The sequence below is a fragment of the Schistocerca americana genome, chromosome 7 (assembly GCF_021461395.2).
Source record: "Schistocerca americana isolate TAMUIC-IGC-003095 chromosome 7, iqSchAmer2.1, whole genome shotgun sequence".
In the NCBI taxonomy this organism is placed as follows: Eukaryota; Metazoa; Arthropoda; class Insecta; order Orthoptera; family Acrididae; genus Schistocerca; species Schistocerca americana.
The window spans coordinates 34009689-34081777 of NC_060125.1; the positions used below are offsets into that span (position 1 = coordinate 34009689).

Consider the following 72089-nt stretch of genomic DNA (forward strand, 5'->3'; position numbering starts at 1 on the left):
CTACGAATGGAGTATTCAAACATTACAGAATTCTTTTTCCTATTCATCTTCATTAATTTACATGTATCTATATTTAGAGTTAGCTGCCATTCTTTACACCAATCACAAATCCTGTCCAAGTCATCTTGTATCCTCCTACAGTCACTCAACGACAACACCTTCCCGTACACCACAGCATTGCTATGCACCGTATCCAAAAGATCATTTATGTAGATAGAAAACAACCAGCGGACCTACCACACTTCCCTGGGGCACTCCAGATGATACCCTCACCTCCGATGAACACTCACCATCGAGGACAACGTACTGGGTTTTATTACTTAAGAAGTCTTCGAGCCACTCACATATTTGGGAACCAATCCAATACGCTCGTCCTTTAGTTAGGAGTCTGCAGTGGGGCAGCGAGTCAAACGCTTTCCGGAAGTCAAGGAATATGGCATCCGTCTGATACCCTTCATCCATGGTTCGCACTTAGAACCACATGTAACAAAATCACTGGTAAAGTTAAATGGATAACTCTGGGTATAAAAATTTCTAGTGTTAGGAAGAGGCAATGAAATGAGATATAATAAAAACAGGTATTTTACTGAATATGTATGACATTATAAAGCTACGTTCGAAAAAGTTGTGAAAGCAGCCAAACAAATGGCAAACAATAAGTTCATTTCACAACATTAAAGTGAAACAAAGGTAGTGTAGCCTGTTGTCAAATCAGAGTTACGTGTTAGAATTAATAGAAATGGAATATCTAGGATTAAAGTAAATGATAGCCTTATTGTAAGCCCAGCTCAAATATCGGAGTGTTTAAATGAATTCTTCATAAGTATGGCAAAGTCAGATGTTGATACAGTAGAGTATCAGAGCAAAGTAAACCCCTTTGGACTCCAGCAAAGAGCTGAGTATCTCACAGATTTTAAAAAAGTCTCAATAAAGCATGTGGAAAATATTATACTGTCATTAAAAATATTCAGTTGGGTGGGATGGGATACCGACTAAAGTGATAAAAGCAGTGTATCACATAATAGCATCTCCACTAACTAAAATAATTAAGCAATATTTTGAACAGGGATGCTTTCCTGATGTGTTGAAGTATGCTGAAGTCACACCTCTGTTCGAGAAAGGGTCGAGGGAAGAAATGGGAAACTATTGTCCTATTTCTATTCTTCCAATCTTATTGAAAGTGTTTGAGAAAGTAGTTGCAAATCAGATGCAAAATTTTATTGTAAAAAATGATATTATTATAAATAATCAATTTGGATTCCAACCAGGAAAAAACACCCTGGATGCAATAAATAACTTTACTGAAAAGATATGCAAAGCACTGGACCAGAGGAGTAAAGTTGCTGGTATTTTCTGTGATCTTACTAAAACTTTCGACTCTGTAAAACATCCCTTGCACATCTATAAATTAGATAAATATGGAATTACGGGCAATATTCTCAAATGGCTTACATTTTACCTGCAGAACAGAAAACAAAGGGTAACTGTCACTTCAAATGTGGTGAGTTATTTTCCGAAGTGGAACACTGTATCACAAGGTGTGCCTCAAGGCTCCATTTTGGGGCCAATCTTGTTCCTATTCTATGTAAATGACTTCTCCACAAATATCAATTCCCCATCACTTCTGTTTGCAGACAATACTTCTGTTTTAATCGAAGATGGCGATGCAGAAAAAATTCCAAGCCTCACTGTGAGCACACTGGATACTGTAGAAAACTGGTTCCAGTTAAATGGGTTGAAACTGAACATTGCAAAAACCCATATGGTACATTTCCAAACCAAACACTTAAAATGCACAGAGCTTAAAATAACACACAATAATCAACTTACGAAGAAGTTGACACTGTCAAATTCCAAGGACTAAATGTGGACAAGAACTTGAACTGGAACACACATATTGACTCCTTATCAAATAAACTAAGCAGTTTTGCATTTGCAGTGCAGATACTTGCAAATTCTACTGACACGTCTACACGAAAAATAGCATACAGTAGTTATTTTGAATCTGTCATTAGGTATGGTATAATTTATTTTTAATATTTCTCATATACTGAAACTTCAGAAAAAGAATATCAGATACATGTGTACCACACAGAAAACAGAATCTTGTCACCCATTATTTCGACAACTGCAAATCCTAACTCTACCCTCCATATACATTTATGAAATTATTATCTTTCTACACAGCAGGCAAAAATTATTTGAGGAAAATCATTTTAACCGCACATACAAGACAACAAATAAAAATAATTTTATGCTCCCTAAACACAAATTGAAATAATATGAACATGCTCCACAGTATATGAGGATGACAATATATAATAAGTTAATGGGCAAAAATATATTTAATGTTAAGCCAGAGATCCTAAAAATAATGCTACATCAGATTCTGGGAGAGAAATGCTACTGTGACTCGATAGAAGGATTTTTAGAGGATGACATGATAATTTGAGTTTGGGCAATTTAGTGTTACATTTTTAGATACTATTTTTATTACTGTTGTCATTATTATCTCTGCCTTTTGTGCATATAAAACAAAATTGTATTATTATTATGATTCTGTATGTAAAGATCAGCTTTCTATGTTTACAGTAAATTTTACCCAACTTTTGATGTGTCTCCTGTACCTGGATCAAATGGTTATGTATGTTATGAAACTAATAAACCACAATTCTATCAACTGCTTTACCCATCACTGAAGCTATGTCACCATTCCATTTCGTATCGCTACAAAGTGTTACACTCAGGTATTTTTACGAGTTGGCCAATTCCGACAGTGACTTACTGATATTATAGTCATAGCATACTACATTTTTCGTTTAGTGAAGTGCACAATTTTACATATCTGAATATTTAGAGCAAGTTCCCAGTCTCTGCACCACACTGAAATCTTATCGAGATCTGATTGAATATTTATGTAGCTTTTATCGGATAGTACTTCATTACAGATAACTGCATCATCTTCAAAAAGCCTGATTTTTACTATTAATATTATCTGCAAGGTCATTAATGTAGAGCATCAAGAGCAAGGGTCCCAACACACTTCCCTGGGCAGACCCGAAGTTACTTCTACATCTGATGAAGCCTCTCCGTCTAAAATAACATGTTGTGTGCTACCTACCAAAAAGTCCTCAATCCATTCACAAATTTCACTCGATACCCCATACGATCATCCTTTTGGCAATAAGTGTAGGTGTGGTACGAGTCAAATGCATTGTGGAAACTGAGAAATACTGCACCTACCTGGTTGCCTCGATCCAAAGTTTTCAGTATGTCACGTGAGAAAAGTGCGAGTTGCGTTTCTCACGATCAGTGTGTCGAAATCTGTGCTAGCTGGCATCGAGGATGTCATTCCGTTCAAGATACCTCACTTTCGAGGGATCTACGATAGATTACAGTTAAAAGAGGGGCTAACTCAGCTGCAAAATCAGTATAGAATCTGACAGCGATTTCATCGGACCCTGGAGCTTTGTTTAATTTTGGCAATTGCAGTTGTTTCTCAACATCACTGACACCAATAATATTTCATTCACATTTTCAGCGGTATGAGGATTAAACTGTGGCAATCCTCCTCTGTTTTCCTTTGTAAAGGAACATTTGAAAATGGAGTTAAGCACAGGATAGGTTAGCAACTGAGCTACCTGAAGCCACTCTTTGGACTGATGACTCTATCAGCAACAACAGAACATTAACAATAACTGCTTACCTTCCTCTGACGATATACTCTTTGTCACGCCAGAGCACCGGGTCGTGTGCCAATCTCTTCCATCGCACACACACATTTTGCAAGATGTCTATAAGCTCATTAAACCTGAAGAATGAAAATACATGTAGTATTATTTCATCTGGGAGATCATCAATATTCTTCCCCTGACCATATCCTGCAACCATTCTCAGAGCTGTCCTACTACTGTCGAAGGTGAGCTCCGGCACAGCGGCGTGTATCGGACCGGCAGTCTCTCTCCGACTCGCCGCAGCAGCCTCCGGTAATGCGGTCGGTCTGCAGCCTCGCCGTGCCACGTGGCCGGCGCGAACCTCTGCTCCGTCTCTGCAGCCGCAGTGGTGTGTCGCCACCTGTCAGCGGCGACTGCTTCCGGCTGCTGAAACAAAAATTTTCTACTCTGCCTGATCACAAATTTCTCATTAGCAGCAATTATTTCTGACTGACGAGTAATCACTCCAGTTGATAAAAAGTTCTACATTTTACTCGAGGACTGGTTTTGGGTTTATACTGAACTCATTTTGTAATGGAACCAGAAAATTGTGCTACGTTGAAGGGAAGTCATACGATTTTGAGTTTGCTTCAATGTAGCGCAATTTTCAAACTTGATTTTACTTCACCACAATACAGTTTTCAGATTCTACTAGAAAATTGTTTCAATGTAAGAGCCAAAAAAAAAAATGACTGCAGCGCCCTAGACCGCTCGGCTAATCCCGTGTGGCTAAGAGCCAAAGTTGGTCGTGAAGTAAACGTAAGTACTTTTTAGCAACTGGAGCAGTTACTTGTGAATTCAGTCCACATTTTCAGAGCAGCAGCACTATCCAGTTGTGCAGAAACTAGTAGTTATTCTGTTAACTGTATGGTCAAACACAGGACATTATTATACACTATGTTAGAGATACATTAATGTGACCACCTGTCTGACACCTGAGTAACCATCTTTTATGACACAAATCACTGTGAGATGTGCAGAAAGAGAGTCAGTAAGGTTTCTGACGGTACCAATGGGGGTGTGGAACTGTGCCGATTCACGTGCTGTGGTCAGCTACGCTGGGTTTCTCAGCAGGAATAACCCGACTGACGTGGTCCCACAGATTCTCGATCGGGTTTAAATTCGGGTAGTACGGCAGTCAACCGAGTACGGCAAATTCGTCCTGGGGCTCTTCGAACCACAGTGAGATGTCGCATTGTCCTGCCGGTAGATGTCATTGTGCCCAGAATATTGTTGTTGTGGTCTTCAGTCCTGAGACTGGTTTGATGCAGCTCTCCATGCTACTCTATCCTGTGCAAGCCTCTTCATCTCCCAGTACCTACTGCAACCTACATCCTTCTGAATCTGCTTAGTGTATTCATCTCTTGGTCTCCCTCTACGATTTTTACCCTCCAAGCTGCCCTCCAATACTAAATTGGTGATCCATCGATGCCTCAGAACATGTCCTACTAACCGATCCCTTCTTCTAGTCAAGTTGTGCCACAAATTTCTCTTCTCCCCAATCCTATTCAATACCTCCTCATTAGCTATGTGATCTACGCATGTAATCTTCAGCATTCTTCTGTAGCACCACATTTCGAAAGCTTCTATTCTCTTCTTGTCTAAACTATTTATCGTCCATGTTTCACTTCCATACATGACTACACTCCCTACAAATACCTTCAGAAACAACTTCCTGACACTTAAATCTATACTCAATGTTAATAAATTTCTCTTCTTCAGAAACGCTTTCCTTGCCATTGCCAGTCTACATTTTATATCCTCTCTACTTCGACCATCATCAGTTATCTTGCTCCCCAAATAGCAAAACTGCTTTACTACCTTAAGTGTCTCATTTCCTAATCTAATTCCCTCAGCATCACCCGACTTAATTCGACTACATTCCATTATCCTCGTTTTGCTTTTGTTGATGTTCATCTTATACCCTCCTTTCAAGACACTGTCCATTCCGTTCAGCTGCTCTTCCAGGTCATTTGCTGTCTGACAGAATTACAACGTCATCGCAAAACCTCAAAGTTTTTATTTCTTCTCCATGGATTTTAATTCCTACTCCAAATTTTTCTTTTGTTTCCTTCACTACTTGCTCAATATGCAGATTGAATAACATCGGGGAGAGGCTATAACCCTGTCTCCCTCCCTTCCCAACCGCTGCTTCCCTCTCATGCCCCTCGACTGTTATAATTGCCATCTGGTTTCTGTACAAATTGTAAATACCCCTTCGCTCCCTGTATTTTACCCCTGCCACCTTTAGAATTTGAAACAGAGTATTCCAATCAACATTGTCAAAAGCTTTCTCTAAGTCTACAAATGCTAGAAATGTAGGTTTGCCTTTCCTTAATCTAGCTTCTAAGACAAGTCATAGGGTCAGCATTGCCTCACATGTTCCAACATTTCTACGGGATCCAAACTGATCTTCCCTGAGGTCGGCTTCTGCCAGTTTTTCCATTCGTCTGTAAAGAGTTCGTGTTAGTATTTTGCAGCTGTGGCTTATTAAACTGATAGTTCGGTAATTTTCACATCTGTCAACACCTGCTTTCTTTGTGATTGGAATTATTATATCCTTCTTGAAGTCTGAGGGTATTTTGCCTGTCTCACACATCTTGCTCACCAGATGGTTGAGTTTTGTCAGGACTGGCTCTCCCAAGGCCATCAGTAGTTCTAATGGAATGTTGCCTACTTTGGGGGCCTTGTTTCGACTCAGGTCCTTCAGTGCTCTGTCAAACTCTTCACGCAGTATCGTATCTACCAGAGTAAATGAGCTGTATATACGGTTAAACACGGGCCCAAGGATAGGTGCACAATTCTGTCGATTCACTGTGGCTTCCACGACAATACCGCCCTGGGAATGACGCAAAAACATTCCACAAGACCGTAATGCTTTCTCCTCGTTTGCTTTCACACTTATAAAACTGTACACGAAGGCCACCTGACGTCACCCGGTGAACATCCAGTTGCGGTATTGGTGTGCAAATTCCAGCCTTCATCCAATGAACAGCAGTCAGCATAGATGCACGAACCAGGCACCTGCTGTGGAGCCCCATACACACCAACTTTTGCTGAACGATCGCCAAGGAGACACCGGTGGTAGCCCGTGGGTTCATCCGGGTGGTCATTTGCTCGACACTTGCACGTTTATTCACCTGTACACATCTCCGCAGCTATTTTTCACCCCTGTCACCTACGGCAACCTGTGGTGCAACACAGTTGCCTTGGCGCCACTTCTGGTTAGTGCCATTTTGCCGCACATGGTATACTTTAATCGCGGTAGCATACAAACAGTTTACACACTTATCTGTTTCAAAAATGCTTCCACCCTCGGCTCAAAAGCCTATGATCGTGCACTTCTGGATGCCAGATAGATCACTCCATTTCCGCATTACGACAATGAATACACAATTTTTCGTATCACCCCAACATTTTATGTGTGTGTACATAGTTCCGCGTAGTCAGCGCGTACACAGCTTTCCCACTAGAGCGCTCCCTGCTAAGCACAACAGCGCAGGCACAGCGCTCGTCCGTCTCCGCACTACGAGATTGCGCTGCCTTAGAGACGGACCAAATTCTGCTTCCGCCGATCCGCGTATTAATATGTAACGCAGCCAGTGAGATTGCTGCTAACGTAGAACCTTTTCTCCTCGCGGATCACACTCGCACAGTGATTACCTGAATGCGTGAGGTATTATAACGAGTGTACAGACCTCCAATTAGTCAGTCTGCATTTATCTGCACCTGTCTGTACCAGTCTACATTAGTCTATACCAGTCTATAGTCAAGTTTCAGTCTGCGCCTGTACATAGCCATGAATATAAATGTATAGACACTTTGTCAAGTATCAGAGATATGTGAGAATAAGATTAACGTACTCAGACCAAAGGAACTTCAGATTGTCAATTGTAAATAGCATCCAGAATCAAGTTACATAATGTTTATGTTTGTTCTTATTTTAATAAATGTGTGTGAAAATTAATCAAGTTCTGTTTAAAGTTGGTCACCGTCAATCTGCTACTCTAAGCGTGCAAGTGGCATTTCTATCGTCTGACCTAACGGCAGAAGATAAACACACCACGATAAGACCACGAGACATATTGCTGACACTCGCCTACTTCGTTAGAGCGACAAGCCAAATAATCTGATGGTGTGTGTACTGAAGGTCTTACAGTACGCACACCACAACGTGCCGTCCTCGAGTGCTTATTGCGTGTCAATGTCGAATGTGGGTAGTGGTCAGATTAACGTCAGTAGACTGTGTATAAAGAAAGCAATACTAATGGAAAACAGAGAAAACATAGATTGCAAATATATTTTCATAGAGAATGCACTCAAACTACAATAACAAAATTTCAAAGTTTGTCTACTTGACTCATATCATATACACTGATGAAAGCTACACTGCAGCTGAAGTCTAGATCTGCAAGAATGTACAGACTGAATTGTGGCTGACTGCTGACTTACTTCCTGTGCAAACAATGTTTATCAATGCATGCTTTTGCAGAATAAGTACTTTTTCACATTAGACATTAGGTGCCTTGTCCCAGAAGATCATATCATAAAACCATATTGAAAGTACAAGACCAATGCAAAACAGATGTAAAGTGAAGCATAGTGCTATAGCTAGAGAGACGCATTTGGCTCTTGAGACAGCAATGTGTGACGCCTTCAATGACTCCTGTCACAGAATACTTTCAAATGATCTTTTACACAACCCAAAGAAATTCCGGTGTTATGCAAATGAGACAGGGACTGAAATTGAGGGTAGCAAAGCAAAAGTTGAAAAGACTAACTCCATTTCCAAACGTTCCTTTACAAAGGAAAACCAAGGAGAATTGCTCCAATTTAATCCTCAAGCCATTGAGAAGAGTCAGTGAAATAAGTATTAGTGACAGTGGTGTTGACACACAGCTGAAATTGTTAAAACTGAACACAGCTCCAGGGCCCAATGGAGTCCCTGTAGATTCTATACTGAATTTGCAGCTGAGTTAGCCCCTCTTCTAACTGCAATCTATTGTAGATCCCTTGACCAAAAAACCATGCCCAGTTCTTGGAAAAAGGCATAGGTCACACCCATGTAACAAGAAGGGTAGTAGAAGTGATCCACAAAACTACTGTCCAATATCCGTGACATCGATTTTTGTAGAAACGTACAACATATTCTGAGCTCAAACATTATGACCTCCTCAATGCCAAAAAGCATGAAAACATCAATCATGTGAAACCAAACTCACACTTTTCTCACATGATGTAGTAAAAGCTTTGTATCAAGCAATCAGGTAGATGCATTATTCTTGATTTCTCAAAAACATTTGATCAGTACCACACCCAGGCTTATTGTCAAAAGTACGGTCAAATAGGATATCGAGTGAAATTTTTATCTGGACAGAGGGCATTTTGGTAGGGAGAATGCAGCATGTTATCTTGGATGGAGAGTCATTGTCAGATGTAGAAGTAACTTCAACTTTGGGTGTGACCCAGGGAAGTGTGTTGGGACACTTGCTGTTCACAGTGTATATTAGTGACCTTGCAGATAATATTAACAGTAAAATCAGTCTTTTCACAGTTGATGCAGTTATCTATAACAAAGCACTATCTGAGAAAAGTTGCATAAATACTGAGTCAGATCTTGATAAGATTTCAATGTAGTGCACAGATTGGGAACTTGTTCTAAATGTTCAGAAATGTAAAATTGTGCACTTCACTAAACAAAAAGGTATAGTATCCTATGACTATAACATCAATGAGTCACTGTTGGAATCAGACAACTCATACAAATACCTGGGAATGATCACATAGGTTCAGCTGTGGGTATAGCAGAGGGTAAACTTTGGTTTATTGCTAGTATACTGGGGAAGCGCCATTAGTCTCTGAAGAAGATACCTTACAAATTGCTTGTGCGACCACTTCTAGAATATTGCACAAGTGCGCGGGACTCATATCAAATAGGACTAACAGGGGATATTGATCATATACAGAGAAGGGCAGCATGAACAATCACAGGTGTGTTTAATCCGGGGGAGAGTGTCACAGAGATACTGAAGTAACTGAACCGGAAGACTCTTTAAGATAGATGTAAACTATCCCGAGAAAGTCTATTAACAATGTTTCAAGAGCTAGCTTTAGATAATTATTATAGGAATATACTACAACACCCTATGTATTGCTCACAGAGGTGGCCTGAGGGCATGATAAGAACAATTACTGCACACACACACAGAGGCACTCTTCCCGTGCTCCGTACGTGAATGGAACAGGAAGATACCCTAAGAACTGGTAGAATGGGACGTACCCCTGCTATGCACCTCATGGTGATTTGCGGATTATAGATGTAGATATGTAAGTCATTCTCAGAATAATCCAGGTAGCAGCGGGCTTTTCAGTTAGCAAATCCACCTCTGTTGTTATCCATCTCGATTCCTTGGAATTTCACACCTCACACTTCCACCTTCAACCAGTGTACAGCCACTGATCTATACTCACAGTCCCTGTAAGTCAGTTTTATAATGGAACAGTGTAATATCAGTTTTTGTACTGTTGGCTGTGAAACAGTTATTCTCTTTGCTGTGTCTGGTACTTTATCAATATGCTTGTGTCATCACGAGACACTAAAGTTTTTGAAGAGTCCTACAGTATCCCGCATAAATCATTTGCGTGGATCGAGAATAGAAAGGGTTCGAGCACTGATCCTTGTGGCACACTATATTTAATGTTTCCCTGAATGATTCATTAGTAGTTATGGTAGTTATAAGAGTCGAGGGGTATGAAAGGGAAGCAGTGGTTGGGAAGGGAGTGAGACAGGGTTGTAGCCTATCTCCGATGTTATTCAATCTGTATGTTGAGCAAGCAATAAAGGAAACAAAAGAGAAGTTCGGATTAGGTATTAAAATCCATGGAGAAGAAATAAAAACTTGGAGGTTTGCCGAATACATTGTAATTCTGTCAGAGACAGCAAAGGACTTGGAAGAGCAGTTGAACGGAATGGACAGTGTCTTGAAAGGAGGGTATAAGATGAACATCAACAAAAGCAAAACGAGGATAATGGAATGTAGTCAAATGAAGTCGGGTGATGCTGAGGGAATTAGATTAGGAAATGAGACACTTAAAGTAGTAAAGCAGTTTTGCTATTTGGGGAGCAAAATAACTGATGATGGTCGAAGTAGAGAGGATTTAAAATGTAGACTGGCAATGGCAAGAAATGCGTTTCTGAAGAAGTGAAATTTGTTAACATCGAGTATAGATTTAAGTGTCAGGAAGTCGTTTCTGAAAGTATTTGTATGGAGTGTAGTCATGTATGGAAGTGAAACATGGACGATAAATAGTTTGCACAGGAAGAGAATAGAAGCTTTCAAAATGTGGTGCTACAGAAGAATGCTGAAGATCAGATGGGTAGATCACATAACTAATGAGGAGGAATTGAATAGAATTGGGGAGAAGAGGAGTTTGTGGCACAACTTGACAAGAAGATGGGACCAGTTGGTAGGACATGTTCTGAGGCATCAAGGGATCACAAATTTAGCATTGGAGGGCAGAGTGGAGGGTAAAAATCGTAGAGAGAGACCAAGAGATGAATACACTAAGCAGATTCAGAAGGATGTAGGCTGCAGTAGGTACTGGGAGATGAACAAGCTTGCACAGGATAGAGTAGCATGGAGAGCTGCATCAAACCAGTCTCAGGGCTGAAGACCACAACAACAACAACAACAACAACAGCAACAACAACATGATAAAGTGAAGAATTTTTCAATACTTCTTGTAATACATTTTAAAGTCTTTATTAGAGCTAGTCCTTTGCATTAAATAAAGCTATATCTTCATACTGGAGGATATTTTGATCCCAAATGTAGGCCCGCTTTTCTCTGGGCTTCAAACGTATGTTTCCCCAACTCAGTGTACACGATTATTGGATTCATAAAGATGTAGGCATATTTCTAGAAAACAAATTTCTCATATAATGTGTGTTCATAGTAAACTTCTCCCCATTTCTCATCACACGAATTCTCTATTAGTACTGTGAGTTGACATTTACATACATATCTATGAAATTTTACTTTCCCCTTTTTATTCAAACTGGACTAATGCTTTATTGCTGCTATTTGATTAAGGTTACCAGATAAACCACTTCCTGCCCTATTCTCATTTTATATTATCCTATTTTGTTAATATTTTATCTGTATACAGGGTGATTATTATTAACATTTTAAAACCCTCAAAGTGACGTAGATGACACAGAGACAAGTAATTTGATACAACACGTGTGTCCTCGCAAACGTTGAGAAATACTCCAAAATTGGAATGGCAAATGTTGAACATGTGACATCACCAGACGACACACCCTCGCCCATAGGGGGCATTGCTATACATCACTCCGCCAGACTACTCTGTTTTTGTAAATGTAAAATGATTAATTATCATATTGGATTACCACTACTGCAAGTACTACTGTGTCACATTGGTAATGTGAGAATGAATACAGAGTACACTAGCGGAGTAGTGTGTAACAGAGCCATTGGACCAACAAGTGTAGAACCAACAAGCCCAATGACTGCACAAGTGGTTAGTTATGTTACCTGGACACATCACATGGCTGCCATCCACTTTTGGGGTATCTCCCGACATTTGCAACTCTGTGCATCTTATATCAAATGAATTGTCTCAGTGTCATCTACGTCGCTTCAGAAGTTTTCAAATGTTAATAAGAATCACCCTGTATATTATTTCTGTAATGTTTCTGACATGTCTGATACTATTGCACTAAGTGGTTGACGGGGGAATAAGTAAATAATGAGGCTTATATATATTTCACAAAATACAGTTGCCTTAAGAAATAAATTATCAATGCTATCACACTATGTCCGTCTGTTCTTGTTGGGAATATTACTGAGGGTGTCAAAGCAAAGCTGGACATCATTAATTCTGTGTGTCCTCAGTACAAAATATATGTGATGAAACTGATATTGAAGTCCCCACATACTATCATTTCCCTGTTATTAATACTATCTTTAGCAGCCCCTCTAATTGTTTAATGAAGTTTAAAACATTTGCTGTTGGGGGGCCACTACATATACAGCCAGGACTGGTATCTTGTATGTTTCCAAGGTTAAGCACAGCTTTCAAACAGCTGTTCAGTGCAGTACTTAGTGAGTTCACTGGCCTGGGAGTATATTCCACTTTTCGTGTATATGGCCATTCCTCCTTTCCTCATATTACACCTACAGTAAAGTGATACTAACTTGTTAGAAATTTGGGCAATAACAAAAGGGTGGCAGGAATTACCCTACATCTTTCTAAGGCCTTTGATAAAGTAAACCACCAAATTATCCTTGACAAACTGGAGACAATACACATCAGATGAACTGGGAGGAAATTGATTTAATCCCGTCTCCAGGCAGAAGTCAGGTTGTGGAACTCCTCTCATCTCAAAACAGGCACAAAATAAAGTGCATCTCACATGCTAAGAAAGTGGAAGCAGGAGTCCAGGGTAGCGTTCTTGGCCTCCTATCATTCTTGATCCATACAGATGACATTGAAAGCCCCAACAGTTCACTTGGCCCCCTATTATTCTCGATCTATATAAATAACATTAAAAGCCCCAACACTTCGACCAAAATTATACTATTTGATAATAATACAAGCATAATTATAAGTAATGATAGGCAATCCTTATCCACTACAGCTGAAAATGTTCTGAAGTGTGTGCAGCAGTGGTTTCGTGCTAACAAGTTAACACTTCATTTAAATAAAACAATCTGCATACAGTACAGTGAAATAAAAGAGAAGGATGACCTCTGTTTATTATTGAGCGACCAAGAGACAGAGAAAGTAATGTCTACAAAATTTTTGGGCATGTGCATTGATAATTACTTGAGCTGGAAAGACCATGTCATATACACACCTCAAAAATTCCATTCTGGAAGTTTTGCATTGAGAATAATTTGTGCAGTCTGTAGCACGGAGTGTGTAAGATCGGTATATTTTGCTCATTTCCATTCTATTGTATCTTGTGGAATAATGTTCTGGGGTGTAACAAAATCTCATCTGTAAAACATTTTTAAATTACAGAAAAGAGCCATTTGAATTATTACACGCAGCTCTCCACAAACACTGCTGGTCCAAATTGAGAAACCAGTAGTTAAAAATACCTACAGTACCATGTTTTTACATATTCAAAAGTGTACTGTTTACAAGAACACATATGAGTAGTTTACATACAAATTCTGATTTTCATAATTACAATACACATATCAGTAAGAATCTGCTTGTAGAAAGACAATGCTCCTCCAGTTTGCATCAAGGGAATGGAAGATGACAGAAAATTTAAAAGTGAATTCAAAAATTGCCTTTTAAATAAATGTGTTTAACCCTAAATTACTGGCAAATACTTGTATCTTCTTCATTGTCATATGAATCATTCTGTTCTCATTGTAAATTTTATACTTTGTTTTTATACTCTTTTAATTTCAAATGGTGTGATAAATGTGTTTCTCAAAGTGTACTGCATGCATTTCAAACCATTATTTACTTGAAACTCCCTCGCAGATTAAAACTGTGCGCCAGACCGAGACTCGAACTCGGGACCTTTGCCTTTCCGAGGCAAGTGTTCTACCCACAAGCTTGGGTAGCTCATTGGGTAGAGCACTTGCCTCGGAAAGGCAAAGGTCCCGAGTTTGAGTCTCGGTCTGGCGCACAGTTTTAATCTGCGAGGGAGTTTCATATCAGCGCACACTCCGCTGCAAAGTGAAAATGTCATTCTGGAAGCATTATTTACTTATTCAGAAAGCATCTAGAAGACCAATGCATTAGTTCACTGTATCACATTTTTTAATGGATTGTAAAATGTTAATTTTATATTTATTATATTAGTTTGTAAAATTGGGCTGTGCATATACAATATATCGTATTACGGTAATTCCTTTATCATGTAAGTTCTGCAAAGGTTGATAACAAACTAAACTATCAATTTAGAGACCTCTGTTCATGCTCTGCGAGTTCCACATGGTGTTCGTTATGCATAGCACATCTGTAGAAATATCTTTACTGTACTGGTAGGAGCAGCACATCTTTTATATCTAACGTGTGTCTTATATTTTAATGTAAAATTCCAAATTTATTATGGTAGCCACCATTTCTGCTGTCCAAGCTGCAGTTCTTTTCCTAGTGATTGTTACAACTGTGTCTGTCGTTATTTGGTATCTCTGTCTTTCAGAAATATTTGCCCTAAGATAGACCCTGTGAAAATATTCACATCGAAGGGATTGAAATTATTTGTGCAAGTAACATCTAATTGGAAACATTGAAACATAGCTCTTACCATCTTCATATCTGAGCAAGGGCCATACCTGGCATGACAATGAAATGCCATATTGTTTTTCACACCCAAGCCTGAAAATGTTAGAGTCTTGCACAATACACATGGCTGAACACTCAAAGATATGTGAACCACTTGGGTGCTACTCTTCATAATGCCCTACCAAGAGATTGGAGACAGAAACTGCTTTTAGATCAGAGTTAAAATTATTTCTTGCTGAGAAGTGTTTCTACATCGTAAATGAATATGTTAGTGTATAGGATTCCTAGGCCCTCATTCATTGTTGGGTTCTTTTGATTGTGTTAATGATATACCATCTATATTGTGTTTTTCTTTGCAAGGATGTTTCTGCTGTTGGTTTTCTGTTTCAGATGCTGTGTAATACACCTCTGCTGAGGAGAGATATGGTACTAACCTAATTGTGATGATTATAATGGCAGGTTTTCGAGTGTTCATGCATTAAATCTTTTAGCAGTGTTACATAATGTGCTCAATTTTTTGAGCATTGTTTTGAATAGAAGTTTAATGATTTACCTACATCATTGATTGCAGAAAAATGCAAAATACACAATACGTCATTCTTTCATATAATTTGGTCATTTATTTTCAATTTTTCGACGGTGTTTTTATTTTCAACATTTCGTGTTCATTGATTCACTTTTTGTAGCTGTTGCAGTCACAATATACGCGATGTATTTTATGATTACCCTTATTGTACCGGACTGACATTCAAAACATTGGGATTTGTTTCTCATCGGGCCATACTGACTTGTGTTTTCATCTTTCCCCTTGTTGCTAACATGAATGCTGGGATGCTTCCTTTGATCAGGTCCTGGCCGACTTTATGCAGTATCGTATTTTGTTAATGCCTTATGTAGAGTATATTATTTCTGTTATGTTTTCGACAGGTTCTATACTATTGTACTAAATAATCCATGGGTGAATAAATAATTATGAAATAGGTCTACTATCTGAAAAATAATCCCATGTTCTGTCACATCTTAATAAGATTTCGAAGTGGTGCAAGGATTGGCAACACGCTTTAAAAACTCAAAAATTTAAAACTTCCCAAATATTTTTGTTTGTAAGGAAGAAATAATCTCCTGCTACGAGAATCGTTTTCGTTATTACAGTTACAAAGTTATGCATGTTACAGGAACATGTTGTTGGCCATTTTCAGTACATCAGCAGCACCGCAATTTGAGCGAGTACTATATTTGTTATAGTTGCAGAAATAGCGAGGTTCAACAAATAACGTACAAGATAATTTGTTATGCACACCACATCCCGCAACTGTGAGTTGCCTTGGTAGTTAGTAAACACAGCTTGACAGTAACGAATAGTATATACAATATTATCGGAGAAACAGAGCGAGAGTTAGAAAGTGAAACACCGCTTTGCAAACCTTTCTTTTTGAAAAAAGTTCTGTAAAGCATGTCAACTACGCACACAATAATTCAATTAATCGGTATTCAAACATGAGTTGTTAAGCAATTTATATAGAACTATCGTATAGTACATACATCATGTGTGTTCATTTATCGTGTTGGCAATGCTAGTATTCAAATGTTTTCTCACACTCCGTTGTCAGGACAATACCACTGAAAGCATTTGAAATTTCTCAATTTTCACTCTAGCAGAAGGTAGTTTCGGACTTTGCCGATTATTACAAATGAGGCCTTATCACTGAAGTTTGTAACATCCGATATCAGCGGATAACTGCCATTGTGAGCATTATCATGTTACATACCCTTTACATAAAATATATTAGTAATTCTTAAATTTAGTTACAGACCATATATTGACCTTAACCATGCATAACAAGAAGTAATATGTTCGGAAGTATTCTCACCTGAAAAGCTATCAATCATGTACTGCAGAGTGAATCAGCCAGTCTACTCATTTTTATTTCCGCTTACTGGCAGTTATTCCCCCTCCTGCACAGGGCTAGTGATGACATCGCGTTCCTTTAACTGTCGCCCGTCGTTAAGCCATCCACAAGCAAAGTGAAGGCAAAAAATCTTGCATTCGCATATTGTTGCACAGTGCTAGGAGGTAGTGTGTTGAACACAAAAAATCGTGGCCGGTGCGGTGTGAGCATTGGGGTGGATGTGGATTTATTTATTTATTTCGTGTTCCATAGATCCATATGGGAACATATCCCTGGATATAGAACGAGTCAAGGTTTTTACAGATTATTGTTTTGTGCACATATACATTGATCTTATCATTAGATTAAAGAAACTGTGAAGTTTACCATATACCCTTAATATTAGTTAAGATACAAGACATCTGAAAGAATATACAGTCATACATAAATTTGGGTATTGTTCTTAAGTTATACAGGCATCATATACAGTTGTTGTTGTTGTGGTCTTCAGTCCTGAGACTGGTTTGATGCAGCTCTCCATGCTACTCTATCCTGTGCAAGCTTTTTCATCTCCCAGTACCTACTGCAACCTACATCCTTCTGAATCTGCTTAGTGTATTCATCTCTTGGTCTCCCTCTGCGATTTTTACCCTCTACGCTGCCCTCCAATACTAAATTGGTGATCCCTTGATGCCTCAGAACATGTCCTACCAACCGATGCCTTCTTCTGGTCAAGCTGTGCCACAAACTTCTCTTCTCCCCAATCCTATTCAATACTTCCTCATTAGTTACGTGATCTACCCATCTAATCTTCAGCATTCTTCTGTAGCACCACATTTCGAAAGCTTCTATTCTCTTCTTGTCCAAACTATTTATCGTCCATGTTTCACTTCCATACATGGCTACACTCCATACGAATACTTTCAGAAATGACTTCCTGACACTTAAATCAATACTGGATGTCAACAAATTTCTCTTCTTCAGAAACGCTCTCCTTGCCATTGCCAGCCTACATTTTATATCCTCTCTACTTCGACCATCATCAGTTATTTTGCTCCCCAAATAGCAAAACTCCTTTACTACTTTAAGTGCCTCATTTCCTAATCTAATTCCCTCAGCATCACCCGATTTAATTAGACTACATTCCATTATCCTTGTTTTGCTTTTGTTGATGATCATCTTATATCCTCCTTTCAAGACACTGTCCATTCCATTCAACTGCTCTTCCAAGTCCTTTGCTGTCTCTGACAGAATTACAATATCATCGGCAAACCTCAAAGTTTTTATTTCTTCTCCATGAATTTTAATACCTACTCCGAATTTTTCTTTTGTTTCCTTTACTGCTTGCTCAATATACAGATTGAACAACATCGGAGAGAGGCTACAACCCTGTCTTACTCCCTTCCCAACCACTGCTTCCCTTTCATGTCCCTCGACTCTTGTAACTGCCATCTGGTTTCTGTACAAATTGTAAATAGCCTTTCGCTCCCTGTATTTTACCCCTGCCACCTTTAGAATTTGAAAGAGAGTATTCCAGTCAACATTGTCAAAAGCTTTCTCTAAGTCTACAAATGCTAGAAACGTAGGTTTGCCTTTCCTTAATCTTTCTTCTAAGATAAGTCGTAAGGTCAGTATTGCCTCACGTGTTCCAGTGTTTCTACGGAATCCAAACTGATCTTCCCCGAGGTTGGCTTCTACTAGTTTTTCCATTCGTCTGTAAAGAATTCGTGTTAGTATTTTGCAGCTGTGACTTATTAAACTGATAGTTCGGTAATTTTCACATATGTCAACACCTGCTTTCTTTGGGATTGGAATTATTATATTCTTCTTGAAGTCTGAGGGTATTTCGCCTGTCTCATACATCTTGCTCACCAGATGGTAGAGTTTTGTCAGGACTGGCTCTCCCACGGCCGTCAGTAGTTCTAATGGAATATTGTCTACTCCGGGGGCCTTGTTTCGACTCAGGTCTTTCAGTGCTCTGTCAAACTCTTCACGCAGTATCGTATCTCCCATTTCATCTTCATCTACATCCTCTTCCATTTCCATAATATTGTCCTCAAGTACATCGCCCTTGTATAGACCCTCTATATACTCCTTCCACCTTTCTGCTTTCCCTTCTTTGCTTAGAACTGGGTTTCCATCTGAGCTCTTGATATTCATACAAGTCGTTCTCTTATCTCCAAAGGTCTCTTTAATTTTCCTGTAGGCGGTATCTATCTTACCCCTCGTGAGATAGGCCTCTACATCCTTACATTTGTCCTCTAGCCATCCCTGCTTAGCCATTTTGCACTTCCTGTCGATCTCATTTTTGAGACGTTTGTATTCCTTTTTGCCTGTTTCACTTACTGCATTTTTATATTTTCTCCTTTCATCAATTAAATTCAATATTTCTTCTGTTACCCAAGGATTTCTACTAGCCCTCGTCTTTTTACCTACTTGATCCTCTGCTGCCTTCACTACTTCATCCCTCAAATCTACCCATTCTTCTTCTACTGTATTTATTTCCCCCATTCCTGTCAATTGCTCCCTTATGCTCTCCCTGAATCTCTGTACAACCTCTGGTTCTTTTAGTTTATCCAGGTCCCATCTCCTTAATTTCCCACCTTTTTGCAGTTTCTTCAGTTTTAATCTACAGGTCATAACCAATAGATTGTGGTCAGAGTCGACATCTGCCCCTGGAAATGTCTTGCAATTTAAAACCTGGTTCCTAAATCTCTGTCTTACCATTATATAATCTGTCTGGTACCTTTTAGTATCTCCAGGGTTCTTCCATGTATACAACCTTCTTTCATGATTCTTAAACCAAGTGTTAGTTATGATTATGTTGTGCTCTGTGCAAAATTCTACCAGGCGGCTTCCTCTTCCATTTCTGTCCCCCAATCCATATTCACCTACTATGTTTCCTTCTCTCCCTTTTCCTACACTCGAATTCCAGTCACCCATGACTATTAAATTTTCGTCTCCCTTCACAATCTGAATAATTTCTTTTATTTCATCATACATTTCTTCAATTTCTTCGTCATCTGCAGAGCTAGTTGGCATATAAACTTGCACTACTGTAGTAGGTGTGGGCTTCGTATCTATCTTGGCCACAATAATGTGTTCACTATGCTGTTTGTAGTAGCTTACCCGCATTCCTATTTTCCTATTCATTATTAAACCTACTCCTGCATTCCCCCTATTTGATTTTGTGTTTATAACCCTGTAGTCACCTGACCAGAAGTCTTGTTCCTCCTGCCACCGAACTTCACTAATTCCCACTATATCTAACTTCAACCTATCCATTTCCCTTTTTAAATTTTCTAACCTACCTGCCTGATTAAGGGATCTGACATTCCACGCTCCGATCCGTAGAACACCAGTTTTCTTTCTCCTGATAACGACATCCTCTTGAGTAGTCCCCGCCCGGAGATCCGAATGGGGGACTATTTTACCTCCGGAATATTTTACCCAAGAGGACGCCATCATCATGTAATCATACAGTAAAGCTGCATGCCCTCGGGAAAAATTACGGCTGTAGTTTCCCCTTGCTTTCAGCCGTTCGCAGTACCAGCACAGCAAGGCCGTTTTGGTTATTGTTACAAGGCCAGATCAGTCAATCATCCAGACTGTTGCCCTTGCAACTACTGAAAAGGCTGCTGCCCCTCTTCAGGAACCACACGTTTGTCTGGCCTCTCAACAGATACCCCTCCGTTGTGGTTGCACCTACGGTACGGCTATCTGTATCGCTGAGGCACGCAAGCCTCCCCACCAACGGCAAGGTCCATGGTTCATGGGGGTCATATACAGACATACATAAATTTGGGTATTGTATTAAGTTACACTGTACTTACGGAGTATGATTAATCAATTGTAAAGGTCCCCCAGTAAGTTTTAAGCACAAACAAGAGATTTTGCTAAGAAATTCATTAATACTGTAACTAGACTCATCTAAAAGGAACTGCTTCAGATTTTCTTTAAACGTTGGCATGTTTCCAACCAGTTCTTTAATGAGCGGTGGGAGGGCATTAAAAATCTTGGTGCCACTGTATAAAACCCCCTTCTGGACCATGTTTTTCGTTTTTAGCTCATAATGGATATCCAGTTTTCTTTGGGTGTTATAACTGTGGTATGATTATGAATAAGATGCTATTTTTTGAAACAAAGCACATCAGGGAAAAAATATATTGGGCAGGTGTTGTAAGGATTTGTAGAGCTCTAAACAGATCCCTGCACGAGTGCCTAGGGTGTACTCCACACATAATTCTGATTGCTCGCTTCTGTGCATGGAACATTTTTTTGCTATTGGTTGATTTTCCCAAAATATTATACCATAGGCCATAAGTTGGTGAAAATAGCTAAAATATGCAGTTTTTATTGTGCTCATTTCCCTAGTGTCTGAAATTATTTTTAAGGCAAATGTTGCTGAGCTTAGCCTTTTGCACAGATCTTGAATATGGTGGTGCCACTTTGCTATCTATATGCAGATCCAAGAATTTGGAGGACTCAACCTTCAAAATCTCGTGCTCACCCATTTTTAGGTTCATTTCATTAGTAACATTTGTGTTAGAAGAGAAGTGAATGTAATTTGTCATTTTTAGGTTGACTGTAAGGCCACTGGTTTCAAACCAGTTTGTCAAATCTGCAAAAGCTTTATTTGCAGCCTCATTTGACATATTCCCTGAGAGATTATTAACTGATAACATGGTGTTGTCAGCAAACATGAGTATTTTCCCATGTTCTGTACGTAGTGCTAAGTTATTTATAAATATTAGAACGAGCAGTGGGCCCAGTACTGAGCCTTGAGGTACTCCTGCAGTAATGGAGCCCCATTCTGAAGATACCTGGCCACCATGCAGTCCTTCCACGATTACTTTCTGCTTTCTACCACACAGATAGGATTCAAGCCACGTGCCTACGGTTCCACCCATTCCTAGGGTCTTGGCTTTACTCAAGAGAATATGGTGACTTAAACTGTCAAAAGCTTTTGACAGGTCACAAAATATTCCAACCGTCATCATATTATTATTTATGGCTTCCATAACATTGTCAACAAAGGCATGTATTGCATCCACGGTTGATACCCCTTTCCAAAAGCCAAACTGGCTACTGCTGAGGATATTATATTTACTAAGATGCTCAACCATTCTGCTATGCATCAATTTCTCTAGTACCTTGGAGAAAACTGAGAGTAATGAGATTGGTTGATAGTTTGTAGCCTCAGTCTTTTCTCCCTTTTTATAAATTGGTCTTATAAGCCCATATTTTAGCCTGTTGGGAAAAACACCTTCTTCCAATGATGTATTACTAATATGGCAGAGGACTGTACTTATTTTTTTACAACAATATTTCAGTAACTTGCTGGAAGTGTTGTCAACTCCAGCAGAATTTTTACATTTTAAAGACAATCATTTTTTCTAATTCTATCACTGTAGCTTTTCGAAGATGCTTCTCATCTATTTTGTTAGTTAAGGTGTTATGCAAGTATTCTGTAGCATTCTTTACAGAACCCTGGCATCCCATTTGGTTGGTGACTGTTAGGAAATGATTGTTAAAGATATTAGCCACCATTTCGGGAGCATCCACCGAAAGGCTCCCAGTTCTTAAGCTAATCACTTCTTTGGCAGACAGGCTTTTCCCTGTCTCGCTTTTAACATATTTCCATATGGTTTTCATTTTGTTATTTGATTTGTCAATTTCCTTTTTTTAGATACATACTTTTAGATTGCTGGATCACCTTCATTCATATTCGTTACCTGTGTGTTATTTTTTCTCCAACGAATCGAAAACCTCGGCTTCTGGTGAAATTGTTCTCCAGTGCAAAATTACACTACATTCAATTTCCTACAAAAAGGGACTGTACTTTTCTTCCTCTTGGACCAATAATTTGGAACGGGTTAAAAACAACTATTAAATTGTGTACCATATCTAACTGCAGTAGAGGCATACTAATGGATAAATTGTGTTCCAGGGGTGAAACAGGCTGGGCTGTGGGAGGTGTGTGGAGTAGAGTGTGAGTGAAGGTAGCTCACTGCACTGTGTTTGTGCACTTCCCACCTCCATAGGTCTACAAATCTGAAGGTGGAGCTGGTGATTCTCCACTCTATCTCGTCCACTGCGTCACAAGAAGCAACTACAGAGTATATCACAAACTTATATGGCCCCTCTGTAGTGCACTATATGAATCACTGCCGACACAGTGCACAGACACGCTCGAGGAGGGTTTAGTTTGCACAACGTGCATTAACACTACATGGAATGCGAATATAAGGTACTAATAACACTAATACAGGTAATGAATATGAACAGAATCTACTTTAATCTCTGCATACTGTGCTACACTGCTACAGGAGAAATTGGTTCTTTATGGTTCTGTTCAGAAGACGTAGTGTTCTTCTAAGAAAGATCACTTCCACCATTGTGAGTACTGCTCACTTCTCTGTTTACAGACAGGCTGTAACTGCCCTGTGTTTCGTGTCCACTTATCTTTTGCTGATAGACAAAATAGCTTTGATGAACTTGTGTTTAATATAATCCATTATGGAGTCGAGGTAGCAGTTTTCGTTATACTGGTTATCACTGTTAACATTCAACCGCGATTCTTATACATATATTTTAACAGCGCGTTTCAAGATATGATGATGAGAGCATTGTCTCTTGAAACGCGTTGTTAAAATATATGTATAAGAATCGCGGTTGAATGCTAACAGTGATAACCAGAACTTGTGTTTATATAGTGAAGTTATTTCCTGTTTGGAAAGGGAGTAGGCCTATTTATTTGAAGGTGTTAAGTGAGCTATTATGTTGTCAGTTACTTATGTGGTGTTGGTGGGAAAGGGACTGGACTGTAAAAAGTGGCACCCTGCTGCTGTGTATTGTAAAACTGTGTAATTGTGTTTTAGGCACTTGGTGGTGAATTAATGGATGACTAAAAATGTTACTGCACTTCTCTCCCATTAATTGTGTTACAGGTAGACTGCATAAATATTTTCCATTCATAATTCATGAATTGCTGCATTTGCAGAGTGGGCTGCACCGAGTGGAACCACTTAACGCACATCCACAGTACATCTTCCGAGATAGGTGTGGCTATGTCTGATGGAATGTGACTGTTAATATTGAAGTCTATAACAGTTATCTGCTGTAACGCATTGCTTGACTTATGTTGAAATATCTGAACAACTGTTATAGTCTTGGTGACCTACTTTTGTTGCAGTGGATTAAGCCTCTGAGCCTCATCGTATTTTTGGAGAACTGAGGCAGGGTGATGCATTTGATAACCCTCGTGCTGTGAAAAGTATTCCAGCTTGTGACAATGAAATCTATGATGTCCTGTACATATTGACAGTGTGTCCTATTTGGAAGAGTCTCTTCAGCGTGGTAGACAATTGACAGTTCCAGCTGTTGAACTTTTTTACATGATATGAGTAGCGCACTCAACAACTGCAAATAAGTACCCAGTAAACTGAAAATAACTCCACTGTGTAAACATGAGTTCAGTGAAGCTATTCTGTCCATTTGCATAATACAAATGGACAGGAAATGCTGGGGAGCAGCACCTGTGGTGGGGGAAGCTGCCTTTCCCGTAACGGATCACTAAGAATCAGTTTCTCCTCTTGCAGTGTAGAACATTGTGCAGAGATTTACATACGTCCAGTTCATGTACATTCCCTGCATTAGTGTTGTTAGTAACTTGTATCTGCATTCTGTGTAGTGTTAACTCATTTTGTGCAAAATAAACCCTCCCCGTGGACATCTGCACGCTGTGTCACCAGCGATTCGTGTGGCGTATTGTGGACGGAAAACTTTGTGATGTACCCTGTAGTTGCTTCTTGTGATGTAGCGAGGGGGATCACCTGCTTAACCTTCAGTTTGCTTACCTAGGAAGGAGGGAAGTACATTAATTTTTTACCATTGGAACAATATTTTTAGTGCCATAATTTGCAATTTTTAGTCCTAGAGAAAAAGTGACTAGAACCTTTTTTGGCAGGGAAGTGAATGCAGGTTAATTTTGTATTGGGGAAGAATTTCCCCAGGATCCGTTGTTTTTGAGTCATTCAAGAACAAAAATAAAAAATTACCTTTAAACCTACCCCCACACCAATGCTCACACTCCACAGGTCAGGGTTTTTAGTACAATGTTTGTGACAATATATCCTAGAACTGTGTAAAACTTTGTGACTACGTGACTTTTCCCCTAATTTTCCTTCATTGACTGGACTAAATGTTAGTGTTTGGAACTGACACAGATAGTGAAGGGCTTCATCATCAAAGGTAGTGTTGAGATGTGTATGTAAGTAAACTGGTTTTCAGAATTTTTGGTGTTACCGTTGTTTGTATTTTTGCACGATAAGGCATTTAGCGACAGCTGTAAACAGAATGGCAGAAGAACCTTTTGAGAGGACGGAAAAGAAACCCGAGCCTGTCAGCATTACCTCCCCTGAAATGTAAGAAACTGGTGGATTCCAAGACAAAATTGTGGAAAATGGAGACATCTTCAAATAACAGAAAGAAATAAAGGCTGAAGAGGCAGGATCACAGATGTCAGATGAAAGTTACCGCAAAAAAGGTTAAGTTGGAAAAGAGTGAAAATGAAAATGGATGCTTGTGCAGTGACTGAAGTTGAAGTCATAAATTGAGGATGATGGTGAGTAGTTCATATAATGTGTAATGCTACCTACATTTGAACTGTTGGCCTAAAGTGCACTTACAGTATACTTCAGGCTCTTGAGTTGCATGCTGCTGTTGGCAGATTGTATATCTCTGTTTAGCAATGGAGCTGTTAAGGAGCACATAACTGTGCTAACAACACATTAAAGAACCATGTAGGCCTACTGTATACAGATTGTCCACATTGTGTAGTTATTTAGATTGAGGTGTAGTTTCTTAATAGATGGCTAATGTGCTACTCAGTATCAAAAAGTAATTTGTGTTTTTATCTTATCGGTTTTGTTTGAAATGCACAAACGAGGAGCCACAGTTAGTTGCTTGAACCTTTAACATTAAAGTCCTGTTGCATTATAAGGGAAATATATTTGCTACCAGTGAATGTTAATTTTTATTCCACGCACTCTCCGTTGACATTCTTAACTGCGAAAATAACAGTATTGGAGAATTGTACATAAATGTGTTGTCAAGGCAACACACTTCTAAAGACCAAGAGTAAAAGAAGTCAGATACAATGCACACTTAAAATTTACATTCCTCATTTGCCAGAGGAAAACTTCAGAATTGGGTGGTTGCTTTTACCAAACGATGCAGAACATTGAAGTTGTAGGTTGCCTCTTTTGCTATTTAACCACTGTATGCACTGGAATCTGTAATGAAAAATCTGTTACCTGGTGCCCTTTTGTGAGACTTACATTCATTTCTTTTTTTGTGACTCTTTATTATGTTGTATTTTAAATGTAGGCATACTTTGTGGCCTTCAGTCCAAAGGATGGTTTGATGTAGCTGGTTTGATACTAGCCAATCATGTGCAGACCTCTTAATCTATGTATAAATACTGCAGCTACATCAATTTGAACCTGCTTACTGTGTTCGTGACATGCACCACCTGTACAATTTTTACTCCCCCCCCCCCCCCCACTTCCCTCCATTAACAAATTGTATTTGCCACAATGCCTCTGGATGTGTCCTATCAACTGATCCATTCCTTTCGTTACACTGTGCCACAAATTTCTTGTCGTCCACAACTCTTTTGTGCATGGTGGGCACGTGACCCCGAGCTCGTGCAACTCTCTTTCCTTTCTGGGCTGCGTGCCTTCCCTTTCCACATCCCTTCCTGTCCCCGACCCTCCTCCTCCCCCCCTCCCCCCTTTTCCCTTCCCCTTCCCCTTCCCCTTCCCCTTCTCCTTCTCTTTGGGAGTCTGTTTTGCGCCTACATCCAGAGATGGACACTTGTGAACGAATGAAGTGATTTCTCTTCTTTTATCTCTACAATGTAACATATCTGCCCTTACTTTGCCCTTCTCTTTTCTCGATTCTTCTCTTTCCCTTCTTCTCAGCTGCAGCGCTTGAGAATTCTTCTCTACTTTCCTTTTCTTTCTTTCCTCCCTGTGCCTGTCTGAAGACCAACCCACACGTAGCCGGTGACGGGGTAACGGGTAATTCCCCACCCCAGATAGACAAGTAGGACACGTACGTACCCCCTGGTAAAGGCCAGGCCCGAGGAGGGGCGGTTACCCGAGTTGGTACTTTCCGAACGTGCCGATCGGTCCTTCCGTCCGTTTCTCGGGAGGTGTGGCCTGAGGTGTACACAATCACCTAAGGCGGGAGTGCCCTCAGAGAGGGCTCCCACTAGGAAGGAGAACGCCATCAGAGACGCCAGTAATCATGGTGGATACTTTTGCAATGGTTTCTTCTAATTCTAAAACTTCTGCCCACAAGAGAAAGCTAGACGAGTCTCAGCCACGGACAATTCTTCTGTCAGTGCCAAAGTTCCTAGTCATTTCTCAGTCTGACGAAGGTCGAGACTTCTCGACAGTCGACCCTTTCATTATTCAGAAAGGTGTCAATGCAATTGCAGGTCCTGTAAAGTCATGTTCCTGGATACGAAATGGCACTTTGTTGCTAGAAGCAGATAGTGCCCTCCAGGCACATAAATTGCTTCAAACTACGCTGCTACACACCTCCCCTATCCAGGCGGGAGCACACCGTACTTTAAGCTCATCACGTGGTGTGGTTTATACAAGATCACACAACGGATTATCAAATGAGAACATTAAAAATTACCTGTCTGATCAGGGAGTAATGGCCGTACAATGAGTCACGAAAAGGGTTGAGAAGGAATTGGTGCCAATCCGCACTCTCTTTTTGATGTTTGACAGAGTTCAACTTCCATTGAACATTAAAGCAGGATATTTTCAGTTCATGTTTACCATCCCCGACCCTATGCATTGCTATCGGTGTCAGAGGTTTAATCACACCAGCCAGTCATGTTCCAATATGGCCAAACGTGTAACCTGTGGCAGGGATGCCCATGAGGGTGCTTGTCCACCTCCATCCCCTTGTTGCATCAACTGTATGGGCGACCATGCTGCTTCCTCTATAGATTGCCCCATTTTCAAAGACAAACGGTTATTTCAGGAAATCAGAGTGAAGGAAAAGGTGTCGATCTTTGCTGCTCGAAAGTTATTCGCCAGTCGAAAGCCCACTGTGCCTCACGCAGGTAAATACAGCACTGTCCTTGCCTCTCCTCGGCCAACAAAGGAGGCGGCCACGCAGACTTGTGATCTCACCTTTAGTGCCACGGTCGTCAGATCGGCCAGTGCAAAGATCACCCCTTCAACTTCCCCACTCTATGGCTCACCCTTCATCGGGCTCTGCTAAATCACAAGCCCCAAAATCAGACAGCCAGACTTCCAAAAAAGAGCCTACTCGTGAAGATTTTTTACGTACCCCGACTTCACAACCGTCGATCCCTCCCTCATCTCAACGTCCTGTTTCCAAGAAGGCTAATTAGAAACCCAGTTCCTCTCCTTCTCCGCCACGGCGTGTCTCATCTACAGCACCACCTGGCGGTCACCGCGATTGGCCATCTTCTGTGTGGCCCAGGCGCACTGCTGGCGGCCGATCAACCGGCCGATTGCTGGTGGCAGCAGCTGCTGCCGAACAACCTATGGATCGGGATCTTCTGCCTTCGGCTGAATGCTGTTCCACGCTGTCGGTCACTGGCTCTGAGCAGTCGTTGAGTTGACGGCAACCTTGGTCACATTCTTCCCTTTTCTGTCCACCCGATGTCCATTATCCATTGGAATATCCGTGGCATTCGAGCCAGTTGGGATGAATTGTCGATCCTCTTACGATCCTACTCGCCGGTCATCTTCTGTCATCAGGAAACAAAGCTGCGTCCCCGCGATCACATTGTTTTTCCTTATTTTAAGTGAATCTGATTTGATCTCCCCTCTGTTGATGGCACTCCAGCATATGGAGGACTCATGACTCTTCTCCATGTTCCTTCCAAACTGTTGCTGTCCATCTTTCCCTTTCTGGATACACCTTCTCTCTTTGTGCTGTATACATTCCATCGTCCACACCAATGGCAAGAGCTGATCTCCCTCATCTTCTTCGTCAGCTTCCGCCCCCCTATTTGCTGGTTGGGGACTTCAATCCCCACCACCTACTTTGTGGACCTCTGCGTCCTTGTCCGAGAGTCTCCCTGTTGATTGACCTCTTCCACCAAGTGGATGTTGTTTGCCTCAACGCTGGGGAACCTACATTTTTGTGTGCCTCCATATCAACCTACTCATTTGGACCTTTCGGTCAGTACTGTTCAGCTAGCTTGGCACTTTGAATGGTTCCCTCTTGCCAATAAATACTCGAGTGACCATTTTCCATGTGTCCTTCGATTACAGCCACAATTGCCATCTATGCGCCCAAGACACTGGAAGTTTTCTTAAGCCGATTGGACGCTTTTCTCCTATCTAGCAACATTTGATGACCGTCAATTTCCTAGCATCGATTATCAGGTCACTCGTGTTACAGAAGTTTTTCTTACAGCCACAGAATGTTCGATACCTCGTAGTTCCCCTTTGCCCCAGTGCCCCCCAGTTCCTCGGTGGAACGAGGTGTGCCATGACGCGATACGCGAGTGGAGACGTGCTCTTCGTGTTTGCCGCCATCATCCTACGTTGGCCAACTGTATCTGCTATAAGCAGTTACGTGCGCGATGCCTTCACATCATATACGACTGCAAGAAGGCAAGCTGGAATTTCTTTAGCAGCTCATTTAATACCTTCACTCCCTCATCAATTGTTTGGAGTCAATCTGACAGATATCCGTCACTTCCAGTTTTCCCCCAACCTCTGGGCTAACTGTCATGCAGGATACCTTAGTGTACCCAGTCGCAATCTCTAAGTCATTGGGTCAACACTTTGCTGAAATTTTGAGCTCTTTGAATTACCCACCAGTCTTTCTCCTGAAGAAATGGGTTGCGGAAGAGCGACCAGCGACCTCTTGCTTTTTCCTCTCAATATCGTGAAAGGTATAATGCCGTTCTTTCTATGCGGGAACTCAGACATGCATTCTCCTCCTCTCGCTCTTCTGCTCTGGGAGCAGATGGTATCCACGTCCACATGTTGCTGCATCTATCATACACTTGTCTGTGCAACCTCCTTCGCCTTCATAATCAACTTTTGTGTTGACAGTACCTTTCCCAGAAAATAGCGGGAAGCTATTGTCATACCTGTTCCGAAACCTGGAAAGGACAAACATCTCCCCTCCAACTATCGCCCAATCTCTTTCACGAGTAGTGTTTGTAAGGTTTTGGAGCATATGGTAAATAGCCATTTAGGCTGGTGGCTGTGGTCCCAAAACCTTTTAACAACAGCCCGATGCGGTTTCTGAAAGCATCGTTCGACAGTTGACCATCTTGTTGCTCTGTCCACTTATATCATGAACAATTTTCTCAGCAAACACCAAACGATAGCTATATTTTTTGATACGGAGAGGGCATACGACACCTGTTGGAGGACAGGCATCCTCTGCATGCTGTTCTCTTGGGGCTTTCAAGGTCGGCTACTCCGTTTCATCCGTGAATTTATGACAGAGCACACATTTGAGGTGCAGGTGAACACTACTCTATCCCGTACTTTCTCTCAAGAAAAAGGGGTGCCCCTGGGCTCCGTGCTAAGCGTTGTACTGTTTGCCATCACCACAAATCCAATTATGGATTGTCTACTTTCCGATGTCTCGGGCTTCCTCTTTCTCGATGACTTTGCAGTCTACTACACCTCTCAACAGACCAGCCTTCTCGAATGACGTCATCAAGGATGCCTCGATTGCCTCCATTCGTGGAGCATCAAAACCAGTTTCCAATTTTCTCCCAGTAAGACTGTCTGTGTAAATTTTTGGCGTGGTATGGAGTTTTATCTGCCATCTTTACATCTAGGCCCTGTTGACCTTCCATTCACAGATGTCGCCAATTTTTTGGGACTTATGTTTGACAGAAAACTGTGCTGGTCTTCCCACATTTCATATCTTTCGGCTCGCTGTCTGCGATCCCTCAACACCCTCTGTGCTCTGCTCCTGGGCAACGGACAGAGTGATCCTCCTCCGCCTATGCTGCGCCTTACTGTGCTCAAAATTGGACCATGGAAGCATAGTTTACTCCTCTGCACAGCCGTCTATTCTTCAGTGTCTCGACTCTGTCCACCACCGTGGATTGCATTTAGCATCTGGAGCTTTTTACACCAGCCCCATGGAGAGCCTTTACGCTGAAACTGCTGAACCTCCGCTGTCCGATCAGTGAGCTGTCTGAGTCATTTTGATAGTCATCTGTCTTCCATGCCTGCTAATCTGACCCGTGTTCCCCCCCCCCCCCCCCCCCCGACGCCTCCTTGAATTTAGGGTATGCAGGCAACCCTTCCTCTCTGCTGCCACCAGGAGTCCACTTCTGTCAACTGCTACATTCACTTTCCTTCCAATTTCCTAAAACCTTTCTGACAAATAGGAGTATGCTGCCACCTTGGCCCCACCCCTGGACATGCCTTCTCTGTGACCTTTGTCAGCTTCCCAAGGATAGTACCCCTCCCCCTAGTTTATCGTTGGGCATTAGCTGCTCTATGCACACAAATGGAGGATGCCACATTTATTTATACTGACGGCTCCAAGACCACCTTTGGTGTCAGGAAAGCCTATATTATTGACGACACCCCTATTAAATTTCAGTTTCCTGACCAGTGTTCAGTTTTTACTGCTGTTCTCCGTGCTGTCCAATACATCTGTTGCCGTCAGCGGATACAGTATATTATATGCTAGTATTCGCTGAGCTCTCTTCTCAATCTCCAAGCTCTTTATCCTGTCCACCCTCTGGTCCACCAGATTCAGGCCTGCCTCCATATGCTCCACTTGGGGGGAATCTCTGTGGCATTTCTCTGGATCCCAGGGCATGTTGGTATATGTGGAAAGAGGCAGCCCATATAGTGGCGAAGGTTGCTCTCTGTATTCCTCAGCCCGCCGTTTGCACGGTTCCGTTTGCTGGTCTACAGAGCATTTTATATTGTTGTGTTACTCTTTTATGGCACACTCATTGGTCTGCACTTCAGGATAATAAATTGTGGGTCATAAAACCTCTTCCCTGTGCTTAGACCTCTTCCGTCTGGCCCTGTTGTTGGGAGGAGGTAACTTTAACTTGACTCTGGATTGGGCATTGTCTTTTTAGCCATTGAGATCTTTTAAGTGGCGCTCCTCCTCTGCTTTGTCCCCACTGCTCTCAGTCGTGGATGGTGAGACACCTGTTACTTCAGTGCCCCTATTTTAAACCACTTTGTGCCCGTTTACAGCTGTTTCCCGATATATCTTCCATTTTAGCAGATGACTCGTGCTCAGCTGATCGTGTCCTTGAGTTTATAAGTGTGAGTGAGATGACATTGGTCATTTGAAACTCTTTTTGGGGAAAACAACCCCCTCTTCAATAGCACTTTTCTAAGATTTCCTTCTGTTTTTTTAGTTTTCCTCCTCATTAAGTTTCGCTCCCATTGATGCTGATTTCAATTCCTGTTTTATCCTTCACTAAGTCACAAATGGGCGCTTATGACCATAGCTATTTTGTGCACTGAAACTTTTTTTAATCGTATTGACCAACTAGGATCATGTTAACAACTTCAGTTCCTCATCTTCCTTTGTTATTTTCTATTTTTCCAGTATTCCCTCATTTTCTCTCCATAAAGTCTCTTCATTTCTTCTGTCCATGTTGTTCCCCATATTTTATTTCTTCTGCTTTGAATGCCTCCCAAATTTAGTATTTTATTTTTAAAACAGTTTCTTTCTGCTATTTCTGGTTCTTTAATGTTGTTTCTTTCTAGATCTTTCCTTACTACTGTAATCCATGCTATTGTCGATTTCTTCTTTCAGAAATATAGCAGTATTTGCTTTGTTAGTTTATTTCCATCCATTCGGTAGAGGTGTCCAAAAAAGGTTAATCTTTGTGTGGCCATTACTTCATATATTTCCTTTATATTTTTGTAGATCTCCTCATTACTTCTTATATTCCAACCATCTGCAGTTTTTATTGCAGTTGTTATTTTTCTAATAATCCTTCTTTTGAGAACCTCTAATCTGTCCATCTTATAGTTCATTTTTAGGCATTAAGATCCATATAAACATTCTGGTCGAACCAGTGTGGTGTGGGGTTTTAGTTTTGTTTTTCTAGATATACATTTCTTGTTGTAAATATTTTTGGTCAAACCCTATGCTCTTTCCATTTTGTTAATCCTTACATCTATTGCAGATTTTTGTAGTCCATTCTGTTGAATAGTCTCCCAAGATATGTATATTTATTTACTCGCTCTATTTTACCTATTTGTTTTGCTGTGAATTTTGGCACATTTTTTATACTTGTCATGAATTTTGTTTTTTTCCAGCTGAAATTTTGAAACCAGTTCTGTTTGCTATTTATTCCAGAAGGTTTATCTGAAGAACAGCTTTTGTCAGGTTTTCTGAAAGTATTGCAAAATCATCCACAAAAGCCAAGCAGTTTACCTTAATTCCATTTGTTTTCCTTCCCAGATTCATTGGTTCAATTTTGTGATTTGTTTAGCTCCGAATTTCAGATCCTTACAGTTTTTTCTAGAACACAATTAAACAGTAAATCACCTTATTTTATTTTTATTTTTTAAGTTCTTATCACCAAACCTCAAAATTTTTATTTCTTTTCCCGAAACTTTAATTTGTTCAGAAAATTTTTCTTTGGTTTCCTGTACTGCATGTTCATCATACAGTCCAAATGATAGGGTATAGACCACAACCCTGTCTCACTCCCTTCCCAACCAGTGGTTCCCTTTTGTGCTCCATGACTCTTATAACTGCCATTTGGTTCCTGTAGAAATTCTGAATAGCATTTCACTTCCTGTATTTTACCCTTGCTTCTTTCAGAATTTAAAAGAGTGTATTCCAGTCAGCAATGTCAAAAACTTTCTGTAGGTTTACAAATCATATAAGTGTAAGTTTGCCTTTCCTTATGCAGTCTTTTAAGATAAGTCACAGGGTCAGTATTGCCTTGCCTGTCCCTACATTTTTCTGGAAATCAAATTGATTTTCCCCAAGGTAGGCATCTACCAGTTTTCCATTCTTCTGTAAATAATTTTTGTTAGTATTTTGCAACTATGACTTAGTAGCGTGATAGTTTGGTAACATCCACACCTGTCAGCACCTGCTTTATTCACAATTGGAATTATTACATTCTTCATGAAGTCTGAGGGTATTTCGCCTGTCTCACACATCATGCATGCCAGATGGAATAGTTTTGTTGTGGCTGGGTCTCCCAAAGCTATCAGCGGTTCTGACAGAATGTTGTCTACTCCAGGGGCCTTGTTTCGCCTTAGTTCTTTCAGTGCTCTGTCAGTCTTCCCGCAGTATAATGTCTCCCACCCCATCTTCATCAGCATCCCCTTCCCTTTCTACAATACTGTATTCATGTTCATTTCCTTTGTAGAACTCATCTATATATTGGCTCCACCTTTCAGCTTTCCTTTCTTTGTTCAGTACTGCTTTTCCTTCTGAGCTCTCGATATTCAGAGAGCTGCTTCTCTTTTTGCCAAAGGTCTCTTTAATTTTCCTGTAGGTGGCATCTATCTTTCCCTCAGTTATGCAGGCTTATAACGGCTTGCATTGTCCTCTAGCCATTCCTGCTTAGTCATTTAGCACTTTCTGTCAATCTCATTCTTTAGACATCTGTATTCCATTGCACCCAGTTCATTTGCTGCATTTTATGTTTTCTCCTTTCATCATTTAAATTCAGTGTCTGCTGTGTTATCCAAGGATCCTATTAGCCCTTCGTTGTTTGCCTATTTGATCCCCTGCTGCCTTGACTATTTCATCTGTCAAAGCTACCCATTCATTTTCTGCTGTTTCAGTCAAAGGTTGCCTAATTCTCCCTTTGAAACTCTCAGTAATCTTCGGTTCTTTCAACTTATCCAGGTTCCATCTCCATAATTTCCTATCATTTTGTGATTTATTGAGTTTTAATCTACAGTTCATAAAAAATAAATTGTGGTCAGAGCCCACATCTGTCCCTGGAAATGTCTTACAGTATAAATGCGGTTCCAAAATCTCGTGTCTTACCATTATGTTAGGTGACACATTTGAGATGTTGGAAAAGTAAAGCACTATATACAAGAAAGTGTGCAAACTTGTTGCTTATTAGCAGCACATACATGTGGAGGGGAGGCTGGACTTTGTGTCTGAAATTTGTCACACAGCACATTAGCTCTCAACATGTCGGTCACTGCAAATGGGGCACATATTGTGCCTCGGGGGTGTGCAGCATTCCTGGAGTGATTTGATAAAAGGCTACTGTAACATGACTCTGTAGGTCAGTCAGATTCTGCGGTTTTTATGGAAATAATGTTGATGTTAGGCCGGAATATTAAAGGCTGTGGGAGGGGTCTACCAAACCCACACTGGCGATCGTTGAATATCTGAATATCTGGTTTAATTGTCCTCACACAATGACATCCAAGTGTGCTGGAGCACCATCATGTTGATAGACATCGATGTCCAGTATCCCATCTTTCTGTAATTGATAAATGACATACTGGTCAATTATTTCCAGGTAATTGAGAGCACAAACAGTCTCCTCCACAAGAAAGAATGGGCTGATAACACTGCACCGACACCTGAAAACTCCCTGGGTCTCTACAACACTCGAAAATTTTTTAGGCCACATGCCACATTGACTACGTTGTTGCTTTGTAACAACCATTTTCACTTACAAGGTAGCACACTCAGCGTGTGTTGACTGTTGTCACCTCTGTAGGTTGTACAATGTGCTTCTGACATCTGCTGTTTGCACTGTGAACTAGGTGCTGACAGCTTGCCTCACAAAGCATGGTCATTCATTGTTAACTCGCCCCATTTTCATGTACTTTGCAGAAAATCGCTTGGAGATTTATTCACTAACTTAATAAATATAATGCAATACTCTTATGACGTCTTAGATGGATCACCCTGTACAATCAATCTGAAACTTGCCATTGTCTCCAGGTCTCTTGCACATATACAACCTTCTTAGACGATTCTTAAACCAGATTACAATGAAATGAACACCCTTAGCTGCTTACAGGCATTGACATACGTCAACGGGGACAGATGAAAATGTGTGCCCTGACCGGGACCTGAACCCGGGATCTCCTGCTTACATGGCAGACGCTCTATCCATCTGAGTCACCGAGGACACAGAGGATAGCGCGACTGCAGGGATTTATCTCTGGCATGCCTCCCGCGAAACCCACATTCTCTACGTATTGTCCCGCACTACATTCATCGGGGCACACATTTTCATCTGTTCCCGTTGATGTATGTCAACGCCTGTAAGCAGCTAAGGGTGTTCATTTCATTGTAATTTCATTCTAATGAGCTGCACGGTCACCGATGGTATCTGTTCTTTTGGACATGTCCGAAAGAACTGATACCCTCTCAGTAAATCTTAAAATTTTGCACAGGACATAAAATCACTGCTAACATCTGGTTTATCAGGCACATTTCTTTTTCATACCTTTCCCTGTCCATGTTTTTCTACTATTTTTCCTTCTCTTCCCTTTCCTACTATACCAAATTGCATGTTTGAAGGCACTGTACACTCTCTAAACTAAATGTTTTTATTTTCAGAAGCTACACGAAAAAGCTCTCAGCTCTACAGTCCGAGTCTGACCGACTTGTCCGACGAGCCACTGTCGGCGGCACTGCGATCGCAGGCCCCTCACGGTGTGCGCTTACTCAGGCAAGTGTCGCGGGGATTTGTTAATGTAGAGGCTGACTGTACGCTGTAGGTGTCTGCAGACTTCCATCATTAGAGGAACAGTTCTATGAACAGTACATGCCATTCTTGGGAGTGTGGACCACTTCGTTGGTTACTCGAGTTCCTCATCTGACCCCAGAACTGTCATTTACTGCAGCTAGGCATTTAGCACTAATAAAATGTGAGTTACATAAAATGGAAGTGTCCGACATATCAGCAGCCGTGAAGATATGAAAATTTAAAGGTATCTCCATTTTGAGCAGTACAAACTTTAGAATTATTATTCTAATTTGTTAATCCTGTGGTGTAGTCCATGTACTGTGTGAAAGTGACTTGTCAACATATGATCGAAGAACATTTATTATAAACTTTCCTGGTGATCTCAGTGAACTGCATTTGGTAATATCAAGACCTATGAACTGGTTAAGAGACTTACTCAGTTATAAAACTTTTGTGCCTGTGTTTGTTTATATTATGCATTATATGTATATTTAACCAATTGTATAAGAAATCTTTAAATAAGAATGTAAAATGACTGTGTAAACTTGTGACTAGTAATAATTGAAGGTTATTGGCAACGAAATGTTGTTGTAAGCTTGTAGTGTATCTTACGGAATATGCCCATGACACAGGCAAGTCCTAGGAGCAATACACATTGGGTTCAGAGCTGGCTAGAAATAACTTTTTCAGTTATTTTGAAATTTAACTTAGTCATCTGCCAGAATGCCTATGATGTTGGGGGCTAGAATAAATCTGCAGTAACTCATTTTCTGTTGTAAAAGGCAAATAAAAGGTGTCTTATACCTAGCAAAGGTTTTACGTTGGTGAATCAACTGTTATTGAGACGACCTTTCCATCAACCTTTTTGCTTAATTATACATGGATCTTCTTAGGGTTTGTTGTACACTTTTCTAAATTTCAAAGAAGTATGGGTTTTCTGGGTAAGGACACCTTACATGTTGTGTAATCTATCCACCATGTGCTATGATCTCCTGCACCTACTATTAGAGTGGATTTACGTCTGCACCTGAGATCCAGCACAGTACGAGGGCAGTTCAATAAGTAATGCAACACATTTTTTTTCTGAAACAGGGGTTGTTTTATTCAGCATGGAAATACACCAGGTTATTCCCCAATCTTTTAGCTACACAACACTATTTTTCAACGTAATCTCCATTCAATGCTACGGCCTTACACCACCTTGAAATGAGGGCCTGTATGCCTGCACGGTACCATTCCACTGGTCGATGTCGGAGCCAACGTCGTACTGCATCAATAACTTCTTCATCATCCGCATAGTGCCTCCCACGGATTGCGTCCTTCATTGGGCCAAACATATGGAAATCCGACGGTGCGAGATCGGGGCTGTAGGGTGCATGAGGAAGAACAGTCCACTGAAATTTTGTGAGCTCCTCTCGGGTGCGAAGACTTGTGTGAGGTCTTGCGTTGTCACGAAGAAGGAGAAGTTCGTTCAGATTTTTGTGCCTACGAACACACTGAAGTCGTTTCTTCAATTTCTGAAGAGTAGCACAATACACTTCAGAGTTGATCGTTTGACCACGGGGAAGGACATCGAACAGAATAACCTCTTCAGCGTCCCAGAAGATTGTAAGCATGACTTTACCGGCTGAGGGTGTGGCTTTAAACTTTTTCTCGGTAGGGGAGTGGGTGTGGCGCCACTCCATCGATTGCCGTTTTGTTTCAGGTTCGAAGTGATGAACCCATGTTTCATCGCCTGTAACAATCTTTGACAAGAAGTTGTCACCCTCAGCCACATGACGAGCAAGCAATTCCGCACAGATGGTTCTCCTTTGCTCTTTATGGTGTTCGGTTAGACAACGAGGGACCCAGCGGGAACAAACCTTTGAATATCCCAACTGGTGAACAATTGTGACAGCACTACCAACAGAGATGTCAAGTTGAGCACTGAGTTGTTCGACGGTGATCCGTCGATCATCTCGAACGAGTGTGTTCGCACGCTCCGCCATTGCAGGAGTCACAGCTGTGCACGGCCGGCCCGCACGCGGGAGATCAGACAGTCTCGCTTGACCTTGCGGCGATGATGACACACGCTTTGCCCAACGACTCACCGTGCTTTTGTCCACTGCCAGATCACCGTAGACATTCTGCAAGCGCCTATGAATATCTGAGATGCCCTGGTTTTCCGCCAAAAGAAACTCGATCACTGCCCGTTGTTTGCAACGCACATCCGTTACAGACGCCATTTTAACAGCTCCGTACAGCGCTGCCACCTGTTGGAAGTCAATGAAACTGTACGAGACGAAGCGGGAATGTTTGAAAATATTCCACAAGAAATTTCCGGTTTTTTCAACCAAAATTGGCCGAGAAAAAAAATGTGTTGCATTACTTATTGAACTGCCCTCGTAGTTAATCCATCATAGGGGAGTGGAGGGGGCAGGGGTGGTCATCGTGCACCCTCTTTGGTCACACTCTGGTGGTGCTCAGACCATCTGTACCAAAGGAGGACAAATATTTATCAAGTGCATACAGTAATTGTATACAGTGTCTTATAAATAATTTTTCATCAAGGTTACATACATTATACAAGTACCATGTAAATAAACAAAGAATGTCTTTCAATAGTCATATTTAACTGTGCATTTCACAGTTGCAGTAATTAATCAAATCACAAAAGGCTCCATTTTTGGTATAACTCCTGATGTAACTAATCTAGTACTTTTATCTTCCAAAGTAAACACCTGGCACACTTGGAACAAGCCTAGTGTTTTGTCTACTATACAGATATCTACTATACAGATATTCTAAAATGTGTAGTCCTCATTTTCAGGCTTGGTCCATTCAAAAAGTATCTGACTTTTAGCTACAAAATCAATCTTTATTCAGATACAATAGTTTCAGCTTCAAAGCAGTGCCCATCAGCTTCTACACACCTCTCCCAACACTGCTGCCACTGCTGGAAGCATCACCAGAAAGCCTCTTTCGGTAGGGCGTTCAACTGCTCCGTCGAATTCTGCACGTTGTCTTCCCTGTTCTGAAATCTGATCCCTTTCAGAGCCTTTTCCTGTGTACGGAAAAGCCAGAAGTCACTCAGTGCTAGGTCAGGGGAACAGGAAGCTGACAAACCACAGTCTTTTTTTGTTTTCAAAAAAAAACTCCGAATTAATGGAGAACGATGAGAGGACGCATATTGTCACAGTGAAGGGTGCCCACTGCCTGCGAGTCCAACTGTTTGTATCTCACCGATTCACGCAGGTAACCTTTCGGTTGTACTCCTCGTTGACATTAGGACCTTCTGGGGCGTACTCGTGACAGACTGCACCATTGGAGTCAGGAAAGATGGTCAGCATGACTTACACATTGATGCGGACCTGCCTCACTCTTTTGGGTCTCAGGGATGACAGATACTTCCATTGCAATGAGAGGAACTTTGTTTCTCCGTTGTACATGTAAACTCAGGACTCATCACCAGTGATTACTGCGTTACAAAAGTTCGGATTACTACGGACAGTATCCAGCACGTCCTGTCTGATCTCCAAATGAAGTTGCTTATGGTCAGTTGTTAGAAACTTTGGCATAAATTCTCCTGAGATGGCATGAATGGGTTCAACACTAATTTTAACCTTGTGTGCAAGTTCTCTGCTCATGTTTAATCTACCCTGCATCACCAGTGTCCTTACGTTATCAGCTCTCTGGATGGTGAGGACCTACCTGAATGTGCTTCACTCTTCACTGATGCGTGGCCATCTTTGAAGTGGTCGTGCCACTCCTTTATATATGTGGTACCCGTCACTTCGTCCCCAAACACTTCTCAAATCTTGTCGATTCTATCGACCTGAGAATTGCCTAGCTTAAAACAAATTTGATGCAATAATGTTGTCCCACTTTTTCTGTCATTTTGTCCACACGACCAAATCCGATAACTATCTCTTATAAGTGTTCACCTGGCAACAACTAGGCAGTGACTGGTTGTTTCTGCTATTGTGAAAAAAAATCACACGTTTGCACTATGTACGCTTACCAACATAGAGGGGATGTGTGTCCCAAAGCCACTATTGGTGTCGACATAAAAAATAAGATTGGATACATTTTGAATAGTCCTCGTATAATGCTAAAGCACGTGCTCAGAAACTGAGAGCTCTCGGTATCAAATCCTGGTTGAAACACAGAGGTATTTCAGTCTGCCTTTACCCCAGCCCTAACCTCACCCTGACGGGAAGGCGTGAGACACGGTTCAGATTCCACGTTAAATTGTAGGTTCCCTTTCCCCGATTGGACAACTGGAGTAGATTAGGGACTCGCATGCCGCTAAAGTGGTATCCAATTGAAAGAGTTGCACCAAACTGTTGAGCCATGTAAAATTATTATATTAGCCACTGTTGTCCTGCAGTACCTAGTTGACACCCACGTGGTGACCCTTTTGTAATGTTATGTCAGGGCACACTAAGGTGAAATGTTACTGAAGCTCACTGTGAGCTTGTTGGTTAGTTATTATTCCTGTCTCCTCCCACCCTCCCCCACCCACCCCACTCTCTCTCTCTCTCTCTCTCTCTCTCTCTCTCTCTCTCTCTCTCTCTCTCTCTCTCTCTCTCTCCCGCCAACCCCCCTCTCTCTCTCCCTCCCTCCCTCTTTCCCCCAGTCCCTCCCTCCCTCTCTGTCTCTCAAACTATTTGAAAGTTCATTCTGTGTTTGCACACGGATCAATCAGAAGCAGTGTGTGTGCTAGTTTGAAAGTTTCTGGCAGACTAAAACTCTGTGTGCCTGACCAGCACATACACCTTGCCTTTCACAGCAGTGCTCTGCTAACTGAGTTGTCTGAACACAACTCGTGACCTTCCCTTGTAGCTTTACTTCTGCGACTACCTCCCGAACTTCACAGTAGTTGTTCTGCATATCTTGTCATTCTATTGCTCAGTCAGTAGAGAACTTGCCAGTGAAAGGCACTCGCTCCAGGTTTGAGTCCCAGTCTAGCACACAAAGCCAGGAAGATTCGTAATTGAAGTCAGGCATTTATGTTTTTGAAGCACTAGGCACAATCTTTCACAGCAGTTGTGATTAAACAAATACAGTTGGTACTCTTCATCCTGGCACATCCCTTTCTGTGTAATAACTGACAGTCGGGTTAGCCCGCATCCTATTCACACGACACCGACATTTCGGTCTCGCTGCACTCGGCCTATCTTCTGTGGGTGCTCTGACCTGCAGGTCCTGCATATTGCGCCCATTGCTGATCTGTGTCCTTGCCTTTTGTGGAGCAGGCCTATGGTATTTCATTTCATAAACTTGTGATTAATTTTTATAGCTTTCGATTAGGACACAGCTCTCAAAACTGTAGGATACGAAGGGCAGAAGGAAAGTCGTGAACACAGTAGGTTTAGATCTCAGAGGAAGTAAGTCTTTTTACATTACTGAAGGATTGTAGTCCTTGCGTAGCCTGTTCAGAACATGGAAATGGCACTCTTGTCACGGCAGACTACTGAATTGCCACTGTCTTGTTTCTGTTTCCATTTACCAGTTAGCCCAACTTCTCGAATTTAGTATTTGACACATTCAGTTTCCTTGTACCTCTGTGTTGGCTTAACCCCAAATGGCGACACACCTGCAAATATGAAAGCATTTAGATTTCTTCCTTCAGTACAGAACCTGACTGTGGTGAAGAGTAAGTGGGAAAGGGAACTTGCCTGTTGTGCACCTTTCTTTATTCTAAACGACTTTAATTTCCATTTTTCTTTTGTAATCTCAGCACACAAGTATCATAGAGCATCTAAATTTTTGTAGTTAAAGAGTTGAGGACATTGTGTTTGTCCAGGCAATCATATATTTTGTACTTCAGCATTTTATCGTCTGTCTAACTATCCAAAACAATGAGCCTACACTTACATCCTTACTCCACAAACCACAATGAACTGCATGACACAGGGTACTTACCACAGACCCACTGTACCACTTTTCCTATTCCATTCAAATGTGGAGTGCAGAAAGTACGGTTCCTGTACACAGTTTAATAAGTTTAATCTTGTGCAAATTCCTATAAGAATGATGTATAGGAGGTTTGTAGTATATTTCTACTCCCCTCACTTAATGATAGTAGGCTCTCTCGGGATAGCTTCCGTTATCTACAGGTGTCTGCCACTTCTGTCTTTTTAGTATTTCTGTGATGCTATCCTGTGGGTCAAACAAACTTGTGACTTTTCATTGTACTCTTTTTTTTTCTTTGCATACATCCAGTATCCCCTGTTAGTCCTATTTGGTATGAGATTACATTTCCATACCATTCTTCCGACGAACCAAAGCCTGCCAGCCACTTTGGATGACCGAGCCTTTGTGATCATTCTATTTTATGACCCTGCATATTGTTACACCCAGGTATCTGTGCGAAGTGATTTGATTCTAATTGTGAGTTATTGGTATTGTGGTCATAGGACTAGTACTTTATTTTGTTTTGTGAAGTGCAGTATTTCACATTTCTGTACATTTAAAGCAAGTTGCCAGTCTCTGTGCCACTTAGAAATCAAAATTGTACAAATATGTGACTCTGTGCAGCTTTCTTGAGGCAGTGCTTCATAATAGATAAATGCGTCATCTGCAAAAGGTCTGAGGTTACTATGAATGCTGTCGGCCAAACCGTTGAATATTCAACATGAATATCACCCTTCCCTGAGACACACCTGAAGTTAGATGACAGTGCCTTCAGCTTTCCAGCTTTCCCTTTCATCTCTGAAAGGGATTGATTTCTAGCACTGAGATCTTTGTAATTAAACCGTAATTTGTTTTGACATTAGCACGCATGACCTCTTCAGTGTAATTCTCTCTGCTTCAGTGGCAGCAGACACACCACTTCTCCCTCACCTGTACACTGTTGCATCATTTACTGAGATACGTCACAGTCTAGTTGCCATGGTGATCTGGCTGGCAGAGCACATGGCTCCAGCCCTGAAAGTCCTGGGTTCAGTCCCAGATGGGGGAAGGGATATTTCTCATCCCAGTTGGAACTTAGTCAGGGGGGAATGAATAATATATTTTATAATCCTCCATTGTGCCTCCTATCTCGGTAACTGGTAGAACATAAACATATCGGTTGGATGTCAGTCAAAACTTAGTCGAGTGCACACATGTCATCCACTTCATTTACCATGGTGGGCAGCATGACGAGAGCCATCTCACTTTTTCTGAAATGGTGCGAGCGCCACGAACCCCGATATTTCACCGTCTCGCCAGTAAGAGATCCGTGCTAATCCGACTCTCGTAGATACGCACTGTCATTACCCAAATTGTACTTATGTGAGGTAGCCTGGGAAGTAAGGTTGGTTAGCCACAAATAAAAGTAACAGAACTGCAATAACATTCAAATGTAATTGAGAAGCACTTTGTCCTCTAGTAAACGACAGTTGCCAAACTCGACTGTAATTATCGATCCCTCGCTATTGTAACTGTCGTTCAAGACGAGAGCACACGAGAGACAGCAGTATCGGGCAAACGTCTTCCTTTATGTGCCTTATATGATACTTCCATCAGTAGTGTTGAACACGATTCTTCTTGCTAATCGAGAACTCGCTACAAAATGGGCTGGCCGCGGTGGCCGTGCGGTTCTGGCACTGCAGTCCGGAACCGCGGGACTGCTACAGTCGCAGGTTCGAATCCTGCCTCGGGCATGGGTGTGTGTGATGTCCTTAGGTTAGTTAGGTTTAAGTAGTTCTAAGTTCTAGGGGACTTATGATCTAAGATGTTGTGTCCCATAGTGCTCAGAGCCATTTTTGAGCTACAAAATGGTTTAAATGGCTCTAAGCACTATGGGACTTAACATCTGAGGTCATCAGTCCCCTAGACTTAGAACTACATAACTACGTAAACCTAACTAACCTAAGGACATCACACACATCCGTGCCCGAGGCAGGATTCGAACCTGCAACCGTAGCAGCATCGCAGTTCTGGACTGATGCGCCTAGAACCGCTCAGCCACAGTGGTCGGCGAGAACTCGCTACAGAGAGAATTTATCTCACATTAGTCATTTCTAGGACCTCATAAATTTATGTCACACTCTCTGTACTTACACAGTTACAACATGGAAAAATAATATGTAAAGAAACTTTCATTTGCATTAATCAGCTTTACACGGTCATGCAGACCTTTCAATAATGATTCTAAACTATATTCTTGCACATTTGCACATAATAAAGAGAATAAAAGAGTGATTGTTTAATACTTCCATTACACAACCAACTGGCCATACGTGTGGTTAAATTCACGACCATCAGAAATCTCGCAAACACTGAACCGTGCGCTAAAATCTTTTACTTGTAATGTTGAAACAGGACAATGACTTGAGAGTGTGATCCTACCATTGTTGTAATAATCATCATAGTTGGAAATGATACTTGTAGACACATTCAAAGCTACTTCCTTCTCCTGCATATTACTGCATATACTTTTTGCAGAATAATCTGTTACTATTCAGATGCCATTTCAGACACTCGGAGCAGTCTCCAAAAAGCAATAGTACCAAAAAGTAACATATTACATCATAAAATGAAAATTTTTCCCGACCATTCATCTGTGTGACATGCCTCTCTGGCAGCCCACTAGTGACTTCATCTCCTGATTGTGCCAGTGGATTAGCTGGTGCCCTGCTCCACTGAACGCACTCGTCAATCACAGTTTTGTATCCTGCCTGGAAGACGGCGCGTGGGTCTGCTCCTGGAAACTGAAAGGTTGGCCAAATGTAGGAAGTGAGTAGGAGCAGGAAAAGGTAAACACGTCGGTACTGCAAATACAGTTAAAGCACCTTTACTCTAGCAAGAAGAATACATAACTTTGCAATGAAGTGCGAAGTGTCCCAGCCGTCTGCTCCTGATCAAAGGGGAGAATCTGGAGCGGAACTCGTAGATCTGCACAGCACCTGCTAGAGGGCGCTGTCGTCGGTGTTGGTGTCGTAGTGCCAACCTACACCACAGCATCGTAGCTATCGATACCACACACAGTAGATGTATTCACTTTTAAAAACGAGTGAAAACATTTGAACTGAAAGAGAGGATTGTCATCCATTACGTATCTCCAAAATTACCTTCTTCTGATAACAGTTAAAATAAATAGTTCTTTACCTCGAGGGTTAATAGCTCCTGGGACTATTTTATGTCTTTGTGCGATATCTCGATCTGTCGCATAGCAGAGCAGTACAGGGATTCCCCTCTGGCAGAGCTGTTCTGTGCATTTTTAAGCTGGCAGAAATGTCTACCTACTTGAATGTCCTTCTAGAATAATCGAGAAAGTTTCTGTTTTCCTGCTCTATGCAACTCGCTACCTTCTGTACATAATGTTCAGTCGTCCACCTGCCTAATGTTCTTTCAAGTGCTCCCTCTTACTTTAATTGGAGTACAAGGTAAATAGTTTATTTCACATCACCTTACGAGTGGCGTAAAATTCTTTTCTTTAAATTTAGGTGAAGTCTTTAGTTATTACTATTATCAAATGTAAGTAAGAAGAAAAACAGAGGAGGATACATGTATACATTAATACACTGGTATCCAAAATTAAAGCAACAAGATTTTATTTCCCTGTCCTCATTCGTGATAGACTCATACAAACTGTCAAAGACATCTGTACAATCATGTTCTGCATGGAACATGGCATTATGGGGGAATGGACAACCATTCCAGTGATGACATTAGAGGACCTATCAAATGGAGTAGCATTCACCGGGTAGTCCCAAATCCACAGTCGCTGTATACACAGCCACAGATGGTGCAGCGTGGCACGGAGAAGACGCCCACACGACTCTCTGCATTCGACGAGGACCTAGGAAGAATGAAAGCGGGACATTCACAAACTAATGTGGCTTGCTGGCTTATGTGAATCATTCTGTTGTTTCTCAGGTGTGGCAACAGTTCAGAGAGACCAAAACTGTATCCCAAAGAGCAGTGCAGGGCCAACCACATGTGACGTCAGAAAGACGGTTCCGTTATTTGGCTGTAAGGACACGACAGTACCCCCTTAGTACTGCACGACTACTGGCATCTGACCTCGTAACATTCACTGGATGTGTCGTATTGTGGCAAACGGTGTACAGAAGGCTTCGGCAGAAGGGCCTTTATTGTCGAAGACCTACTGTATGTGTAACTCTAAATGTCTCCTTCTGTGAAGACGCGTTAGAGTGGAGTCCTTAATGTGCCACTCGGATGGTGGAACAGTGGTCCAATGTTATTTTCGCAGACAAGACCCGATTTCGTCTGGAGAGTTACTTTCGACAGATTATCATCTGGAGGGAACGTGGAACACGATAGCGGGATCCAAACATTGTGGAAAGAAATCAGTGTTGAAGAGGATTCCTAATTATTTTGGCAGGCATTATGTTGACCACTCAAACATTTCTTCTTGAAATTGTACTGGTGAATTGGCAAGGTTTAACAGCTGTCAGTTATTGTGACAAGATCTCGGGACTTCACGTGCAGTTGCTGCTAGGTATTGCGGGGCAAGACTTTGTGCTGACGGATGATAATGCTCAATCTCATAGAGTACAGGTGCTTGAAGTTTTCTTGGGACAGAAGATACTGCACAGATGGTGTGGCCTGCACACTCTTCTAATTTGAATCCCATAGAGCATGTCTGGGCTGCACTAGAAAGGCGACTCGCATCGAGTCAGCATCCACCAACCACTCTCGAAGACATGCTAGCAGCTCTGCAGGAAGCATGGGAAAAATGGCAGTTATTCCCTCAGCAAGAGATTCGTGACATCATTCACAACGTGCCCCGCCATTGTCAGACCTGTACTGCTGCTGTATGTGGTAACACCCCACCCTGAGTAACTGCATTGTTTCTTTTGAGAGGATATTGTCCTCGTGTAAACCGTGTTTATATAGGGTGTCCCAAAAGTAGTGCACTCTTTTTAATGACAGAAATTGTAACTCCATTATCAAACAAATTACCTAACTATTTACAACTTGTAGTCACGAGTTTATTTGTGACAAACAACATTAGGCGTACGTCGACCATTTGCATATTGACAGTAATGAGTCCGTAATGTGACACTTGGAAAAAGTACACGTATGACGTCAGTGGCTGTCGTGTTACATGTCGATATCAGTAACAACTCACACGTTGAACAATGGGAAATGAATACGACAAATCGTGAGTTGGCTGTCATTGGCAAACCACAATGCTCATAGATAATTTCCTGTGGTTTGTAAAAAAGGTTTTGTTATAGAAGCAGAACCGCCGACTACTACAGATTGTCCATAATTGTAGTGGATTTGTTATCTTAATTCTACATCTACACGTGTACTCGGTAAACCACCGTCAGGTGCGTGACAGAGGGTATGTCCCACTGCACCAGTTACTGTGGTTTCTTCCCATTCTGTTCACGTCTGGAGCACAGGAAGAATGACTGCTTGAATGCCTCTGTGTGTGCAGTAACTATTCTATCTTAGACTCCTGATCTCCATGTGAATGATACGTAGGGTGTCTCATTATGTTCCTAGAATCACCATCTGAATCTGGTTCTTGAAACTGTGTCAGCAGACTTCCTCAGGATTGTTTACTACTGTCTTCAAGAGCCAGTTCAGTTTCTTCAGTATCTCTGTGACACTCTCCCATCGACCAAACAAAGCTCTAACCATTTGTGCTGCCCTTCTCTGTATACCTTCACATACCCTATTAGTCCTATTTGGTTCAGTTCCCACACACTTGTGAAATATTCTAGAACCAGTCACACGAGTGATTTGTAAGCGATCCCCTTTGTAGATAGATTGCATTTCTCCAGTGTTCTACCAATAAACCAAAAGCTACCACCTGCTTTACCCAAGACTGAACCCGTATGATCATTCCATTTCATATCCCTAAAAAGCGTTACACCCAGGTATTTGTAAGAGTTGGCGGATTCCAACAATGACTCATTGATATTATAGTCATAGGATACATGTTTTTGTTTTTTGAATGTACAGTTTTACATTTCTGAACATTTAAAGCAAGTTACCAATATTTACACCACTTTAAAATCTTTTCAAGATGTGACTGAATATTTATGCAGCTTCTCTCAGATGGTATAGACAACTGCATCATATACAAGAAGCCTGATTTCACTATTAATATTATCTGCAAGGCCATTAATATACAACACAAACAGCACAGGTCCCTGCGGTACACTGGAAGTTACTTCTACATCAGTCAACGGTTCTCCACCACGATAAGATGCTGTGTCTTCCCTACCAAAATGACTTCAATCCAGTCAAAAATTTCACTTGATACACCATATGATCATACTTTTGTGAATAAGTGCAAGATTGGTAGTGAGTTAAATGTTTTTTCAGAAATCAAGACATACTGCATCTAGCTGCTTGCCTTGATCCAAAGCTTTCAGTATGTCACAAGAGAAAAGTACGAGTTGGGTTTCACGTGATCAATGTTTCTGGAATTGTGCCTGTTGGTATTGTGGTGGTCATTCTATTCGAGATACCTCATTATGTTCGAGATCAGAATATGTTCTACAATTCTACAACAAACCGTTTTCGAGGCTATTGGATTACCCTTTTGGTACACGGGTGTAACCTGTGCTTTTTCCCAAGAACTGCACACAGTTTTGTGTTTGAGGGATCTACGATAGATTATAGTTAGAAGAGGGACTGACTTAGCCTCAAATTCAATATAGAATCTGACGGAGACACTATTGGGCCCCGCAGCTTTGTTCAGTTTTAATGACTTCAGCTGTTGGTCAACCCTACTGACACTAATGCTGAATTTCCAGTGGTACAAGGATTATACTGGGGCAATGCTCTCAAGTTTTCCTTTGTAAAGGAACATTTGAAAATGGAGTTAAGCTTTTCAACTTTTGCATTGCTACCCTCGATTTCAGGTCCTGTCTCCTTCGCTAGTGACTGTTAGTGGCACCAAAGTTAGTGTCCAGTATTTACATATGACCAGAATTTCTTTGGATTCTGTGAAAGATCGCTTGACTATATTCTGCTGCGGTAGTCATTGCTCTCTCGGCAGCCAAATGCTTTTCATTCAGAATCTGTTTATCTGTAGCCCTATAATTTGTTTTACACCTGTAGTGCAGTGATCTCCATTTCCTTCACAATGACTGTATACCATTGAGGTTTCCTCCCATTATGAACTGTTCTACTGGGAACATATCTATCCAGTGCATGGTCAATTATTCTTTTAAATTGAGCCATAGTTCCTCTACACGCTCGTGACCTGTGCTGAAAGTTTCAAGTTCCTCACTGAGGCTGTAGTTGTAGTTGTACTTTGGTAATCATTGTTGCCACAGGCATGTCATAGTCACTGGTTACCAGTTTCAATGTGGACATCCTCAAAGAGGTCAGGTCTATTTGTTGCCATTAGATCAAATATATTTCCATAATCAATGGCGTTCCTAAATATCTGTTCTGGGCCATATTCAGAGAAAGCATGTAGTAATGTTTCAGAGGATGTGTTATCATGCCCACCACTAAGAAAACTGTAATTTTTCCAATTATCTGTCAGACAATTAAAGTCTCCGCTGACGATTTTAGTAAGATTTGGGAGCTTACATACAAGTGAACCGAGGTTTTCTCTAAAATTTTTGGTTACGTCAAGAGATGAGTGTGGTGGCCGACAGAAGGATACAGTTATCTTTTTACGCCCACCCCTGATACCGAGTCTCGCCAGAATAGTCTCACATGCAGCTTCGACTTCTGTCTTGGTGGATTTGAGTTTCTTGTCTACAGCAACAAATACACCACCTCCATTTGCTATTTGCCTATCCTTTCGATATACTGGCTGATGAAAAACTCGGTATACATTATTCCGTGATTTATTGTTTCAAATTTAGATAGAGAGGTACAAATTGACACACATGCTTGGAATGACATGAGGTTTTATTAGAACCAAAAAAATACAAAAGTTCGAAAAATGCCCGACATATGGCGCTTCATCTGATCAGAATAGCAATAATTAGCATAACACAGTAAGACAAAGCAAAGATGATCTCTACAGGAAATGCTCAATATGTCCACCATTATTCCTCGACTACAGTTATTGTTGAGGAATGATGTTGTGAACAGCACTGTAAAGCATGTCCGGAGTTATGGTGAGGCTTTGGCATTGGATGTTGTCTTTCAGCATCCCTAGAGATGTCGGTCGATCACGATACACTTGCGACTTCAGGTAACCCCAAAGCAAATAATCGCACGGACTGAGGTTTGGGGACCTGGGAGGCCAAGTATGACGAAAGTGGAGGCTGAGCACACGATCACCACAAAACGACGCGCGCAAGAGATCTTTCATGCGTCTAGCAATATGGGGTTGAGCGTCATCCTGCATAAACATCGTACGTTCCAGCAGGTGTTTATCAGCCAGGCTGGGGATGATGCGATTCTGTAACATATAGGCGTACCTCCCACCCGTCACGGTAGCAGTTACAAAACCAGAGTCACGCATTTCCTCGAAGAAAAACGGTCCGATAACGGAAGATGTGGTAAATCCAACCCATACCGTGACTTTCTCGTCGTGCAATGGCGTTGCCATGACAGTTCTAGAATTTTCGGTAGCCCAAATTCTGGAGTTGTGGGCGTTGACAGACCCTCGGAGCGGGCAATGAGCTTCGTCGGTCCACAACACGTTACTCAACCAATCGTCATCTTCCGCCATCTTTTGAAACGCCCACACCGCAAATGCCCTCCGTTTCACTAAATCGCCAGGTAACAGTTCATAATGCCGATGGATTTTGTACGGATAGCATCGGAGGGTACGCCTAAGTGCCAACCAAACAGTAATGTATGGAATGCCGGTGCGACGTGCGACTGCACGAGCGCTGACTTCCCCGTGCATAGACTGAACTGTCTCAGCAGCATTACGCCTTGTGCTCGGTCGGCCAATACGGGGTCTATCGTCTAAACAATCCGTGGCTTCGAACTTCGAAATCATTCTCGCCACAGCTGCATTTGTCAACGGACCTTTACCCGTTCGAATCCCCTTCCTATGGCGATAAGATCGTAACGCTGAACTAGCACATTCCCCATTCTGATAATACAGCTTCACTAAAAGCGCCTTTTCAGGTAACGTCAACATGCTGCGACTGCTGGCGCATCTGATTCTCTCTCTCATTACAGCTCCTTTTATGCACGATTGTCATGCGGAGTCACTGACGTTAGCTTCACTAAAAGCGCCTTTTCAGGTAACGTCAACATGCTGCGACTGCTGGCGCATCTGATTCTCTCTCTCATTACAGCTCCTTTTATGCACGATTGTCATGCGGAGTCACTGACGTTTTGCTATCCAGCGCCATCTGTCGGACATTTTTTGAACTTTTGTATTTTTTTGGTTCTAATAAAACCCCATGTCATTGCAAGCATGTGTGTCAATTTTTAACTCTCTATCTACATTATTCAGTGGTTTATTAAGTTTTCAAATTTATATTGACTTTTTGATCACCCGATACACTAAATTTTCCTCAAAAATCTCACTGCTATAGATTTCAGGTTTCAACCAGCTTTATGTACCTAATATTGTGTGAGCTTCGCTGCTTTTCACGAGCACTTCCAGTTGGGAAACTGAGAATCGGCTGCGAATGCTATGAAATTTTACCATTAGGATTTTAATACCCTTGCGTGTGGGACGAATTTGTTTCGATCTTGCACTGATACTTCTGGGTTTCCTACAGCTATTGTTATCTGGACTGGATGAAGAGTCACCTAAAAAAAAAAAAAAACCTTGTGTGCATCCCACACACAGTCAGCTACCTGAGTAGCAGTCTCTGTTGTGTAGTGCACACATGACCAATTTAGTGGAATCCTACAGTTCTCATTCCTATTACACAAGTCCAGGAAGTTACAGCCTAGCTTATCACAGAACTTTCACAAGTCTCTGTCCCCAGAATTCAAGTGGAAGGACTGAACCAATGCTGCTAATTCTGGGTTTCACTGAAACTCCATGCGCAAGGCTAGTCTTCTCAACCTAATCTGCCAGTTGCTGGAGTGACACAAGTATGGCCTCGGAGCTGAGACGTCTGGCGTCATTTGTTCCAATGTGTGCCACACCCCTCTGCAGTTGATTGCACCGTGTTCCCTCAGTGGCTGCCCTGCCAGAACAGCCTCTTCGATGTGCCGAATGAGGTCCCCAGTCATTCACACTGAGAGCACCTGGTGTCCCGTCCTGTCCCTTGCTGCCATTTCCGTAAGGGGTACCACCACCCGCCGTACATTAAACTCCTGACACTGGACAAATGATGTTTCCCCACGACAAATCTAGTGACTCCCACTGGCTCAGTTTCAGTGAAAGGCAACACCTCGAACTCGTCGGTCAGGGGGATCTGTACGACGCCTCGAGTCCACTCCGTGCGTGGCACCGAGATCTACCACTGACACACCACTCACAAGTGGACGAGTAGTGGCAGATCCTGTACTTTGTGCAGGAGAGACAGGATGGTACTAGATGTACCTCTGGTACCGGTGTCACAGGTACACGACTCTCGGGAGGTCTCCCGGCACACCAACTTGCTGCAGCTGCCAATCATTTGACAGTAGTGAGTGGTATTTCCAACTCCTTACTAATGCCAACTGACTTGTCGCATGTCCAAGAATAGCATTCACAGTGGGGTTGCATTTTGGCTGGGGTAACATATTACCCTACATCCTTGAGATGTGACACTTGGCAGCTAAATTCTTCCACATAAATTATAAAAATTCTGGTCTTACTGTACAGGCAGTATGTGTAAACATATTTGACCCAAGGACAGTATTCTCTTAAAAGGAGCAATGCTATCAAGCGTTTTATAGTGAGCTGTCCATTTGAGGTGGTACAGTAAGATGAAATTGTGATTGTGGTGAATAAAATTTAAGAACATCTTAGCAGAAATTGTGGTCCTTCATAAAATATTGCAAGACTGTGGACACGAGCAAGCAGAAAATAGCAGACACACCATTGCTGGGCAGTGCTTAACTTCAGGAGGCCGAATGTGTGGTTCTGCCAATAGACAGTTATCGAACTAAATGGGACACATCACCTAGCTTTCAGGTCCTTCGTCTGGGAGGGAAGAGGAATAGTTAGGGGGTAGGTCCAAAGGGAAGGGTAGGTTACTCCGACCCCCGAGACGAGAGAGACCTATCCGTAGTGACTGTGAGGGGAGACAGAGGTGAAGGAGGAAAGGATCAGAACCATTAGCGGTGGAACATTTATAAGCGCTCTGCCAAATAAAAACTTTGTTGAAAAAAGAGAGGGGAAGATACGTTGGAGATGTGTTACTGGAGACACATCCCAGAGCGGATCAGGCTGTGAGGAAGTGTAGGACAAGTTCTCATCTCTGGAGGGCGCAGAAATCGGTATTGGGTGGGAGAACTGAAGCAGCCTGTAGGTGTAAAGGTAGCAGGCACTCGTGTCCCTCGTGCCATGCTGCAGAATTTAGAGCATGCTCGGAAACTTTCCATTTATTATTACCAATTCATTTATTACCAGTTTTATGTCATTCCCTAGCCAGACGCAGTCGGTGTCAAGATTATAATAATATTGCCACAATAAAATGAATACACTATTAATATTTAACTATGATACTAAAACAGATACTATGAAACGTAATTACAAACTAGATTACAGTATTCTTTGTGACCATAACACAACTGTAGAATCAGTGTGTAATTAAGTATCAGAGTTGCTGTTGTGTGTGCTTGGTGAAAATGCACGTGCAACGGTCGGTTCTGTGGTTTTCTCCGGAAGGATATCGAGTGACGCTATAAAACGTAAAACATTAGTTCACTGTATTACAATACGGATATGAAGATTTACTTAGCTGTGTACAGTCCATTTGGAGAGGAATGTTGTGAGTATTTACAACTGTCTCTGCCTGTATCGAGTGATACTTAAATATTCAATGTAACGAGACTTCACTCGAACTAACAAGGGGAGGCCGCGACGTTTGGAACGTGGATCTACTGCAGACTTCGTACACTCGTAGTACTCCATGAGGACAACAACATGTGTAAGCAGTAGCGCGTACTTCTCAAGCGTTACTCAGAAAATCGCAACATAATTTCGGTCGTCGAATATATATATCTGTGCGTGGCCATTTTAACCATGAAGCGGCTGCAGCCGAGTGGTGACGGCACGGTAGCTCAGCGTGTTCGGTCAGAGCCTGAGCTTCCCTTTATATATATATATATATATATATATATATATATATATATATATATATATATAAAAAACACAGAGCGAACGGGCGAATTAACAAACTGAACGGGTATCATCGGACGTCCACCCTGAACTAATTCAGCGAACAATGTAGAACAAACTGTTTTTTTTTTACAATGTTATTTGGCAGTCTACTAATTTTTATTGTCACAAATAATATAATATAGCTATCGACTAGTAAACGACCAAACGCATAAAGTGATACTGAAAATGTATGCTTGTCCGTGTCTTCAAAACTGTTCGTATTTAATCGAAAGAGAGCGAGAAATTGCTTCTCGGAAGACGCTATTAAAATACACTCGATACTGCATGACCGATTATCAGCGCCGATTTTTAAGGAAATACTGCGTTATGCGTGGTTTACTTCCAAACTATCGTCTGAAAGAGAGGTTTTTGAAAATGCTGACGAGGTTTGTTTTTCCAAGGAAAACGTTAAAAGACCTTGCGTATGCGGAAACACAGCTTTTATTCAATGGAGCTGGTGCAGTTTAACTTTATGTTTTCCATGTTTTTACGAAAAATACCATCCTGCAACTTGTGCTCGTAATGTCGAAAGCGACGATTAGCTGTACATCTTTCGAAAGCCGTCTGTGCCGGTCAAAACTCAGAGGTAACAAAGTCGTTTCCGGCTCCTTCTAGGTATAAGGGATTTCTCAAATCACGGACAACCGTACATTGTTAGTATCACTTTATGCGTTTGGTCGTCTACTAGTGGATAGTCATGAATATTACATTATTTGTGATAATAAAAATTAGTAGACTGTCAAATAACATTGTAAATTTAATAAAAGTTCATCCGATTACACGTATTTTCCCCATTATATCAATTGTAATATAAATAATAAAGAAAATGACTGTGTTAAAAATAAAAAAAAACTGACGAACGGAACTCGATCCAGAGGCTTGAAAGCCAAACACTTTCTTTTTTTTACAATTTGTTCGTTGAATTTGTTCAGGGCGGACGTCCGATGTCACCTATTCAGTTTGTCGATGATCCGTTCGCTCAGTTTTTTTTTTTTTTTTATTATAAAGGGTAGCTAACGCTCTGACCGAACACAATTTTTTTTCTTTTTTTTTTCGTACTCATTTTGTTCGATTTGGTTCGTTGCATCTGCTCGGGGCGGACGTCGTAAGACATCCGTTTAAGTTCGTCGTTGATCGATTAACTGAGTTTTTTTATTACAGAGGGAGCTCACGCTGTGACCGAACACGCTGAGCTACCGTGCCGTCACCACTTGGCTGCAGCCTCTTCATGGATAAAATGGCCACGCACAGATATAATATATTATTCGACGACCGAAATTATCTTGCGATTTTCTCAATAACGCTTGAGAAGTACGCGGTACTGCTTACACATTTTGTTGTCCTACGAGTGTACGAAGTTTGCGGTAAATCCGCGTGTCAAACGTCGTGGCCTCCCCTTGTAAGACATTTCATACACTGGCATCCTAACTCAGATAATGCTGTCCCTCTGAGTGGTGACTGCGGACACAGCCGAGTGTTTCTCTGCTCGGACACAAGTAGACCAGTGAACGCAGTGGCGTGGCGGAGCTGTGCAATGCGTGGCTACACCGGCGCGTCCTGTTCGTTAGTCTGGCACGCAGTCACTGTCGTTTTCTGTGGTTTCGTAGTGAGCTGCCAAACGCGTTCCGACACCCCGTGCTTCAGGTGAGATCACATTCCTTCCCCCCCCCCCCCCCCCCCCAAACATCTACACCGTCGCCATGTAGGGCGGTGGGACGTGACAACTGGGGGGCAGGTGAGGGCTCGCGAGGACCGAATGTGGAGACGGGGAGTAGAACGGCGGCCGATGACAGATCCCTGCCTGCACCCCCGTATCCACTTTGGTTTTTCGGCCAGTGTTCGCAGTCACCCACAGTCACACCGTGCACAACTGCGTCCGGAGCTGAAAACACTGTGGTCAGTTGAGCGGCAAAGTGATCTTCTGGAGTGGTGTGACGACCTTCCGGGTGCAGGACATCTACGGACATCGGTTCGGGATACCGGAAAGGCGCCGACAGAGATGACATCGGAGGTGGTGATTGCGGCAGTGGTGGGGCGTCGACATCCGTGTGTGCCACAGTGTGTGGCGTTGGCTGCAATGGGCAGAGAGAGACAGCTGTGTGGACTGAAGCAGTACGCTGCGTCAGTGAATGAACATTCGTACGTCATATCCAAACACCTGCGGCGAACCGAATTACCAGAAGAGCTAGCCTGGCCCTAATGCGTGAACGTATCAGACACACACGCCGCCAGCTCGACTCCATAGGGCGCAATTTTTTACCCTACATCTAGGATTGGCGCCCCTGCTCTCTCCCGTCACTTGGGAATGGGTTGAGCATTCGTCATTTGGCCTCATGGGGAAGAGAAGCTCCAGCTGTTCTTACAACATCTGTACTCTATCCACCCCCAAATTCAGTACACCGCGGAGGTGGAGAAAAACGGGCAGCTACCGTTCTCAGATGTTCTGATACTGAAAAAGCCCGATGGAACACTGCGATACAGCATCTACCGGAAGACAACCCAAACGGATCTGTACCTTTACACCTCCACCTGTCATCACCCGTCACAAAGGGAAGGAGTACTAAACACATTGATTCACAGAGCTCGCGTGATCTCCGACGAAGAAAGCTTAAAACCGGAACTAGACCACCTCGAGGATGTGTTCCACAAGAACGGCTACAGTGACTGCCAAATTCGACGCGCCTTCAAGCAGAAGACCACACCACAGCCGGCACCTGATGATGATCCACTGAAAGCGACAGCCTACATAGTGTACGCGGGCAACGTATCTGGAAAAATAGGCAGGATTGTAGGAAGTCATAACATCAAAAGCGTCTACCGCCCACCGCCAAAGATCGAGTCCCTTGTAGGGACAGTGAAGGACGATTTAGGACTACAGAAATCTGGAGTTTACTTCATACCATGCGAGTGTGGGAAAGCATATGTGGAGCAAACCATCGAGGAAAGGTGTACTGAACACAAACGGCACACCGATCTCCGACAGCCTACAAAATCTGGAATCGCAGAACATTGCGCTGAAACAAATCATTGTACGAAATACGAGAACACAAAAGTACAACACATCCCGCTTTTGGGACTGTGTATAGAAGAAAGCAATTGAAATCCGGCTGCACGAGAACCTTATTAACAAGGACAACAGGTTTCAACTCAGCCAAGCGTGGAATCCAGCAATAAAAGTTCTGCAGGAGCAGCGGAAACGGGGCACCACACCCGCCGAAGGCGGCATGCGTACTGGCGCCCATCAGTCATCTCGTCAATGCGAGCTACCCCCACCACCACGCCCTGCACATCACTCGGTCCGTACGAGGAGTCAGTGGAGGGGAGAGACGACAGGTATATACAGGGTGTTACAAAAGGGTACGGCCAAACTTTCAGGAAACATTCCTCACACACAAAGAAAAAAAATATGTTATGTGGCATGTGTCCGGAAACGCTTACTTTCCATGTACCTTTTTGTAACACCCTGTATACCACACCACCCACCGGCCTAGGACGTTTGTCAACAGGAGTAACCTGATGATGATGGCACGTTACGCCGTCCAAAATTCGTTCTACAACGACCAGTCAACCCGGCTGCATGCCTGAGAGACCTTCAAGCATTCTGCAGCAGAATCACTGACTCACTCGTATGCACAACACAGCTTATTTTGTTGGCTTAGCTGCTACAGGCCGTCAGAACCTCGGACGATTTAAGAAAAATGTTGACAGCTTTTGTAATGGCTCCATGATCCCGGAGCTGTTTCCTTACAGAAACTCTGTAGAAGAGTTCATCTTGTGGCTGAAACTTTGTCTTGCTTGGTGGAAGAAATTGTTGTTGTTGGTGAAACAAATTCGCCACGCTAGATGCAATAGTGGTCTATGACCGTATAACAATTCTGTCAGTGAAGTCCCATCTTGTGGCAAGGAATGCTAGAAAGACAAAAAAACCCGTGAAGCTTGCTCCCATGTGCGAGAGGAATGCAGCTTCTTTGTGTAGCTTTTAAATGTTTAAACAAACCGCTCTGCTCACTGTTAGACTGAGGGTTAAAAGGTGCAGTTGTCACATAGCATATGTCACCTATCCTGTTCAACTTTGCCCTCGAGGAGATTGTACGCAGGACTTTCCGAGAGAACGAAGGGATTGAAATCGAAGGAAAGAGACTGGCATACTTAGCCTCTGCAGATGACATCTGTTTACTCTCTAGGTCGGAAGAGGAATTGGAGCAAATGGCCAAAGCACTAAAGGAGGCTGCCAGCAAATTTGGGCTAAACATAAAGGAAGCCAAGACAGAGTACCTCGTTATGACGCGTGGTCATTGTCAGACTGCTCATCATCTACAATCACTGCAGGTTGGGGACCACTCCTACAAGAGAGTGCAAGAATTCAAATACCTAGTCGCACTTTTCACTGAGAACTCGTCATGGGAAGCAGAGATCAATGCCAGAATACAAGCAGGAAACCGATCGTACCACAGCCTAGCACAACTGCTTCGGTCCAAATATCTCTCCAGATAGTTCAAGATTCGACTGTACAAAATCCTGATCCAGCCTGTTGTTCTATATGGCTGTGAGATATGGACTATCCGAAAACAGGACTTCCATAAGCTCCTCGTTTTTGAGAGAAAAGTGCTTCGGAAGATCTTCGGTCTGGTTCTGGATGCAGATACAGTGGAATGGAGGATCACATGCAACCGAGAGCTCGAGGAACTATACCGGCAGCCCAACATAGCAGGAACTGTCAAAGCCAAACGAATGCAGTGGGCCAGCCATGTGTCCCAGATGGAGGATCACAGATGGCCTCGGAAGCTCCTGGATTTCACACCTACAGGAAAGACACCACCAGGGAGACCCGAGAAGCGCTGGAGGGATGGCCTCCATGAAGATTTAAACCAAGTGTCAATAGATGTGAACGGATTGCGAATAGCAGCAATGGACAGAATACAGTGGAAGAGGAAACTTGTAGATGCATGTGGTCCACTGGGCCTGATCACGTAGTAGTAGTAGTAGTAGTAGTAGTAGTAGTAGTCGTATTGGCAGCACAAAATTTTCAGAAATCAGCTGATGTGAATTGTGGTCCTTTTCCGAGGTAATGGCCTCTGGAAGACCTTTAAGACAAAAACTGGAAGACAAAACCGATACAATGCTTTCAGTAGTGGTGGATGTACTATGATAACAAAAGGAAACTTACTCTAAGTATCTACCACTAATAACCATTGCTTGCTCCAGAACAGGCCCACGAGATCAATACAAATGCACTGCCTGAAAGGTGTCGTGGTGGAGCTGACTGATGCTCTGCATAAGACTCGCAACGAGCTGTCATTTGCGCAACCTTTTCACCTGTTCTCTGCTGAGTACAATGAAGTCTGGATAGTTTCTTTCTGTGAACTACACCCCAATGACCTCGATGCTATACAGACAAAATTTCCTGCCGAAGGGAGTGAGGAATCGTCGCACACACTTTGTCATTCTCTGTAGGTGACAGCAGAACATCCAGTAGCACAGATACTATGTGACGACTTGAAAAGTAGGATACGCCACTGGGTGGGGAATTTCTTTCAAGCTACATGATCACAAATGGTGCACATATTGCGAAACAACCTGAAGAGCTGACCGACACTCAAATGCTGACTTCTTGTCTCATTTATCGAACAGTTGGCCTGTACAACAACTCATGCTGATAATTACACAATCTCAGAGCCCAACTCAGCAGTTTCTGCGCTGTCCGGGGTGGGACGAGCGTGGCACTGTCGAACGAGGCCATCGAACAATGACGATCTGTCAGCAAATAGAACTTCTGATTGTACAAATATCGGTGGTATTTTATAACACCGTAGATAATGGCAAGTGCCTCTTTTTCTAGCCGACTGTAGTTACACTGCACTCTGTTAACAGTTTTCGAGGCAAAATCAATACGTCTACCAGAAGAACCAATCTTACGGGAGAGCAGAACTCCAGTCCGTAAGAAGATGCATCAACAGCTAACACAATGGACTTTGCTGGGTCACAATGAATCAAACATTGACAACTTAACGATGCATCCTTTAATTGCTGAAAATCCATCTGACATTCTTTGCAGCACACAGAAGAACATTTTTCCAGCCTACCATTGTGTGGTGCAGCAATTTTCAGTGTTAGCAATAATACACTCCTGGAAATTGAAATAAGAACACCGTGAATTCATTGTCCCAGGAAGGGGAAACTTTATTGACACATTCCTGGGGTCAGATACATCACATGATCACACTGACAGAACCACAGGCACATAGACACAGGCAACAGAGCATGCACAATGTCGGCACTAGTACAGTGTATATCCACCTTTCGCAGCAATGCAGGCTGCTATTCTCCCATGGAGACGATCGTAGAGATGCTGGATGTAGTCCTGTGGAATGGCTTGCCATGCCATTTCCACCTGGCGCCTCAGTTGGACCAGCGTTCGTGCTGGACGTGCAGACCGCGTGAGACGACGCTTCATCCAGTCCCAAACATGCTCAATGGGGGACAGACCCGGAGATCTTGCTGGCCAGGGTAGTTGACTTACATCTTCTAGAGCACCTTGGGTGGCACGGGATACATGCGGACGTGCATTGTCCTGTTGGAACAGCAAGTTCCCTTGCGGGCCTAGGAATGGTAGAACGATGGGTTCGATGACGGTTTGGATGTACCGTGCACTATTCAGTGTCCCCTCGACGATCACCTGTGGTGTACGGCCAGTGTAGGAGATCGCTCCTCACACCATGATGCCGGGTGTTGGCCCTGTGTGCCTCGGTCGTATGCAGTCCTGATTGTGGCGCTCACCTGCACAGCGCCAAACACGCATACGACCATCATTGGCACCAAGGCAGAAACGACTCTCATCGCTGAAGACGACACGTCTCCATTCGTCCCTCCATTCACGCCTGTCGCGACACCACTGGAGGCGGGCTGCACGATGTTGGGGCGTGAGCGGAAGACGGCCTAACGGTGTGCGGGACCGTAGCCCAGCTTCATGGAGACGGTTGCGAATGGTCCTCGCCGATGCCCCAGGAGCAACAGTGTCCCTAATTTGCTGGGAAGTGGCGGTGCGGTCCCCTACGGCACTGCGTAGGATCCTACGGTCTTGGCGTGCATCCGTGCGTCGCTGCGGTCCGGTCCCAGGTCGACGGGCACGTGCACCTTCCGCCGACCACTGGCGACAACATCGATGTACTGTGGAGACCTCACGCCCCACGTGTTGAGCAATTCGGCGGTACGTCCACCCGGCCTCCCGCATGCCCACTATACGCCCTCGTTCAAAGTCCGTCAACTGCACATACGGTTCACGTCCACGCTGTCGCGGCATGCTACCAGTGTTAAAGACTGCGATGGAGCTCCGTATGCCACGGCAAACTGGCTGACACTGACGGCGGCGGTGCACAAATGCTGCGCAGCTAGCGCCATTCGACGGCCAACACCGCGGTTCCTGGTGTGTCCGCTGTGCCGTGCGTGTGATCATTGCTTGTACAGCCCTCTCGCAGTGTCCGGAGCAAGTATGGTGGGTCTGACACACCGGTGTCAATGTGTTCTTTTTTCCATTTCCAGGAGTGTAATAATGAGCGTATGGCATTGGTGGCTGAAAGACCCCTCACGGGGTGGTTCGGCCGCCGTTGCACAAATTCTTTAACGCCACTACGGCGACTTGCGAGTGAATGGGTGTTGTGTCTCTCATCATCATTTCATCCTCAGTCATCCCGAGGCAGAGAAAACCCCTGACCCGCCCGGGAATCGGACCCGGGACCCCGTGCATGGGAAGCGAGAATGCTACTGCAAGACCACGAGCCACGGACAATGTTAGCAGTAACAATATGTATAAATAATAGAGGGAAACATTCAACGTGGGAAAAATATTTATACAAAACAAAGATGCTGTAACTTTCCAAATGAGAAAGTGCTGGTATGTTGATAGACACAATAAAAAACACACAAACACACACAAATATTCAAGCTTTCGCAACCCAAGGTTGCTTCATCAGGAAAGAGGGAAGGAGAGGGAAAGACGAAAGGATGTGCGTTTTAAGGGAGAGCGTAAGGAGTCATTTCAATCCCGGGCGCAGAAAGACTTACCTTAAGGGGAACATATGCATTTACATATGTCTGCCTGCCTCTCCCTTAAAACCCACATCCTTTCCTCTTTCCCTCTCTTTCCCTCTTTCCTGATGAAGCAACCTTGGGTTGCGAAAGCTTGAATATTTGTGTGTGTGTGTGTGTGTGTGTGTGTGTGTGTGTGTGTGTGTGCATTCATACATTGTATGTTTTATTTTGTCTATCAACATACCAGCAGAGTCTCGCGGCGATAACATTGAATAAAATGTTCTCGGGTTTCCAACCGCATCAATTGGTTAAAACTATACCAGCTTTCGGCCAAGCACTCCTTGGCCACACAACGGCCTGTACTACGATCAGACAGACGGCGTAGCAATGGGCAGCCCGTTGGCTGCAGCTGTTGCAAACCTCTTCATGGAGAATTGTGAGGATATTGCCATAGATACTGCGCCATTGATGCCTAAGTGTTTCTTTCGATACGTTGACGACACGCTCGTCATTTGGCTACACGGACGCGAGAAATTAGACGAGTTTTTGGAACACCTCAATGGCATCAACAGTAATATCCAGTTCACCATGGAGGTGGAAAAAGATAATGCATTGAACTTCCTCGACGTCCTTGTCCACCGTAAACGAAATGGGTGCCTTGGCCACAGCGTCTACAGAAAACCCACCCACACAGACCTTTACCTGCACGCCACCAGCCATCATCATCCAGCACAGAAGCGCACAGTATTGCAAACATTGGTGCACCGTGCAAGAGTAATATCAGACGACGACAACCTGCCCCACGAACTGAGCCACCTACACAAGGTTTTCAGGAATAACGGCTACAGCGCCCGTCAAGTCAAAGAAGTGATTTCTGGGAAATATCAGAATAAGACCAGCGACGAAGAGCAGGAAAAGAAACTTGCTTTGCTGCCATTCTGTGGCTCTGTGTCGGGCAAGATAAGCCGCTTGTTGAAAAGACACAAGATCAAATCGATCTTCAGGCCTCCAACGAAAATCCGTCAATTACTGAGACCAGTTAAAGACGCTGTAGGTCTCAGAACACCTGGAGTTTACGAAATACCTTGTGAGTGTGGTCAGAAGTACATCGGACAAACAGTGCGCACTGTGGAACAACGCAGGAAAGAACATGAGAGGTATTATCGCCTACGCTATCCAGAGGAATCTGCGTTAGCTGAGCATGCGTTAGAAAACGGTCACCACATAAAATTTGACGATACCTCTGTCGTGGCTCGCACTAACGGCTTCTGGGACAGTTTAATACAGGAAGCTATTGAAATAAAAATTACCACAAACACCCTGAATAGAGACGGTGACTTGCATCTCAGCACTGCGTAGGATCCAGCGATCGCGCGGTTGAAGAGGGCACATCGAACGCCGACTCAAAACATGCCCATATATGGCAATGTCACGGGCACCAGTGACGTCATAGCCGGCAGCTAGCGTATATAAGGGCGCACCAACAGCCCACTGGCAGTCATAACACTTGACGATGGCCAAGGAGTGCTTGGCCAAAAGCTCGGGTAGTTTTAACCAATTGACGCGGTTGGAAAACCGAGAACATTTTATTCAACATACCAGCACTTCCTCGTTTGGTAAGTTACAGCATCTTTGTTATATATATATATATATATATATATATATATATATATATATATATATGAACCCCTAGCCGAGCCTCAGGTACAGGGCGGGTCGCAGGTGGCGGATAGCGAACGATCCATCAGATATGGTGGACAGCTGCGAATAAGGGGAAACCCAAATAAGCAGTCCCGGACCGAGGCGGCAGCATCACGAGGGTGTGGGAGGGTGACTTTTGGCAAGGGTCACACTCATTCAAAAACCACAGAACCCGAAGACGTTGCTGTGTCATGGCGAGTAAGTGCCGCCATTACAATAAGCACTGTCAACACCCAAATCCAGGACACGTCTGAAGTGGGAACCATCGGCATCCTGGTCAGCGTCTGTTCACACAATGTGCGGCTGGTCATAATGCGCCAGGAACTAACAATCCCTGGTTCTAAACACCCAGTGGAAACACTGGACCAACTTGATTACAAGCAAGTATGATTCGTGCAAGTAATAACAACATTACCCCAGGTGGTAACCAATCCACCCATCAACAGATGGCAACCAGGAATTGGGATTCTGGGGAACCTGGACTTACACGATTACATCAGAGAAAGTCGGAGCTCTCTGGCAAACTTCCACTTAAAACACCTACATACATTGGAACCTTTAACATAAATACATTTTCCAGCCAGGAAAACTTCTAAACCTTACAACAGAACTTGAAAAGCAAAAGATAGTAATACTAGCTTTACAGGAGACACGTTTTACAGATGAAGAAACATCAGATTATGGCAACTATCGCATCTTTAAGAGCAAGACGGATAAACGAATCGGAAGAGGAGCCCCCCATCTCGGGATGGCGTTTATCATACACAAGAGCGTGCTCAGCTCCATCAAGGAAGTTACTCCCGTAAATAATAGGATAATGACGATGCGCTTACAATGTGCCAACAAAACATACACAATGGTTAATGTTCATGCTCCCACAAACGGAGACAACAAGAAAAACCCCATAGAAACAGAAAAGTTCTGGGAAAATTTGGAGAATATAATGGCCAAGATTCCAAAAGATGATACAAAAGTTCTACTCGGCGATTTTAATGCCCAAATTGGTAGAGAGAAAATCCACCAAAAAACCGTAGGCACATATCCTGCACATAAATTTACCAATAAAAATGGTACAAGGCTCGTCGAACTATGTAAGCAGAATAACCTGAAGATAATGTCAACATCTCTAAGAAAATGTCCAAGAAAACAAAAGACATGGAGATCTCCTATACAACAAATTGGCGAGTTTCAAATAGATCATGTGGCGATTTCATACCCAGTACAAAAAGAAATTTACGACGTCCAAGTACGCAGAGGAGCAAACATTGATTCAGACCATTACCTAACTAGAATTAAAATCAAGTTTACAGCACGAAGAAGTCATCAGAAGAAAACAGAAATACAGAAATATGACACCAAGAAGATTAAAGAATCTAAAGTAAAAGAAGAATGGGAGAAGGAAAAGGCAAACACATGGGAAGAATTTCATTCTAAAATCACGCGAATAGCTAAGGAAACTATTCCCTTGAAAAAGATATTCAAACACCCTTGGTGGGATTCAGACTGTGAAAATGCATTGGAAAGGAGAAAAAAGGCATTTCAAGAATATAACAGTAAAAAATCACGAGAAAGTCTACATTTATTTAACGAGGTTAGAAAACAGGTTTCAAAATCTATTAGGCAAGCAAAAAGGAAGTACACAAAGGCACAACTGGATGCCACAGAAGAAAATTTCCAAAACTATAATACAAGAGACTTCTATAGAACTTTCGCAGATAAAATACGAGGATATATCCCTCAAAATTTATGTTTCAGAAAACCAGATGGTAAATTAGCCCTAACAAACCAGGAAAACTGTCAAGTATTGGCTCAATATTTTTCTAACCTACTAAATTGCCCAGAACCTTGTTTAAGGTTTCCCAAAGAAATCAGCGCCAACGCTCAACCGGATTCATTACCACCAACACAGGAAGAAATCAAATGTCACATTAAAAACTTAAAAAATAATAGAACATCTGGCGAAGATGGCATTGTTGCAGAGCTATTAAAAAACCTAGGACCAAAGACGTTGCAAGAGCTCACAAAAATAATAACAAAAATATGGGAAACAGAAAAATTGCCAGAGGATTGGAAATGTGCCCTTATTCACCCGTTACATAAAAAAGGAGACAGAACAAATGTCAATAACTACAGGGGAATCTCACTTTTACAAGTCACCTACAAAATTCTCTCAACATGTCTGCTGAAAAGAACACAAGAGCAGCTGGAACGCCAAATTGGTGATTATCAAGCAGGCTTCCGCCCCGGTCGCTCATGCATAGACAAATATTTAATTTAAAGACAATATTAAAACACAAAGCAATTAGAAATGCCCCCATAATTTGTACATTTGTAGATTTTAAGAAAGCCTATGACTCAATTGACCGGCAATCTTTGTTTAACATTTTAGAGGAACTTGGACTTGACTCCAAAACACTAAGGCTTATCAAAGAATCACTGACAGACACTGTATCTAAAGTTAAATTCAGGGGAGAAATCTCTGAACCTTTTCTCATAAAAACTGGAGTACGTCAAGGTGACGGGCTATCTCCACTTCTGTTTAATATAGTCCTGGATAAAGTCATTAAGGAATGGGAAAAAGAATTAAAAAATCAATCCTACTGGAAACCAATCCATCTTGGTAGAACCAAAGACAACGTGGAGGTATCTTGTTTAGCATTCGCGGACGACTTGGCCATACTTGCAGATGATGAAGAAATCGCCACCAAACAAATAGAGATCCTTAAGGAATGCGCGGATAAAGTAGGTTTACAAATTTCGTTTCAAAAGACAGAATTTTTCTGTACGAAATTCCATATACACAGTTTGAACACAAAATATGGAAAAATAAATAGAGTAAAACATTTTAAATACCTAGGTGAAATTTTGGAGCCAACCGGAGGATAGAAAGTTGCACAGAAGATCAGACAACAGAAAATGAAGAGAGCATATGGTATGACACATGAAATATACAATAAAAAATGCATCTCCTCGAACACAAAAATCAGACACTACTGCGCAGTAATTAAGCCAGCAGCACTATATGCTAGTGAAACGCTCACACTCCACACAAAATGTGATTTAGAAAAAATACTAAAAGAAGAACGCAAAATTATGAGAAAGATTTTAGGTCCAAAATTAACAGAAGAAGGATACCGGATACAATCAAGAAGAACCACAGAAACTATATCAAACCTGGCAGCAGACATAAGAAGGCGAAGATTAAAATTTTATGGACATGTCACTAGACTTCCCCCCACACGACTCACCAACAGAATTCTCACTTACATAGAAAACGTCAAATCAACAACACCATGGATTAGCCAAGTAAAATTAGATTTACAAAAAGCAAATATTGAACTTAAAGATGTCAAAGATAGAAAAACTTTTAGAAATAAGGTGGAAAAGTGGATTGTATTGTCGGAGAAGGAAGCACTAAAGAGACCAGGAACAAAATGGACAGAAGAAAGAAAAAGAAAACATGGAGAACGAGTGAAAGAAGTATGGAAGAAACGACGTCAGAAAGCTTTGCGTGATCCTTCTGGGTCCATTCGCGATAAGTAAGTAAGTATATATATGAACACTCACTTAGCTTTGTTCCAGTTCTATAGTATTGCCTGGACTGCTCGTCCAGCGGGAAATGAGTATGTGCTCTGTCCCTGTCTATCACTTCCTCCATATGAGAAAGAGGAAAAGAATCCGTGACAGTTTGTGGATTTACTGTTGCTTTACACAGATATAAACCACCCGATGGCTTCTTTAGAGTGATGAATGATGATGTCCATTAACTTGCAGAAACGGTTTCTGTGTTTCCATCTTTGCAGTTACTGAGCAACTTACTCAAGTACTGCACGAGAAAATCGTGGCTGCGTGTCCCTCAGGAAGAGCTAAAGACTATGATTGAAGCACACATTACACTAAGCCCGGTTCAGTTTTTCATACTTACTGCAAAAGTCAGTAATACTAGTGTGAGGCATCGAAACACTGATATGGAAAACATAGAGGTCGGACAAATCAAATGCGAGGGCTGTTCGGTAAGTAATGGAACAAATTTCTTTCTCAACAAATTTTGGTTGCAAAAATGTGAAATTTGTTGTGGGACGTTGTGGACCTGCTTCAGCCCCTATAGTTTCATGAAGTTCCAATACGTGGTAGCACTATACGTAGCATTCAAAATGGTGTACATAAGGAGGTGGGTTCCAAACAGAGAGCTGTAATTGGTTTGCTTTTGGCAGAAAACGAGAGCAACACAGATATTCATAGGCATTTGCAGAATGTATACGAAGACCTGGCAGTGAGCAAAACCGTACCGAGCCACCGGACGAAGCATCTGTCATCACTGCAACGACGTCAAACTGAGCCAACTAGCAGCCGACTGGCTGCAGTCAGCTCTGCTATGCTCAGGAGACTAAAGAAATGATTTCGGTGTAGTTTGTCAATACAGATGCGAACAACTTCTTCTCCATAACGACACAAAGCCTGTCAATTCTGCGCCGCCGAGAGCAGCTCGCAAATTTTCACCGGACTGTTCTTCCTCACCTGACCTAAAGGCCAGTCCTCGCACCTTCCGACGTCTATCAGTTTGGCCCAATGAAGGATGCACTCCACAGGAGTGGATGTCGGGGAAGTTACTGACGGAGCGAGGCGTCGGCTCCAGGGGCCACTAAAACAGTCACTCCACACGGGCGTACGGGCCTTTTCGGTAAGGTGACATCAACACAGTGTATGGAGATTATGCTGAAAAATAGGGTTTTGTAGCCAAATGAATGGGGAATAATATGGAATTCTGAATAAAACTGACCTGCTTTCAGAAAATAAATGTGTTGCATTGCTTTTTGAATGCCCCTTGTAAATCTGACCCAAATATGTTAGCACTGTTTCTAGAATTGAGTACACGAAACAAAACACACTTTGTCACTCTGCGGCGGCGCCGTTCTTTCCGTCTATTTGCGACGGACCTGCACCTACCTGTGAACATTGTCTCAGCATATCATCAGTAGGAAAGCCGAGCGAAACCTACTGTACTTCGACGTGAACCAGGCTGCAATTAAAGTCACTAATCTACGTTTCGGGAGAAAGTTTTCACACGAAATGAAAGGTTGGAAATTTTGTCCTCAATTAATATATTCTGGAACTTAGTCTTAACACAGTCACTGGCTTAGCAGTGATACTTGTTCACCTGTCACTCACAATCCCTCTCACTCACGTTAGCTAAATTATGGTGTTGCATTTCCCGAAAACGTAATAGCTACAAAAATACTGATTGTTTTTGATTGAGAATGCTCGCCAAATATTAAGTCTGTCGGTACCTAATGCAGTCACAGTTTTTAGCCACCGACCTGCTCAATACGCCACGCGGAATATATATCTTTTCTCGTCACAAAATTCACTTAAAAATTCCGAAATTTCGACACGCAAATCGGAATAATATTGCCGTCACTTTACCACACTTTCGATGTATGAAACCGCTAGATCCGGCAACTTATCGTTTCCATCGGAACTACTACACACGTCCGAACCGTTTCAGGGTTAGGATCCGACTCTTCTCTAGAATACTCTAAGTCTTCTCTACCAGCAGAGAAAGGCGCGCGAAGAATATCGCTTTGCCATTGATCATTTTACTCAACAGCCAATAACAAAACAACATTCTCCCGCGTCAATCTGCGCTTTTCATCAATAACCAATCGCAAAATAGTAAACATTACGTCGGTAAAAAGTGCAGTCGTTATTATCTATGCATAAGCAAAACTTCAGCATATAAAGTTATAAATAACAATAGTAAATACCTGCATTAACTTTCCCTTTACCATAAACTTACTTTACAAATCTATTCTACAAAAAACCCCTTTGTCCATATCCATACTTCTTCGAAATGTTCCCACACTAAATCCTACTATGTAACTCGTTAAACAATTATCTTCATATTAACCTTAAACCACATTCACGCATCATTCATACTGCTAAAACACATTTATAACATTTTACATACACAAAAAGACATTATAACACTTTATGAAAATACCAGAACAGTTTATGAAAAACATTCTATTACTTTAGTGCACTCTAGTGGGTACAATCGAAACTAAATCAGTCCCCTATCCAATATTGTCCTCTATCGGCTGATACATGAACTACGTGCGCGTCCAGTTTCGCGTCACCATCTGTCACTATCCAGCTCTGAGGCACATCTCCCACTTAACCGCCTCCAAGGCAGGATCGGTATACGGCGCTACACCTCAACTCCACCGAAAACTGCTCGCAAACTGCAGATGCCGAGGACTGGAATTGCTTGTCCATTATAGGCAGACGTAATAGAAGTGGGCTGTTGTGCAGTGGGCTACAAATGCTGCCACATGTGTCTTTAATTAGGGAAATGGAAGCACCAGTATCCAGTTTTAGTCTAATTGTGTGTTGTTCCACTCATAACTAAACGAATAGTTTGCTCATCTGCCTGCATATTGCCACGGAAGATAGCTACACTGCTGCAAATCCTTCACTTCTGCAGATTGTGCCCGATATTCTGACCATTCCCTTGCTCACTACGTTCAGGCACAGCAATTTGCGGCAGTGCTGACCGGCGAGAGATAAGCGACATCAGTTGCCGAATGTTGTGCAGCAGGTGTTCGGTCTCTTGTGGTTGAAACTGAACAATTATGGTGAGAGACGTTCCCTGTGGTTCATCAGCTATGGTGGAACACTGGATATGTTACACAAATTTCAAGAACAGCAGCTGGCAACAACAGGTGGTGAAAGTGTGTACACACGCGCAGACAGTAACCGTGCAGGTGTGAGGCGAGTCTAGTTTAGTTTATGACCGGCATCGTCATCGCCTTGTGTTGTGCCAGATGGAAATACATCCACTGGTGCAATGGTGGATCCTTGGTTTTCTCCAGGAGCAGATCGAGTGGAGCTTGGTTCACTTAAGTAAATCTTCATATCTATATGGTAATAAACTTGGTGCAATCCATTTGCACAGTACTATTCAGAGACAGTTGTAAGTACTCAGAAGATTCAAGTATCACTTGATATACACAAATTTTAATACACAGGCTACACCAGCACTGCTTATTCATCGGTGTGGCATGCAGTGACTGTACTTTGTGTGGTTTCGTTGTGAGGTGCCAACCTGACTTTAGCATTCTAAAACAAGTGTTTAGGGCTGTGGTGTGATCCAAAGTGTGGGGTGCCAATTTCAAAGCTGGGCACTTTCTAGCTATGTTAATGGAAGTACTAAAGTAGAGCTCTAGCTTTTGCTTTCGTAAATGTGCCACTCTGAAAATAAGTTAATTAGCTTAACTCAGGCTGGGAGATGAGTTGGATCCTCATGCCTGACTAAAGATGTAAACATAATTCTGCTTCAGACCAATTCACAATTTTATTATGATTTGTCAAATGATTCACAGCAGCTGTAATAGCAATGACTATGTAACCAAAATCCATACACTGAGAGATGCCAAGCCAGTACTGAGACGTGCAATCACAGCTCTGTTGATTGTTGAAAGATTAGAAATTTGATCACATTTCTTCTTTGTTTAATATGTAGTTACAGTTTCCAACAAAATTTCATAACAAACTTCTTGCGACAAATTATTTAAAATCTTAGTCCAAAATTTTATAACATTGCATATTTG

General features: G+C 42.3%; 1 long non-coding RNA gene across 2 annotated transcripts; it reads left to right on the forward strand.

The window, feature by feature from the left end:
• The first annotated feature begins 16631 nt into the window (after positions 1-16631).
• On the forward strand, positions 16632-36900 carry LOC124622284. Of its 2 annotated transcripts, none has more exons than XR_006980613.1 (3): positions 16632-16736; positions 25213-25505; positions 36467-36900. It is a non-coding gene; the product is annotated as an uncharacterized LOC124622284 (long non-coding RNA). The 2 variants fall into 2 exon arrangements; XR_006980614.1 differs by lacking the exon at positions 16632-16736 and adding an exon at positions 24820-25132.
• The last annotated feature ends 35189 nt before the right edge of the window (positions 36901-72089 follow it).